Below are 69,957 nucleotides of genomic sequence, written 5' to 3' on the forward strand. Positions count from 1 at the left end.
ATCCCCCGAGGAGTTTCAACCGAGTTTTTTTTGCGGGAATTCCCCGATAAGCAGAAATGCATTTTAGGTTGAATCGTGTTTCCCATCCCACTCAGGACTTGACCCGTCCGGTACGTGAACCAACTCACACGACAGGAAATGAAGCTCGCTCGTTGGTATGCCATCAGAGAATATATCCTCAAACCAATCATACCTGTTTGCCTATGAAACAGCCCACAGCAGAATGCAGCAGCTCGTTCCCAAATCAACCAAGGTACGTATTAAAAAATTAACCCAAATATAACAACCGTATCGCTTCCAGGGATGCTACTTCATCAAGAACATCCGTGGCCACCGTCTGACCGTCTGCTTTCTCCAACCCGGCGTGTCCCCGTTGTGGGAAGTGCACCACATTCTACTATCTCGTTAATAAACAGCCACTCAATCGGTGGTCATCTCCAAACGTCGTCACGTGCAACGGCGAGGATTCGGGTGAGGATTTTCTCAAATTACCCATAAATTACTGGTAATCATTTCTGCACATAGCTTCCAGCAAATGGTCCAGTTTTCGGGGGGGGGGGCTTTGGTTTCGCTCATTATTATCTGTCGTATTATAGGACGACCGTTTTGCTGTTTTGCGCACATGCAACGGTGCTGCTAGAAGAGGTCCACAAAACAGCAGCCGAAAGTCATGGCATAAAATTGGGGTTTCATGAGCAAATTGATTCACTCGCCGTGTGTATGTGGACGTAACTTGTGAGATAGGGTTCTGATGGAATTTTGATGCACCACCCTGATACACTCGGTTGTGTCGGGTATGAAAACAAATGTAACATTACTCATACTCATTGCACGGTCCATTACCTCGCACGTCAGTCTTCATTTGCCAATTTATCACTTGTCGCTGGGTCCTTAACTGTGTCTTTTACTTTACCATACAGAAACACACAAACAGCTGGGAACGGCTTACCACATCGACGACTTCCCACTGCCAGCGCTTTTCGCTACCGCACACAAAAAGTAACGAGCAAAAATGCAATTACTTTGCTCTCAGTTATGCTGAAATGTATGAAATCGTCACACAAACACAACCATCAACATCAACATACCGCCGTTCGTTTTGATCGTGCCTTTAAAAACAAAACGTTGTCGACAACCGGTTTCCAAATCCAGCCGCAAATCGTTCCCTTCCAGGAGGAGAATGCAATTTAAACATCGGAAGTTTTCAACACATTCTCCGTGCTTGTGCATTGGTAAGCCGAAATGCCTAGCGTACGTATGCCGGGAAACAATTCCAGAAACGGAAGTCCAATACCGAAGCCATCATCATTTCAAGAAATTGGGAAAAGCTAAACCAACGACACGATGCACGCTAAATTTGCTCCTTCACTCACTGAGAGCTGTAGCGCAAATTGACAGCATCATTGAACGTCACGTAGCGAAACACCCCGCCAAGGGGGTTAACATTTGATTGCATACAACTGTTCTGCATATTGCAAGCGATGGCAAATTCATTTAAAAACTTCATAATTTAAATCCACTCGCAATGAGATTTCTATCGATTTTTTGCAATAATTTTTTTTTTTTACACGCAGAGTACGTGATATTTACTATGAAAGTGTCCTCTAAGGCAAAGTTGAACTATTTCACATGCTGGGCAACGTTAATGTCGTGTACATCATTTCATCCGTATACATAAAATGAAAATTTCAACAAGGCTGTCCAATAGCATGTTTTAATAAAGGAACGTGTCCAAATTAATGACACTACTCATGTTTCGTTTTATAGAGGCTTTATGTCTATTGGCTCACATTCTCCTCTTTACATCTTATTGTTACGTACCTTTAATTTACTATTTTCTGAGTATTTCAAACTTCATTCTAGTGGTTTATATGTACAAGAAAATTCAAAAGATTTTGTTGTTTTTTTAATGGTTTTTTGCTAACATTCCGTCAAAACTATTCTCTTTTTGTTCTTTAACATATTCTATGCAATCGACTTGAATATGCCTGACTGTGATGAGGTCCCCACAGTAGGAACATTCTTCAGGATCCCATTTCAATAACCGGTGGCTGTGTGTGAATCGTTCGTGACCAATTCTAAGTCTAGTGAGGATAGTTTGTACTGCATAATTGTAGCTGTTGTTTTCGTCCGGAACTACTGATGACTGACACGAAGCTGGTTGTCTTTCAAATTCCAACATTCGTTTGAACAATGTCCGGACAATGATGTCGTTTGACCATTTGGTAAAACCCTTGTCTGGAAAGAGTTCCAGTATGTCCTGATACTTGTTCTCGACCTCCATTGGCTTCAAACTTTGTTTCTATATTGCCTCAATGGCCGGAAACCCAGCAAAAGAAGATTTGAGTTGATTTCCAGGGTTTTGACTGTAGGGGTTCTTTGTTCTAACTCCTTCTAGGGCGAAAAAAAACAATCGGTAAAAAGTGACACTAATGATAACAATACTGGAGAATATGAAAAATATATCATTTTTCTACAATGCATACGCAGTTTGAAGGAGTTTGAACCAATAAATCGCTGTTTAAAGTAACCTTTAACATTGCATTTGGAAGGAAGCAGTATACCATATTTGATTGCGGCACACAAAATACTAGCATACAGTACATCAAATAAAAGATTATTTCACTCTATCAAGTAAACCTTTCCCAACACTTGATGATAACACTTGATGTGATCGAGCAGAGTGAATTACATCGTCTAAACATAGTCAGAACTCCTGAATTGACTCTATAATTACATCCAATAGATCAGTAAATTGGAATGGTATGAGGTAATAGAAAAATGGAAGGAGCGTAAGGACTAACTGAAGTCAAAACCATGTGGTTAGGTAAAGTACCGAAGAACTCTTTATAGGCATAGTTAAGAGAAATGGCGAAGCGAATTAAAAAGTTTGTAAAGAAAGATCGAACTTACGTGCGTGGGAGCTTCTAACCGAACAAGAACCAGCTCTCACAGAGAGACACTAACACGATTTTTAGTAAATAAAGTTACTGATAATCAAATAAGAGATCAAATATACATGTTTTATTGCATTTGTTTACGCTCTTGGTGAGATCTGCTGTTGTTTTCACATTCTGGTTTTGTGTTCGTTCATATATCGTTCTTACTGCATCACTTTCAAATCACTTTTACAATCGAAGCAACTCACTCTCGCAACCATCCATACTGTTTCAAAATCTAACCGTTCCAAAATGTTGCAAACGCCTGTTAGCCCCACACCGGATGAACAACAACCGCTCGAATCAAAGTCGGCCATTTCACTCGAAAACGAAGCCTTGGTGTGGTCGCTAGCATCCGTCGAAGCGTACCAGCCCGCACCCATCGACATAAACGTGGGACGGGCGGAACATATAGAACTTCCTGCTCTTCGTTGGAACCACTACGAAACTCTTCCGGCCAGTGTAAAGCTGACCAACACGGGCGAGACAGTTATTTTAAGCGCGCGTTGGAATGGTGAAAGTCCATCGCTGGAGGGTGGTGCTCTAGATGGGCGATATCTCTTCTCGCAGTTACACTTCCACTGGGGCCAAACGGCACTGGACGGAAGTGAGCATACTATCGACGGCTACCGATTACCACTCGAGATGCATGTCATTCATTTTGCTGAACGATTTGGCGACCAAGATGAAGCACTGTCCGTGCCTGGGGGTATTTTATGTTTGGTGTACTTCTTCAATTTGAAATCGAATCCGAACCGCTTCATTGATCCGGTCGTAAAAGGACTCAGTAGTACAGTGTTGCCAGAATCGTATACCAAGCTCGAACCATTCCCGCTGGTTGATCTCTTCCACGCCTTCGTAGACGAGTATTTCCTGTACTGGGGATGTACCAGAAATGGACCAAAGGTAGCTCCAATGCTGTGGATGTTATCACGTACCCAGGAACCACTCGATTTTCATCAACTGAAGCAGTTCAATCGCTTACTGGACCGTCGAATGCGCCCTCACCACAACCCGCAGCCATCAAATATAGGTCCGTCAAAGGGCAGACACCTGTTCCACGTCAATCCGCGCACACCGATGGCGGTCAGCACGCTTATGGTTGAACCGCCACAAAAGTTTGCGCACACACGGTGGATCGTTGACCGGCAGCCGGTTGATTGGAGCTCACCGGATGCATGCCGTCAGTACATTGCGGAGGTGCGTGAACACCTGGCCAAGAAAAAGTCCTATGACGAGGCTAAGACCCGTTGTCCAGCGGAAGACTCCATCACAAGTTCTGAGAGTTAAAGTTGAACCATTCTGAAGTTTATGTTTATAAATTCTACAGTTTTTATTGTTTCTAATAAATCTTAGCCTTTAAGATCCCTCTCTGTCTCTCTTATATTGTACCAATTCCGAAACAGAACAGGGTGATCTTTATATGCATAACATTATGAGATAAGATAAGAACCTCTCAAGTAGTTATATCTAAAAAGAGAATTGCAGAACAGCAGCACTGTTAATGATAATTAATTCTCTACGATAAGTACATACCGAACCAAAGGTCTGAAAGCTAAATGCGATGTCTAAAAGGACATCATTAAATCAACGATCTATATAAAGAAGCCCTTTGCCCTTTGCCCGTTATCGTTAAACTTAATTTTGTAATAAACATTGATATTTAGTATAGCAGCAATTAAAACGAACGTGCAAGATTAAAAGTGTTGGTGAACTTTCCTTAGGTTGAACATGTTTTCAATTAATGATAAAAAAAGTGATTATTACTGGAACTTAATGCCTGTTAGAACCTCATATAAAGCGGCTCGAGAGGAAAAGTAAATGAGGTAAAATTTTTAATTCACTGAATTGCACAAATATCTTAAAGAAGTGGCCAATTATATAATTATTAAAAAAAAGGGATTATACTCTTACGTACACCGTAACTCAACTAGCCTTGCCCTTTTTTAACACTGTCGAAACATGCATGCCTTGCCGTTCATACCAAACTCACGAATCCGGCCAAGGTTCGCGGTTTTTTTTTCGCTGGATAACTTCTCCAGAATTTTCTCCAATCATCTCACACATGTCGCTTTCAATCACCGCATTGCTTATCCACCTAATCCTGATAAGGACCCGACGCCCTTGAACAGGGTGTTTCGTGAAACGCTCACCATCGATTGCCGTTCGAACTGACTGACAAGAAGAGCCCTTTTGCGTATCAAATGGAATTGCTAAAAGGTGAAATAAATTCCAAATCTGACATTTCAGCTTCATTTGGTGGAGCAATTTGAGTTAACAACAACAACAAAAAAACGAGCGCTCCCTACTACTCTGCTTATGCTTATTTTCCTTTTCATCACCGTCCAATCCGGAGTCGGAAAAAAAGGATTCCATTCAGCAAATAGCGATGCGAAAGCCACAACGGAACGAGTTGGTAACGCTGCAAGAGCGGCTCACCGCCTCGAATGCCCATCCAGAAGGGACCGAACGGTTGGAACGCTGAAGTTCAAGGTAATGGATTAAGATATCGTTACCACCGGTTACACACGGTGCTACAGATTTTCGCTTTCTGGAGCGCTGTCGGTTCGAATGAATGGCAGATGTTTGGACTGCGGATGAATGCACTACCAAGGGCCGGCGATCGCCGGTAGAATGACGAGCTGCAAAGTGCACCCAACGATGCATCAATCTTCTGCCGGATGAGAAACAAGCAAACAAATCCGCCTCCAATGGCAACCACACTACTTTTCGGTCCGGATTGCACTTAATCGAGCATAAAAACAACGACTAAAACCCACCAAAATAAAAAGCCCCTCAGTGCTGCAGTGGTGCACCAGAACGGGCTGCACTTTCAATTTAACGCTCTTAAAAGATGAAGGAACAAAACATTAAATGGGCTGATGGGATAATCGATGTCTCACACACAAGGAAGGAATAATTTATTCCACGGATTGGGTTTTAATAAAACCGATCGAAATTATAAGCACCGCAAAACATGCATTGACCGAAATATCTAATCGTATGAAGGGCTTAATGCAGAGCGTAACTTCAAGCGGTTCTCCGCGTTGCTTGGCAAGTTAGTTTGCGAACGAAGTTTTGAAGGCACTTCCACTTCATTAGCGAACCAAATTGCAATTAGCATAAGTATGATTAATCTGTACCATTTGTCACTTCCTATATTTCATCATAATCAGCAACAATGTTGCAGTACAAATTAATTAATTTGTTTTACTTTTATATGGTTAACAAGCATCTTCTGTTATTTCTTCCTCTTTGCCGACGATACTACCGCAAGTGGTCTCTAGGACCTACTATTTTTTACTTTACTTTACTGTTATGTTTAGTTTTTTCCTATTTCAAAATGTTTGCCTCAAAGTATGCAATGCGCGATACAAAATCAATCAGATTAAACAATGTTCACTATTATGGTCACATTACAGGTAGTCCTTAGGCTATTATAGCGAACCGCTATAAGCCGGGAAAAATCCGACTATCTCTAATTTACGCGTAAGTCGAATCCAGGAATAAAATCGTATATGCTTCAAAATTACATAGTTGACTTTCTTCTCTGCACTTAATGTATTTAGGAAATCAGGCGATTTTTTGAAAGAATACATTAACACAAATTAAAAACAAACGTCTTTGACGACAAAGGAAGTTAAATTCAGCTAATATTTCACCTTTCTGCTTAGATTTTGTGGTATAAACTAACCCAGCTGACAAATTTCTAAAAACTGCGTATCTCCGAGTCCGCGTAGAAGAGGAATCGTGTCTCTCGGGGGCTGCGTGTACATTCTATCAAACGCCCTAGATACCTAAACATGCCAATTCTTGGCAATTTTCCATCGTTAAGTTTTACACATTTAGGCGAAGTATTTCCACATCCGGTTCCCATGGCACCAAACGATAATTACAAGTCATATCCCTTTGTGCTATCAAAAAGTAATAAAGCTTTCTGGTTATTACACGCTGCTCGTCAACTTTGCATCGGCAGACCAAAGCCTTTACACAACTGCCACGCAGCAAAGCAAAGCAAAGGCACAAAGAAAGACTTATCTACCGATAAGGAATGTACACCGAAAGCATTCTTTCATCATTGCTCACAAACTTATGAATGCGGTTTTGTGCACCAAATTTCGTGCAAGAAACAACCAACAGCAGCAGACACGACCATATACACCGCACAAGTTGTGCATAGTTTCACGCTCGCTTGGCTTGGGATTCGCATGCAGACGATGCGGGCATAACTTTCCCTTATATTACAGAGATGATTGACTGCCGTTAAGGATATACAGACCACCACAATGTGGGGTTTACAAGATTGGAGCTTGAATATTCTTCAAATATCTTGTATATAACGGTGCTGTGTGTTGTTCAATGGTTTAAGTTACATAAAAGTACCATCAAATGGATTAAAGAGCTCTTTTGTAAATGTTGCTGGTGGACTTATAAAGAAAATATTGCGGCATCGACCGTGCTGCCTGCAGGACAATCATTTCTTTCCCAAGCAGTAAACTTACAATCTGCTCAATGCCGGAGGTGGATTTTCTTCTCGTCCTTTTTCGTGTCCATCCATCTGCTAGTGTCTTTCAGACCTAGCAATCGATTAAAACTATCAGTGGTGCAGAGAGTTTAAAACGACTTTGAAGTAAACCCTTGTTTGAATAAACGAGATATAAATTCTTGAAGCTCTCAGCGAAATCCCGTCCCTTTCGCTCATCCTGCCAACCAGCGATTTCTAGCGAGATAAGCATCTCGTTTGAATGATGGGGCCCGATCTATCGGTCATTATTTACACAGTGTCCACAGTTGTCTTATCAGATCGCACCACAACCTCGGACACGATTACCGAAGTACAGTTGAGCCTAACGGATTGATCTAAACTGCCCACGGATCGTCCGCACGCTTATCGACACACCGGAAAGATGCACCGCCAGTGTGCCAGTAGTTTTTCGCCCAAGCGTGCTCCTAATTATTGATATTAAATTTCCCTGAAACTAGTAATACAATAGTTAAATACTGCTTTGAAGCTAACAGTCTTTCCGCTTATCCACTACACCTTACCCCAGTTTGCAACCGAGAATGAAAGCTGACATCAAAGCCGATCCGGTGCAAAAGCTCAGTTTACCCGCGGACAGATTTCCTGCACCATACGTGCAAGAAGGAACACGGCATTAAGAACAAACAAGCCAATTAGTAGCTCGATAATGGTGCCACCATAAGGGAATCGTTAAGCCGCCAGGAATCTCGGCGTGGTACGTTCTGCTACCCGTTGATTAATAAATTGAACCAATGTTATCAATTCAATCATGCCAATAGCGATTATCAGCAGCGTGGCGTCGATTGGGCCATTAAAAATTAAACGCACGTACACAAATAATTTACCCACCGGTTTGCCGAGCATTGGCAGAATGGCGTTGCCTATGTGGTAACAGGTTTTCTCCACCTGGCCGGAGGTGTTGCCTACATTGCCTGCGGTGAATCTAGTCTATTGTAACCTTTTGCTGTAGCCAACGGCAAAGATAAGCGCCCTACGGGAAGGTAAGTTCGAAGAAAACGCAAAAAGGATATACTTTACAATCGATGTTAACGATCGTTCGATTGGATGATGATTTAATTTGTGTGCAAGCTGACCGGTGGAAGCATGATTACACATTAAAAGGATGTGTATTCCGGTTGCGGGAAGAAAGTGGACCGATCCACTGGTACGCTCGGTGCAGTGAATTGTTCTGGCGATGGCTATGAAGATCATGCGATACGATCGATTGAGTCATTGAGATGTAATTATGATAGCTCCACAGATCAAAACTCTCACCATTCGTCTTCATCCGACTGGAAGTCCACTCACACAAATCGGCCATTAATCAATCGTTTGATCCTCGTGCGATTGTAGTTCGTTTGTGCGATTGAACGGAGCTCAACTGTTATCTTGTTGGTATGCAAGGACAATTCCTCAGAAAACAAAAGGGGCAAAGGCTTTGAAAGCAAACCACCGGGTAGCACATGCTTATGGAGTAATAACCATATAACGAGCCGATTGTTAGGCTGTCGATGAATATGTTATTGCTTTTTAATGATATATCCGCTCCCAATGGAATGGATCATCCGCTTGCTGTTGCTGCTACACACATTGCATTACCTCAACTGAATGTGGAAGCTTCGCAGAAGATCAGCATGCACTGTACGAGAGAAGTAAAAAAGATAATAATATCACCGCATAAACATCAACCCCGCACCAAAGCAGAACACAGCGCGTTTGGATTGATTCAGAATCCGTATCGACACTTTCAGCACCCTTTGGAGCTTGCAACATAATGTCAAGGCTCATTGCAAGTGTGCGAACCTACCGGGTCGGGTGGGACGGTGTACAGAGGGCGGGCAGCAAAATATATCGTCCGCAGCGAAAGGTGAAGCTCTCAGACCGGCCACCTTCAATTCGCCTGTTAGCATCGCATCAATCATAACGATATTGTTATTTGTTACTGTACACACTTTTGCGCGGCGTTTAGAAAAACTGGCCATTGATCGTTACATTTTGACCTAACCTTCATACCACGCTGTGCACACGTTCTTCAGGAGGGACATTTTTCATCGCATCACTGATTAGTGGATGTTTACCAGCCGCAGGCATTTCACAGGCCTCAACAATGCCGCGCAGAATGATTCTGATGATAACATATAGTCCAGTTAATTTGTTGTAGGATGCTAGCTTGTTCCACATTGTGATTCTTTTGTATAGTAAGGCAGAGAGAATTCTAATGGAGGACAGTTCAATTGAGTATGGATGGTTTCATACAATCACATTATAATTTACAGAAGAGTTAATCGAACATTAAATCGTTGGTTTTAATTACATCTTACTTCAATTTGAAATTAGAACTGATATTAAACAGTACAACTGTAAAATTACTTACATGGCTCCTTGTCGGTACAATACAAACGATTTGGCTGTGATCTACTGTCTGGAAAATAAATAGAAGATAAATGTTCGAGTTAACCATGCATATAAAATTAAATGTTAACAACTGTCTCAAAGTTGATGTGTTCCTACCCAAAATGCTACAGAAAACTACGCAATCATCGATCAGCCAGCTTATGTTCAAACACATGAAACGATGCAAAGCTAAACGGAATTAACGCGTTATAAACTAGAAGAGGGAATGTTGACTGCTTCCTTTTGTACATCTTGCATTTCAGAAATTAGGATCTATTTGTGTAGCACATTTCTTGCATTTCCGTATTTACTTTTGCTAAACTTTCGGTAGAAAAAGCAAATTCATTTTTACCGGACGCATTGTTTAGATTTGCCAATTTTGGCATCGCTCGAAAGCTCCCGCACAATGCCATTGCACAGTCTTTTATGATGACATTGGGGAAAAGAGTTATTTCATCAAAAATTATGTACAATCAATAAAATATATTTCAAGGCCCGAAAACACGTTTTTTGTACAATGAAATCTCCAAAAACAGATTAAAATGAATCGATTCTTATTCTCCATGAGAGCTTTCGAGTAACGATAGAACTGCCCGAATGTCGCTCCATCTGTCACCCTGCTGTCAAACGCTGGTTTGTTTTGGTCCAGTCTTCTGCCAGTGCGATCAGCTTTTGTCAAGGTGCCATACGCATACGAAGTTCTTCTGCCGAGACCTTGGAGGTTTTTCAACAAACACCTAATCTAATCAACATACTGCTCACGTTGCGTTGAAACATTAAGTGCTGCAATCTGTATCGTACGTTCGACCGAACCAGTGCTATTATGCTCGTTCACCGTGCGCGGAAAAAACACTTCATGAAAGGAACTTAACGTACCGCTTCTTCCCTCCTCTTCGCTCTTTCGCCCGCGGCGGCAGTGTCTCTGTGTGACGGTGGTTGTTGCGCGAAAATAATCCGTGTTTTTGCGAGTATTTTCCCGTGTGCATTTACGTATGGTGGCGAATCATTTCGTGCTGCTGTGTGAATAAAGTCCATTCCCGTTCCTCCACGTCACGTTACGGTGAAACAGAAGGAGAGAGAGAAAAAGGAAAAGTGGCCATTTTCCCTTTCCATTCTTCACATCGGTCAAAGCGGTTCTTCACGCACCAGGTCGTCAGTTCTTATTCAATCGAAACTACACGCAAGAACCCCGCACTTGCGTTACAGAGCTACACATCGGGTGGCAAGCAGCTAGAGCGAGAAGTAACGTGAAAACCACTAAAGCAAGAAAGAGAAGGAGAGTGTAAAGGTAGTAAAGCAGGCGAGCCTACTGTAGCGGTTTCGAAGAAGAAAAAAAGGGTTCTGCCATTTTTTTTAAAATCACACCGAAGAAAAAGGCTCCCATCTGCGGTGTACTGGAAAAATTGCGACTTGTGAACATATCCAAACGCACATCAAGCAGTGGTGGACAAAAGGTTGCACCAGTAACGAAAGGAAAGGAAAAGAAAAGCAAAAACGCACACAACGCCACCCCGCATCAAAATGATTCCCAATAAAACGAACTGATATACGGCTGCTTGCAGCTCGTGTTTTGGGTGTTTGGAAGGGTGAAGGCAGCAGGAGTGCGTATCCGCGAAAGCGGGTGTGTGTGTGAGTGTTTTGTTTTGATCGTTCGCGGTCTGTTTTTTCGGTTTCCTTCGGTTTGGTTGTTCGTCGCTGGTGCTCAAAAATACCGGTGTGCCGCGTGTTCCAGTTTGCTTCGATCATCCCTGCTCTCCCTTCGTCTGAGAAACCTGTATTGACAGGTTGCTGTTGCTGTTTTGCGTGTACGCGAGTGTGTTGTTTTGCCGAAACCGTGGTGACCGTGAATAAGGGCTCTCCTTCCCCGAAAAAAGAAGCTGCACTGAGGGCAGTGTACGATTTTTTTTTCGTAACTTTTTGGTGAAGCAACCAAGGCAACAACAACAAAAAAACAAAGACCGCCCCGGCATCCGATACATGGCTAGTTCTATGAACAGCAGGAACCGCATTCGTCGTCGACTGGCTGCGATATCCTTTCTGTCCAACATCTCGCTGGACGGTACCCATCGGGACACGAAGCTCGGTCCGCTGCACGGAGGCGGAGGAGGCGTTGCGTCACTTGCCGGTAGAGCGGGTGGTACGGTTAGCCACACCAGTGCGGCACTAGCGCTGAACAACAATGATCTGGACGGTGTCGGCACGTGTAATGACGAGTCGGGAGAGGATGGGCCCGATGCGCCTGGGGGGACAGTTGCTGCCGGCAGGGAACGAGGAGGTGGATGGCAACCGGGCGGAGTTGCACCGTGCGAGGGTGTTGCGGCCGGCTTGAGCGGGTCGGCCCACCCGCTGGCCGCTGCCGATGGGCAGCAGAGGGCACGGGCCAGAACTGGAACGTTTAGCAAAAGTCCCGAACGCTACGCCGGAAAGCGGATCGACAGCGAGGGCAACATGGTGGTCAGCAATGGCTCGTCGGCCAAGGGCACACCGGCCAAGGATCGGTATGTGTTAGTAGTTTTCCTAAGGACTTATATTTATTTTAATACGCAATGACCTTGTCTTTTTCCCTTGTTTTATCTTTATCGTAACACATGGTCGGATAGTGGATCGTTATCTTTATTCTACAATAGGATATTCATACCTTTTAATGTGAACAGCTACAGTTACAGATAAAATTTCCAAGTACTTCAATCCCTTAAAGAGACGAATGCAGCCGAGAGGCCAAAGTCTCTATAATTCAAGTATACATACTCTCGCGTAAATTAACAGAATACGGTTTGTCTCGTAGAACAATAGAGGTACAAGAGTATCTTACTACTGGATGATCGATCCTCGACACCGTTATCGAAAAGGTGACATCATTAGCAGTGGTTGGGGTTGAGTTGATACGTTTGCTAGGAAAAAGGCCTAGAAGCCATCCCCTATTGACATTGTCCATAACTATTGATAACACAGCAACTATCCAAGGTACGAGAATTGTATTATTTGGATTGTAATTGTAATTTTACTCCACAGTGAGTTGATTGTACAAACTACAAGCCAATATTGAAAAGAATCACAAGAACGGGAATTGGTCGAAAAAGCATTCTAAATAGCTCCAAGAAAATTTGTATTATTTTATGTTAGATTTTATTAAAATACTGCCCTGAATGTCACGCAGATTTGGCGTATGCGGAAACTGAAGACACGGAGCCATGCTCTGGCATTATTAATATACCTCTGGAACTTTCTATCATTGTTCCGGGATTAATTACAATTGATGTGTGAAAACCCTGTCCACACGAGATCATGCGATCGTCAGTTTTCTTCAACTTTCTCCGTATCTTGGCCTACTAGTCTTCGCATGACACATAGATACGAGACACACGATGCAAACGAGAATTGAACCATCATAGGAAGTAAGAACATATGACCTTAGTAGTTGGTCTGTAGTGCAATTCATCCAAAATCATGTAGCAACGCGGAGGAAGGCTCACGTTCCGTTTCCTGTGTTATATCAAAGTTAGAGAAGAGAATTAACACTAGAACTACCGGACCAGTCATTTTGACTGGAACGCTTCATTTTTATTACATTAATTTTTGCGGTAAAACAATTCTACGATAGCTGATGCATGACTTATACGTATCTTTGCTGTAGTATGAACTCAAAAACGTATTAAAACATAATCCAGCACAGCGAAATTGTTTACAAAATGACCATCAATGAAAAATCAATGACATCAATGACAGGACGTTGGGACATTTCTCCCGCTGTAGTAGTGTTCCCAACAGAGTGATTGTTAAGAATTGACGATTCGCTTCAATATTCGATACAATTCAGGTTGATAACGATGACTCACTTAGCCACAAATAGCCTGATCTGTCTATCTATTTATGCCTATCATTTTCTCTACTGTGTACACAAGTCACGTGAAAATCACATTCGTGTATAGATATTCTAATTATTTTTCCTCTTTTTTTTAACTTTTACCATATACCCTGCAAACATAAACACCCCAAAGTCATTTGCCCTCAGATCAATAAAGCTGAGCAACTTCTTAAGTTTCTAATATTAGCCAATCGCGATCGCTCGTGCCCTAACCTTGGGGACTATTTATAGTATGATGGAAGCAGAGTAACGAAACACTGCCGTTGTGGTCAATCTCCCTTCGCGGTTCGTGTTCTTGTAGTGATGCTGTACATAATTACTTCATAGTATAATACCACGCACCATCCAGAATCGATATGGTCAGTCAGCCGTTTGTGCTACAAAAAATGTCTCCTTCTTTATTAGATTAACGCAGGGAAGCATTCTCCGCCTTTCAAAGTTTGTGTGTGGGTTGCATTTTTCCAGGCAGGTTCTTTTTTTTTGCTAATCTTGACCCTAATGCAAAATAGACAATCACACACACACACACACGCACACATGTGATCGCATCGCTGCCACACAACAAAGCGGCACATTGCGAAACAGCAAAACAACAACCTCACATCTGCCGTAGGGTTTTACTTCCCTGCTTTGTGTTGTTCGTTGCCGGGTTTTAATCCCCGAACGATGCATCCGGCGAACTGCTAAAAGAGGAATGCGCTGTCGTTTCTTTCGTGGTAAAATAATGCTGCCTCTTGGTTCACGTATCCGTTTTTTATGTTTTGATTCTACCAGTGTGGATTGTTTTACATGATGTTGGAATATCCGGTTCCCTATAATATAATATGCTGAATAATGTTAATTTTTTCATCCCAACACTATTGGGTCTACACGTAAGTTTTCAACATTTTACTATTATTGTGCTTAATGAATCTTTTGCGAAGAGTCGTTCATATGAATCTTTAGCGAGGAGTCATTAAAATCAACAATCGAATCTCAAAAGATTTAAGAATCCCTAGAGCCGTGGTGGATCATGCCCTTTTTTCATCAGGATCAGGTCCTTTTTTATTGGGCTCCTTAGCGAAGAAGCTCCTTAGAGCGAGTGTAATTAATTTTGAATGGTTAATAAATCTTTGTAATAGAGATTCAAATACTACAAAGATTCATTCAGATTCATAAATATGAATCAAATTTACCAAACACTACATCTAACGATAATTGACGCCGCTGGGATATTACGGTCAGGAATGTGAATTCTCAAGATCTCACTATATTTCAATATTAACATCTGTCCCTTACTCGAGGAATGTTTTCGGTCAGAACGCATGTAAAATATATATTCGCAAGTAATTCATGTTCTGCATTATGATGGGATCAGATAGAAGTCATATATTGCGAGTTACTTCACAGTGGTCAAACCTAATTCGTTTGAAGCGAATATTGAAGGAAAAAAGGTCTAAATGTACTGAACTCACCAATATACAGCGACTACAGTTTTCAGACATTTGGACATGAAACTAAATGAGAATTTGAACCTCGCCTAGTATTCCACGAAATTGATTAAAGCTCTGTAAATGCGTGAATGCATAACTCATTTACGCCTAATACAGCTACAATCGAAAACCCTATATATACTTACTTACTTATCCGGCGCTACAACTACTTGGCGGTCTTAGGCTACAGCAGGAGTTCACTAAACGGCTCACGGTCGAGCACCGTCATCTGCCAATCCATCATCTCGGCCTTTCTGGGGGACGCATCAACGCTATCACATCATCTCAATTTGGGCCTACCGTGCCTCCTCAGTCCATGCAGACTACCTAAAAGGGCTTAACGGGCTGGGTCGTCCGGTGTCATTATCATGACATAGCCAGCGCCTTGGTGAGTCTAATCCGATGTACGACAGTCAGGGACTACCTCTGTCCATGTGGACGATCTAAAAGGACTTTACGGGCTGGGTCGTTCGGTGTCATTCTCATGACGTGATCAGCCCGCCGGAGCCTGGTGAGTCTAATCCGCTGTGCGACTGTGAGTCCGTCCTACAGTTCGTCATTGTAATGGCTCCTCCATGGTCCTTCCACGCATACGGGGCCAAAAATCCTTTTGAGCATCTTCCCCACGAACGCGGCTAAGAGGATTTCGTCAGTTTTGGACTAAGTCCAAGTCGCAGAGGCGTATGTGAGTACTGAAACTATATTGCTTCTATATAGTCCCAGGTTAGTTCAACGCGACAGGTGCTTTGAGTGGATATATTTCCTCAGATTGTAGTATGACCAGTTGGCAGCGCGTATCTGAACATCAATGTTATTGTCGGTGCTGTCTTTTGATCCAATATAAGTGAACTTTTGGACGACTTCGAAAAAGCGTTCACCTAGAATGTGTTAGCAGGGTCACTGGTGGTGCCACCCTGAACTTGGTTTTTGCCTCGTTATTCTCAATCCCGAGGTTTTCCGCCGCCTGCGCAATCCCTTTGTTAAGCTTCCGCTACGCATGTGTCTATGTCATCAGCGAGTGCCAGGATCTGGATTGACTTATAGAAGATGGTCCCCGAAGTTTCCACCTCCGAATCGCGGAGGTCCCTATCTAGCGCTACGCAAAACCTTTGTACAGTTGCGAATTTAAACCCTCTAATTATCTTTTGTTTCGATCGAGGCAAAACACTAACGGCAATACTTTTGGTTTTTTTCGAAAAAAGTACTGTTTGGTTCGTTTCGTTCTAGAGTTCAATAGCAAGAGGTTTGCTTTTGGTCAGGAATTCATTAATTTATTCTGAAAGTTAGGAAAAAAATGGTGTCTGATAGACAATACTTTGAATTAGAATTGTGAATGAATTTGCTCACAATAAATCGTCAAATCGCTGGAAACTCTTTCGGGGAAGTGACACTTGGAACTTACTTGTACACCCAATACAAGTAATTGTGTAATATGTATCGTTATATAATTAAAAAAATATAATAAAAAAAAAATAAAAAAAAACAGGATCATTTTTATTAGATAACTATTTTGCCAAAATCATAATTTAATGCTAAAATGCTCAACTTTAAAATTATTTCAATATTACATTTTATGTTTAGGTATAATTTTAAATATGTTTAAGCTCTCCTATCTTTATTTAATTTCTTACTATATTAATTTAAATGTAATTGATGTATCATGATCCCAAATCATAAATGATTTTCCTTGTACATACATTAAAAAAACTGTTTCAACGGCACAAGTTTTACACGCGATGAACATCCAAACCCAATTAGCTTGTTACGCATCATTGGCAACTGTTTGTTTCACGTTTAACCCAACACAACAGAACAACCTATCGTCAGATTACGTGACCTACAGCACGCGTGTGGTGCACAACCGAACCTCTAACTCTTATTTCGTTTCCGTTTCTTTCTGCTCTTCCCCGTTTTCGAATCCAGTGAAAATTGGAATCCCAACGATGGACGGCTGAACCATACGGCGGACAAGCGCTCGCGAGCGAACTCCGCCACGCAGCGTCCAACCGGTGCGAAACGGTCACTGCTGATGAACACTAGCGCGGGTGCAATCGTAACCGGTGGTGCGTCCGGCGGCAGTGGTGGCAATGGGTCAGATGATCCACCCCGCCCCGGCGGTGCTGCGATGGGCTGGCATACGAACAGCAGCACGGAAAGCCTCATCCAGGGTCGGCCGAACCGGAGCGTCGTCATCAACGAGCAGGGTGGTGGCGGTGGTGCGTATCCGCGCGAGGTACGCTACTACAACCAGATGGACGTACGGCGCCACCCGACCGGCTTCCAGGAGGACCGCATTGTGCTGCTGGCGAAGAAGGCACCGTGTCACATATTCTCGGTGTTGCCGTACTGCAAGGGGAAGGCATCGCGGGCCGAAATGCGCCGCGAGCGCCGCCGTCATCCGTCCGGTGCGCGTCCACTGTCGTCGATTAATGACGCACCGTTCGATGCGTTCCGTTTGCTCGGCATCGAACGGGGTGGTGAGGTGGGCCAGGAAGTTTCGTACGGATACTTGCTGATTCCGTCGCGGGCCTATCACCGCGAGAAGAAGCACACAGAGAAGGCTATAAAGAGTGGGTTCGAAATCACGAACTTCGCGTCGCTGGAGAATCATGCCGCGGCACGGTACTATGATACGTTGAATCGTAACAGTGCGGCAAGTCCGTCGCAGACGGTGGCCACATCGGGAGGGACCGGTGGGGCTGGTGCTGGTAGTGGACCATCGTCAGGATTGCTGGACATCTCGAAAGAGTACGAAGACGGGTACACTTCCATTTCCGGGGTAAGTACGCGCGGATGGATGATGGAAAAACACCGTATAGTGAATGTGTTGCATAGGCATTAATCAGAAATAGTCTTCATAAAAGATTATTGGCTCTGAATCTATAAATAAAAAAGAAATTCTGAGGATTCATAAAACCGCTCAACCGAGCACATTAAGCACTACACTACTGTACCTGCTCTTTTTTTAAATGACTTCTTCAATTTACTTTCGTTCATAGATACAATACTCGGCCAACATTCTGGACGATCCGGAGCTGATCGCCGGCAAGCATCGTACGCTGCTAACATTCACGTCGTACGTGACATCCGTCATTGACTATGTGCGGCCATCCGAGCTGAAGAAGGAGCTGAACGATCAGTTCCGCGAAAAGTTCCCACAAATCCAGCTCACGCTCAGCAAACTTCGCAGGTAGGTGGAAAAGTAATACAAAGGTCCCCCTCTTCCTTGCAGGGGTTTCAAGTTCTAGTGGTAATGTTTTGAAATCTTATCTGTTCGTTTCCGTTTGTTTTTCAATACGAAACAGAATGTATTTTTGAAAGTTTTTGTTTTTAAGTTCATTATTCAGGTGGAAGCTAATCCTGAATTGTTTTTGTGTTGAAATGGAAAGAATAAAATGAAGATATGTATCTAACTTAACAAAGTTATTATTAAAAATTGAGCTTTCTTACTGAAGTAGAATATCAAGAGCCGTGATCATCTACCTCCAACACATTCCAGTTCTACTTGGAAACAATCCAGTAATGGTTCCAACTTTACCACTTGAACTCGTAAACCCCTGTTAAAATCCATCCTCTCTAATCAATCGTCTCAAACATCCTCCCCACTGGAGGAGGGTAAATAAAAACAAAGGTCCGGGTTGGTGTAACTGTGCCTCTCTACAGCCAGTCGCGCGATAAGACTTTCGTATTTCCTTACGGAAGCGATTACAAGGGGTTCCACTTACAGCTGCTTCAGGACAGATTAACGAGTGCATGCATACATGATTTGTTTTGTTTGGCTTTCGCGCAAACTAAACCGGGAACAACACTCTTGTTGACGCCCTCGTCTTTCGCTGGAGGTGACATTTTCACTGTGTCCGGTTACTAACTCTCCTGAAGGTAGCTTGTGCCAGTACTGGAAAAAACATAGCTGCGCAATTAATGCTTTGTTTATGTTTTGAAAGCCCCCATCAACCACATCAGCACATTCTTTGTTGTTCCCATTTTTTTGGTTTTAGACGGTTTAAAAGGCAACAAACACCACCACATGTGAACAACGTTTCGTCGTGCGATATGAATTTTAAACCATCGATATCTTATCAAAATTGTGCTGAGTGGACAAACCAACTGGGCACAGTTTTTCGTTCGCCCACCTTTACGTCACGTGTTTGGGTATGCTGACGCTGATGAGACGTGATAGAAATACATTAAAAACCACACAATTAACAGCATTTAAATTGGTACCAGTGCTAATCGCTTTTTCTACCTTATCAACCTGTGTGGCAGGATGCCGCATCCGCCGTACCGTTTCGGGTAAGGCGTGATGATATGTGATGATTTAATTGTTGACTAGTGATAATGATGTACGGTTCGTCTTGTTTGTAGTGCTGTTACACCTACGATGTGTAATCTCCTTTATCAGCCACACGGGTCAAGCGTCAGCAGTGGCCGATTGTCTTCTGTGTCTGCTGGTGAACAAGGCCATCGTAACCATTTGCTTGGGTTCTTGTTGTTTTATGACAATCCGGTTGAAAAAGATGACAAGGGTGTAAATCACTTGCTAATCCGACTTTCCTTTTTGTGTCCCCGCTCGTCATGGTTGCATTAAACCTGTTAATCGTTTCCAACACTGTAAGTCGTACTGGACCTGGGCTGGTCGAAAAAAGAAGGTTAATATTTCAAGGGTAATAAGGAAGTTTTCATAAAAATAAACATCGTCTCCTCCGTTCAACGAACCAGCTGCGAAAGGCGATAAGGCGCAAAAAAGCTTAATTCCGCGATAGACCGCAGATCGGTGACCGTCCTTGATATAGTAACCAAATTATGCTTATTCCGTTCTCTCGATGCTTACGTTTTGCGTGGTTCGAACTTCCTGGCAGAGAAGATTGATTTCGATGCAAATGACAACGACCAGGGGACTTTTCAAATTTGACTGCCTACATCACAATGCAATTTCTTTCAAACATGGTTCAACCACACGCTAATGGCTAACACGGTCACTACTCTTTTAGCATTAAACGGGAGATGAAGCGCATCAACAAGCTGGACAATCGAATCGACTTTCTGACCATCTCGCAAGCGTACGTCTACTTCGAGAAGCTTATCTTGTCCAAGCTGGTCAACAAGGAGAACCGGAAGTTGTGTGCCGGCGCTTGCCTGCTGCTGAGTGCCAAGCTGAACGACATCAAGGGTGAGGCACTCAAGAGCTTAATTGAGGTGCGTACGCGCGTGTGTGTGTGTTTGTAGTGTGTTATTCCCCTCATTGCATTAATTTAATTTTTCATTTCAGAAAACGGAAAGCGTCTTTCGCCTGAACCGTAAGGAACTGATAGCTTCCGAGTTTGCCGTGCTGGTGGCGCTGGAGTTTAGCCTGCACGTACCGACACAGGAAATTCATCCGCACTATCAACGTTTGATGTACGAATCCTAGGAAACGGGGACTGCTAGGAGCGCAAAGAAGGGAAACAAAGAGATTAACCAGTTACTGATGTGTCATATGCTGCAGGAGGCATTTATTGGGTGATTTGTTTTAATTTTTTCGTTTTTCCTAGGCTAGATTTTGCATGCTATTTCGTTGCACACGGCTTGTGTACCGGTGATCGTGTTACAGGGAGGCAAAAGAGGATCTTTCCCACTTGATTGTTGTTCTTGGGAAACGTTGAGTTTGAGTGGAGGAACAGTATGGAGCAGTTAAAAAGATTTAAACGCTAACTATAACTTTCAGCAACACTTTTACACTAATGCCAACGCAGTTTAACGTACATTAATGACCGTTAAGCCGGATAACATTTAAGATTTTTAACTCCTTTTCAACGCAGCAAAGCAAAATCTAGTGCTAGTAATTACATCATAGTCTATATGCGATGATATAAGCATTAGTTCGCCATATAGTGAAGAACGCAGTGTTTACAGTTTAATCTCCTTAGGCAGCGCAAGTCCTGTCCTGCTCAACATCTCTCTTTGTCCTAGCGTTACCTAAACCAGAGAATGATGTACTTACCGGAAGTGGTTATACCCCTTGTACGCTACCTTGATTCATTGCGATAGATTTTCTTGTCTTATATTTTATCCACGCGTACAAGCGGATGCGTTTACCCGAAGTACTTTAGTAGTTTGGTTCGTTTTCTGTTTTACCTTTCAGCTACGCGTTGAAAGGTACAGTTATGAGTATCGATAAGAATGTATTCATTTTTGTACTTTGTTATTTCCTATACATCTATACCTTAAGAAGGGCCCCTTTATTAAACTTAAGCACATAACGTGTGTAAATGCCAGAGAAACAAAACATAATAATAATGGTGATGGAAATCGGTTTATAAAACTGCTCTTACACATAGACATATATTCGCTCAAGTACTTCAAGGAGTTGTTATAATTCGCGTTTATTTTATTCATTTTTTATCGTTTCGTTACACGTTTAGTTTGTCGTTTTGTTTAGTGTTTACGAAGTGCTTGTAGCAAGAGCTGGTTTTTTTTTTGTTTCGTCGTAATAATTCAACCAAAATCTTCTCAAGATATAACTTTAATAAACGTGGTCGTACTAAAAGACCGTCTAGGTGCAGTATTGGACTTTATTTTACTCTCAACTCTTACACCCCGAACCGCCCTTTGGCGTCATAACTTGCCCGAGATCCTTCAGCGATACCGTGGCGGAACCTCGTTCGGCTGGCTGCGGTTGACTGGCGCAAGGTTTCCAGCCGACGAAGAATATGATCTGAAACGTTGCCGAAACGCCTTCGTCCTTTCGGGCGTACATGTCCTTATAAATTGCGGCAGCCGCCATCAGTGTATCACGCCCGACGTGCAGTGGTCGATTAAAGGCCGCATTATTCTCGGCCATACCCTGCAGATCGAACATAAGCTCAAACATGGACGGATAACCGATTACCAGCTCATCCGTGTCGATTGTCAGCATCGTGAAGCCACCGCGGTTCAGCAACATCCCCACATCGCGGATTTGCGTGAAAGGAGAAATGTGTGGGGCCAATCCACCTTTTCGTTCCTGTTCGGCCAACTGTAGTGCCGAGCGCAGTTCATACAGTGTCTCCCCACCGAACATCGCACCGATAAACACACCGTCCGGTTTGAGGGCCCGATTTACCGCCCGAAAGCACGCCGGAAGATCATTGATCCAGTGCATGCTCATGCTGGACACAACTAAATCTAACGAATCGGTCTCGAACTGGAACCGTTCCTCGTCCATCTCACGGACGCTGAAATCTAAGCCAGGTGTACCTTTGATCTGTGACAGCATGGCAGCGCTGAGATCGATAGCGGTAAGTTTTTGTACCGTTTCACCCAGTACGTGGTTCGTGACGTATCCTCTACCGGCTCCGAGATCGACAGCATTCGTAAACTGGCGTTTGATGTCGAAAATACGATCCGCTAACCGGTAACCAACTTCTTCCTTAATGTAATCGTACAACTCCACGTCTTCCCTGAAATTGGGTGAGTAGATTATTAAATATATGTTTTGGTTTTTGGAAATATACATTACCTTTTGGCTGCACGTTCGCGCTGCAATCGTTTCACATTACGGTCGAATATATTTACAACCGGCGTACAATATTGCCGGTGCAACACAACCGACCCAACAGTCCGCATCGATTTCCCTAGCAGTGGGAACATTTTACATAAAGCCGTGGCCATTTGGGTGATGATATTTACTAGTAGATCGTCTATTTACACTCGATATTATATTAATAAAACATCGTGAACACTTTTATATATCAATTTACACCAACAATAGACTTAGTTGATAAACTCAGTGAAAAATCCTTCTTTTCGGCACCATTGTTTGTATTGCACAATTGACAACATTCGAAGCTCTTGCACTGCTGTTACTCACTAGTCTGTCTATGATGACATTTTGTAAAGTTTATTTGCTTTAGTATTATTCATATAGATGGATTAAAAATTGAAAAGAAATGCTGCAAAATAGAGTGCCGGTATTTTTATCAAATAACGAGAAAATTCATTTTCAATTTGCTTTTTCGAGCTTTCGAGTAGTGGCGTGATTGCGTATTTTTCCCGCTGTCATTTGCTGTCAAGCGCGCGTGTGGTTTGTTTTGGTCCTGCACGGCGAACGCACAGCTTTTTACATAATATTTACTGCAAAACGTTCGCAATTTCGCAATGTTTCGTATTCCGACTTTGGTAATTATTTTTGTTCTGTAGAGATTTTTAATTTTATTCTAACCAAAATGCATTTCATTTTAGCGCTTCATCAACTACACGGTGTTGGGAAATGGACGGGCTAGTTCGCGGTTGATTTCCACCGGGGCTCCAGTTTGCAGTGATGGATACCGTCCACCGACACCGATGATTGACCTGGAAGACAAATCGCTCCCCATTCCGGAATACAAAGAGAAGAAAAATGAACCACTTCAGTTGCAAAAGTCTCGGTAAGATTGGTTTAAAGCACGCGATTAACGACCGCAATAATAATTGCATATTTTGCAGCCTGCTGTATCAATCGCGCAAACGTGGAATGCTGGAGAACGGTCTGCTGCTGAGCACGTTTGCGGCAAAATACCTTGCCGAAATGAATCCTACACAGACGAAGCTATACGATCGGCTCATTAACCTACCGTCGAACGATTGGGACATTTTCTACTGGGCTACGGGCGTAAAACCGACACCGAAAGAGTACGACAACGAGGTAATGAACATGCTGAAAGATCACGTCAAGAACAACAATCGTGAGCAGCGGTTTATGCAACCGGATCTCTACGCCAAAGCTAACTAATTGTTCGTTAACAATAAGAGTATTTATTTGGAGCATAAAACACAAAGCCCCGTGTACTTAGCAACGTTCAAACACGCGATATAACTCGGGAAGACTGGCGAGCTGTAGAAGGCATCCGTTCTTGGAGAATTCTTTCGGTGGAATCAGCTGATTCCGTACGGCCGGATATATCACGTGCTCCAGCTCCCATCGGTACTCTTTGGTGGGTTTCGTAAGTGCAATGCGCGAGAAAAAGTGTGCCGTTTCGCGGCTAAAAGTCCGGAAGCATTCCATCTCCTCTTCCCACTCCACCTCCGTGGCTAATCGTATGATGTACATGGGCAGAAACACCACTGAGGGTATGTAGTTGTCGAGCAGTTTCGGTAACGATTCGAGGTAACCATCCTCCCGGATGGAAAGATTGTAATATTCGCGCAAAAGTGGTGCTTTCATGACGAGTTTCTCTACGATAATGTCGGCCAGTTCATCGGCCGGTCCATCCTCCTCCGTGTAGCCACTGTTTGAATCGGCCAGTGCAAGATGAACCAGTCGTTTCAATTCGAGCGGTTCGGAAAGCGTTAGACGGTCAAAATTACCGAAATTAAACAGCAACAGCTGATAGAACAGTTCTGCCGCAAGTGGTTGCGTCTTGGCAAGGTACATCTTCGTGTCGTACTGTATCAGCACCTGTTCCCGATCGATCGTACCGACGTAGGTAAGCTCGCGGAATATTTTGCGCAGATTATCGTCACCATCCGATTCAACCTGTTGCCGAAGCGTGTGGATGCTGGATAGTCTCGTTTCCCTATCAGTGAATAACATTAAAAAAGCTGGTAAACAACAACATCTTGACGCAACTTTGCAATACTCACTTCCGGACAGTTTTTCTCTTCCTCGACGGTGAAGGTTGCGTGAGTTTAGGCTCCAACGCTTTCTCATCCTGCGGTTCATCGTCCCTCGACTGAACTCCGCTACCACTTCCGCTGATGTTGAAGAATTTCTCCAGCTTCTGCTCGCTATGGCTGGTGCGCACCAGCTTATAATCTAACCGAGGCTTATCGTCTCCTACCAGCATTGATTCGTTCGCTTTCGTAGTGTCCAACGGTTGGTTTGCACCGGGCAACAACGCCTGCGTGTAGGAACGTGCCGCATTTCCTCCGAGTAAAGCTTTCTCTACGAGCAACTTTACTTTCTCGATGATTTCCTCCTCGTGCAGGAAGTGTACCTCGTGCTTGGTTGGATGCACATTAACGTCCACATTCTGTGGGTTCAATTCCAGCGATAGGTACACGAACGGGGCACTCCCTTTGGGCAGGTACAGTGAGTAGATTGCATCGATCGCTTTCTTCAGCGCGCTGCATTCCACCGCCCGGTGATTAATGAAAAAAAGCGAGATGCCTTTTTTAAGCGAAAAATTCACATTCGTTACGTACCCATCCACCGAAAGTTGCAAAATGTCATCCTTGGTTGCGACCGGTACCAAAGCCTTCCCGATAGCACCCCCATAGATCGTACCGATATTTTGTACGATCGTTGATTTTGGTAGCGTTCGAATGGATGCCGGTTCGCCGAACTTTTTCAAAATGAAGCACGCCTGCGGATTGTGTACCGCGTACTTGCCGACCACGTCCGATATGCGCTGGAACTCCTCGTTCGGTGTTTTGAGTGCCTGCTTTCGCATCGGCACATTGTAGAACAGATCGTCCACCGTAATTTGGGTGCCTTGATTACCAGCGATCGGTTTGATGTCACCCTTAAGTTTACCATCCTCGTAGCACGCCTTAAAGCCACACTTTTCGCTCCTCGTCTTCGTTATGATAGTTAGGTGCGCCACATGGCTGATGCTGGCCAGCGCTTCACCGCGAAAACCGTACGTACTGATCGATGACAGGTCGTCGAAAGATTGCAACTTGGAAGTGGTGAACCGTTCACACACAATCGCTAAATCTTCCCGCCGAATTCCGGTTCCGTTATCCTGAATCTGGAGCGAACGTAAGCCACCGGCTTTAACCGTAATTTGGATGCTCGTTGCCTTTGCGTCCAGACTATTTTCCATCATTTCTTTCAATGCGTTTGCTGGTCGCTGTATAATCTCACCCGCAGCGATGCGATTTACGACCACTTCGTCTAGTTTGCGAATTACTCCCGGTTCCATTTCCAACGCTGCTGAATGCACGTTCCGCTTGCCGTATTTATTTACAAACGAAAACACAATTTGCGCGCCTGAAGAAAAAAAAAACACAATAATGTGCTCGACATTTTCTAAGCATTTTTGTCGCGCAGTTTATTTAACCTTTTTGTAGCCAACCAAATCACGTTGATCCACAGAGAAAAAGTAGATCGATTACTTTCAGGACGAAAATTTTTAGAATATTGTGCCTACTATTTATTTCTGTTAAAAATTTGTACATTTGTACTCTATTTAACAGCTGAGTTAGTTTATAGCACAAAATCTAAGCAAAAATGACTAAAATTGGTCTAAAATAGCTTCGTTTGTCATATAAAACATTTGTTTATAGTTTACTTTAATGTATCCTATTAACAAATAGCCTGATTTGCTGAATAATTTGAATGCAGAGAAGGAAGTCAACTATCTAACTTTGAAGTATAAACGGTTTTACTCTCGGATTCTACTTACGCGTAAATCAGAGATAGTCGGATTTTTCCCGGGTGATAGCGGTCCGCTATAATAGCGTATCTCGGGGACTGCCTGTACATTGTACCCGTTGCAATTAATAAATTAACCAAAAATTTACATTCGAAAACATTTGCTAGAAACGTTTGACACGCCTGTCACGCTTGACGTTTATGGTACCTCGCTGTAGTAGTATTTGTTTCCCATAAAAAAACAGCTCCCCTCGTTTGGCTGGCTGGATGCGAGCGAATAACCGTCAAAACTCATCGCGACGTTGAACTGGCCGGTTGCGCGGCTACTCGCGGCCGTAGTGTACCGCTCTGTTTTTATTTTTTCGTTTTAGTACCATTATCCGAGGTAATTAATTAACCAAACCACTAGCAAAGTGTACCAAATCGTGATACGCGTGTTGGATGCTATTGGGCGAGAAGGAAAGCGAAGCGATAGAACTAAAACGTATTTGCTTGAACCGCTCGGTAAGAAAGGTGTTAAAAAAGGGAAACCGGAGCACGAGCAAAATAGAACGTGGTGCAAAGTGTGGTGTGTGCGTGTCTGTACGTGCTGTTGGAAAAAGTGCTTTACGCGAATGGAAGCATAAAAATGTATGTTGTTGTTGCGGTATCATTTGCCGTTGGTGTTTAGAGTTTGCCTGGAAGCAAACGAAACAAAAGTGTCGATTAGTTTGTGCGCGCGCGTTAGCAGAGCAGCAACGGGGCTGCGAACGGGGTGAAAAATGCATAATTTTCTCACCCATGGCTTGGGTCACTTTCGGTATTCGGTGATGTGGATGGGACGGATACCTGGGAGAGGTTAGAGCTGTGTGGCCTAGCCCAGTAGCTAGCACACACCAGCAAAAAATCGGCACACAAGCCACAAGAATCATTGCGGCAGAGAGACAACCGACCGTTGCGATGCGCGCGATTCCGCGAGTGTTGCCGCCGTTTCTTCGTTTCGTTGCTTTCTTTGCATCCGCGTGTCGGAGAGTCACTATCGTGTGCGGTGGGCAGCGTGTGTAAAAATAAAAACGTGTCAAAGCGCAGCTCAAAACCGCTGTCCCCGGTTGGCGGTATATTTTCGTGTACCTGGTGCTTCGACCCGGTGGGTGGGGGTTGGTTTGAGGTTGAGCGACGTGCGAATAGGAATGGTGGGTAGGGCAAAGAAGGGGTAAAAATCGAAAGAATCCGAGCGAAAGAATCGTGCATAAAAGTGCGTTAAGCTGATGGGGTTTGTTGGAATACGGTCGAACTTGTTGCGGTACGCGTGTGCGTCCAATGCCCATCCATCGCAATGTCACTGTACGGAGTGTTGCCGATGGTCACTACCGGTTTTCTCACGCGTTCTTTACGGAAGGTCCTCTGTATACGGCGGCAATGGATCAGCTGATTGTTTTTGTCCCAAATAGGTATGCTGGTTGAGACGAGCAAAAGGCGCGATCTCAATGAGCATTTGCTTCCGGTAGCAACCAACATGGTAGTAGTGATGTGAATGTGGCAGGGTTCACGTTGGGAATTCCATAGCTACTATGCCTTAGTTTATTATGAAAGCACGCTACAACTTGACAGCTGTCACGGATGATCAAACAACTAATGTTCATGTTGATTACTATTAAACAATTTATTTAACAAAACGTTATTGTTGCAGATTGGCTGTTCCTTTCTCTACCATTCAACTTATTTAACTTTACTATTCAACTTACCTTGAATAAGATTTATTTACGTTGGACGAATATGATTCAGATTTGTGAAGTTAACCAATATTTATGACCTCCACCTATGAAGTTGTCCATCCGTACGTACTATGAACTTGTCTGAAGATTCTATCCTCCTCGAAGATTCAGGAATCATCATAGATTCATTCATCCTCAAGGAGTTAGGATTCCTGAAAGATTGATTAAACTCCAAAAATACATGATTATCAAAGAAATCATGATTTGCATAAGAAATCATCAATTCGTAGGAGCTGTGGTGTGGGTGATAGTAACAATGGAATTTCACATGGGAGGAACGTTACCCGTTTCAATGCTTTTCAACCCTTCATTTGCAAGGTAGCGTTAGAACCTGGTAGAGTTAGAAATTAGAGAACGTTGTGCAGATTTCAACGATACTGTGCGGTGTACGTAAAAAATCGTATGTATAAACTAGACCTCCCACATGTACTTCTTCCATAGTTTAAAACTAGTGTGCATGCTACTTAGATGGCAGCTTTTGCCAGCTTTGGTGATGATGTTGAAAGAAACTACATGAAAGTGAAGTACACTCATGTAAAGTTGAAGTTTACCTGAGGGTTTTATATGGAATTCGGCTACGTCGGGAACTGTGTGTGACCTGACGGACCGAATCCTCTAAAGGCTGAAGCAACCGTCAGGGTTCTGGTTAGACTCGTTAAATGTTTCTTTCTTTAATATTTAAGAATGTATAAATCTTTAAAGGATTCATAAATATTGGAGGATTGAAGAAGCACTTGAGAGTCCATTTAATTGAATGACCGAAAAAACATTCGGATGCATCTTCTCGAAAGATTCATAGATAACACTGATATACAGGCAGTTCCCGAGATACACTAATTCCATTATATGTGCATTAGGAGATACACGGTTTGCTGAACAAATAAAAAGCAGACAACGAACTCGACTCTATAACTTTAACATATAAACGATATTACAGGAAGCGACATACGCGGAAATTCGATTTCTCGAGGATTATAGTGGTCCGCTATAATAATGTATCTAGAGGACTAGCTGTGCACCATCTAAAGCTCTTCAGAGATTTGAAAAGGCGATATACGTAGATAAGAAAGGATAAAACAAAACTTAAATCACATGCCAATGATTAGCAATAATCGATCGTAGCAGAGACAAAACGGCTATGAATGAATGTGAAGCATTTTCTTGGGCAGCCGTTTTTTCACTTCATTTTCGCCACTGTATAACATCCACATGCTTGTTTCCATTTTGCCCAACACTACCACACGCGTATCAGCGTCACCTTCGACCAGCCCAACAGCTGTGTGAGAGTTTTAAAAATATTTCAGATCCGATCACAGCACTTCCGAGCACACAGGTTCACAGCAGTTCTGTGCAGGTTCTGCCTTTAAATAGGCGAGAAATACTAATTGCATACACTTCTTTGCGTGTGACACATTCTTTAAGTCCCATCCCGCTTCACGTACTATTTGTTTGAATTTGCGAAATTTGACCCGATGGTAGAATTAACTGCAAAACGACGAACGAAACAAAACTGCAAACGGTGGGATTGGGGGTATGAGGAAAAATTTGATTATTAAAACATTATTTCCTCCATAAAACATGACCCACAGCAGCAAAGTTTTTACATTTTTGATTTAATTTGTTTCTGCTTTTATGTTTGCTGTTGTTTCTTTGACAAGAAACACACGAATACGTTCTCAAAATTAACAAATTCGTGTAAAGTATTTTTTGCAAACAAAATGCGGATGAAACGTTGGAAACGTAGCACGATGTGTGTCTGTGCTTGGGATAAAGCAGTAAACGAATGCGCATCACCGAAACCATGCACGAACTGTCCGTAAACAAGAATTAGGGCATGGTTAGTGTACGGGGGTCAGAACACCGGAGCCGAAGGCGGGCATGGCCCACAACCGTGGCACACACCGGGTGTGAGATGGTAGCGTGCAACGATGCGAGGAGACACCTTTTGCCGTGTTATGTGTCGGTCATACGCTAGCCGTGTGTGCAAAACTTGTGCCCGCCTCTCTCGGTCGTGTGAAGTTCAAGCTGCGTGAAGGGGAGATTTGAAGCTCAAAACCCACCATCTCGGTAGCGTTACTTCCTATTTCTTTTTATTTCCAACTTGCCTAGGTTGGATGTACAACCGTAGGGCGCAGTACCGTGCTTTACGGAGCTCGCTAAACGTAATTGGGTTTGGCACAATTGCACATCATATAAACGCTTTTCTCGTAGGTCGGAAGCAACGAGAAAGACTTGAAAAATCATGCCTGTTTGTGTACGTTTTTATTATTCCTTGTTATAAGAGAAGTTTTTTTTTTTCTCTTTTCTTGGAGTCGAGTACATATTGATTACAATGGACACAAAAAATAATGTTTAACCTTAATTAATGTTAACTATTTTACTTCAAGTTTATGTAACTACTCAAGCATTTAATTCAGAATTAAGATATTTAACGCAAAACTAAAGATTAAAGAGAGATTTTCCCTCAGTTTATCACTTACTGAACAGTAAGTACTAGTGTTGGGTGAATCTGATTCAGATTCATGAGTCGGAATGAATGTTTCAGCTGAATATCTGTTACAAAGAATTATGAATTTTATGTTTATTTGAAGATTTATGATCTCCACCTATGAACTTGACCGTCACTAAAGATTAAGGAGAATAATTCCCTCAGTTTATCACTTACTGAGCAGTAAGTAAGGGTGAATCTGATTTAGGTTCATGAGTCGAAATGAAGCTTTCAACATAATCTCTCTTACAAAGAGTCAAGAATCATATAAGATTTATGATCTAACTAAGCAATTAAGCAAGTGCAGAAATGATCAAAATTATTGAAATGATAGGAAGTGATCTAAAATATTACCCTCTTGTCATTGAGGTAGAACTGCCCAGGTCTTAGTGACAAGGAACGGGCTAAAACACGCAGATGCAACAATTGAAAAATAGGGTGGAATGTTGCTAGAAATTGAGAGTATTTTCCACCAATCGTTTGATAATGGTTGTATAAGATTTTCATGGACTATGAGCAGCTCAAAGTATACAACCTGCAATATGTCCCACCATATTATAACTTCAGCTTTGTATACTTTTACACAAAAATAGCAATAAAAAATATTAAAAAAATCTACAAAAAGGTTCGTTTACTAATAGTTTAAATGCGCTTAAATTATGAAACATTTTTTCACAACAAATAATTAAAGTAGATAAAATAATAAAGTGTATAAGTGTAAAGTTTGCGTCTGCTGTAACATAGACCACGTCATCAAGCAGCATAATCTATGGTGGAAAATTGCATCGATTTTTTTTAAATATTGCATCTAATAAATATGAAACAGACTTCCCTTGCGTTATGATGATACATTCGCCAAACAAAGCAGAATGATGTAAGACACAAAACAAAAAAAACATCCACTCACATCAAACTAAAGCGAATTCCGATCCGCACACACAATGCGCGGTACGTGTGTAGACAAAAAATAAAATGTATGCCAAGAAAATACATCCCTGCCTTGCGGCTGATGAGAATTGCCGCTGTAATGCAAAAGCATCAGCTAAATCCGCGCACGGTAAGCAATTTTGCGCCGGTAGCTTTGGTTGGGGCTGAATGATTAGCAAACAGATGAAATCAGCGATGAGATAATAGTGCAGTTATAACCGACCGTTAGTGAGACCGTAATGCGAAAGAAGCGATGTGGAGTTTATTTTGAATGCAAGTTTACTTCAGTGTTAAGGCTCTTAATAAATTTACCTAACTATTTGCTAAAAAAATCGGCAGAAAAAATGTCCACTTACGGTTGGATATTGTCCCACTTGGATTCCGTTCCAACCAAAAGGATTGCAGTGGGAAGTGGCGAGAAGTCTTCTTGATACTGAGGAACGGAGTGGAGTATCATAAAATATGCTCACCAAACATACAGGCACGCTCAAACGCGGCCAGACAATGCGGCGGAACTGGGTCACAGGAAATAGCCCTCTTATCCGCACCTTAGTGTCATGGGTACGGGCAGGAAATGGGATCACGTGTCACACACAAGGGTTGACACCTTTCTCTGGAACGAATTCCCAGCGCACCCAGATATTCTTTTCCTGCTGCATTTCCTATCTATTCTGTGGAGATTTATTGTGGTCGTGTGCTGGGCAAATAAAAGCTTGCCACGCCAACATTTCCGCCTGGTGGTGTGATCGAACGAACTATTCAAGTAAAAGTAATGAACTCAATTTCGCCAGAGTTGATTTCGGCCGCGTCTTAATACGCTGATATTCAATCGTATTAAAATATAGCATCCTCGGTGAGAATCCTCATCGAAGAAGTGTTTCAATATTTCAAAACGCGAAACAAAAAACCGGACTCGAAGGCCAACCGACGACGGTGTACGGTCGGTTACTAGCTAAAAATAGCACCCTGCCAGTTACGAATTTTTCCACCGACCACCGGCCGCGGAGACTAGAAGATGAAAAGCGGGTATGTCTCTGGCGAAAAATAGCAAACGCATCAAACGGAAAGATTGGGAGATAATTTTTCAATGCCTTTTCCCTGTTTTCAACCGGCATATGAGGTGTTCTGGGGTTGTTCTAAGCTAGTGCGCCTTCTACACATGCCGTCGATATCTTGGGGGCCTGAGAACGAGCCAATGCGATGCACTTCATTGGTTGTCTTTGAGCGGGGCAAAGTTACAGAGGCTCCACACTGCTGAATGTTTGTTTGGGTTGAGAACAGCATCTGGTACGGTATGGAAGTTATCGGCGAGGGCCAGTGCAACGGAGGAAAACGCAATAGAAAATGGAGCAAAGCTGGAATTGCCTGAGGAATTAGGCCACCGTGCATCGTTGTTTGTTTACGTTTACTCCATTATTGGCCTCCGTTGCTTCCGCTCTGCTGGCTGAGGAGAGTTTGGCGATTCATTCTGTTTTTTTTTTCGATGCGAATAACATTTTGCCTATTCCACAGTCTCTAGTAAAACCTCCACCGGAACGAACGATGCTAAAAAGTCTTACGGCAACGATGAAAAAACGAGGTGAATTAAGTTTTTCATTACACTTGCGCTAACAGTTTTGTGTTGTTGTTCAAGTCTTGTGTGTGGGTTTTTTGTGGCTACTACAAGGAGTTGTTTTTTTTTCGTTGTTTCATGTGGTTTAAACGACATAATGTAACCTTTACACTCGAATGTGTTACGTCTTACACAACCGGCTGCATGGGACACATATGGTTGGTTTCAACGTGCGACTACGTAAACAGCTAACGTCACCATGTAACGTCTGTAATTTTGTTTATTGTTGATTCATGTTTACAAACGAACCCTTTGTGCGATGTGTATGCCAGAACGGAACAACTCTCCAGCCCTTTGTTTGGTGCGGAAGAAATATTTTAAAATGATGATGTAAACGCAGGTTCTAATAGTTTCTTATGACAATAAAACTTGATAATAAGTTAGTAAACATACAGATAAATGTTTTGGTAAATGAAGTTAAGTAGAATAGAAGAAGAGGCGGGAGAGGAAGAGGTGGTATATAGGAAGTGTCACCGGTCTTCACAGGACAGCACCGCTAGAAAATCCCATCCGGACCGGATTCTCTGTACGTAGGACTGACTATCCGACTACGGGTAAATAATATCAAACAAAGCCAAAAATGGCAGGCCTAGACCTCTTGAGGTTGTTGTGCCGATAAAAAAGAAGTATAGAGGAAACTTCAATTTAATTCGGTAGGTTGTGTAGAACTGATCTTTCGTTCCTTTATGTCTCTCATCATTTCTCTACCATTGCATATCGTTCACTAAATGGTAGTACATACGGGGGCAGTTCGCTCAACCTGTCGTTCCAGCTCACTCACGAACTGTTCCTACGTTCGGCGGACAGTTCGCTCAATCTGTCGCCCAAGTTCGCTCGTCATATTATTTCTATACTGGATGGACTGTCCGCTCAACCGTGCCTTCCAATCTAGATCGTTCCATCTACGTTACGTTCCGTTCAAACTGCGTTATATGTCGTTCTTACCTGTGTTACAGGCAGTTCATCGTGCGTTATAAGCCATTCAACTTTGCTTCATTGAACCTGTGCAGTTCGCTTAATTACGTTTACCTTTGAGAGCATAATTCAACCGTCCTTTCTGTGTAGAAGGTTCTTCCTGGCTACATTTTGCGAACTGCATACATTTTTTTATTGTTTTATTAATTTTGTAGAGGCTTTGTGCCAATCGGCTGACATTCGCCTATTTAACTGCATAAACATGATTTGACGATCGAAGTTCGTTCGATCACTCAAAAGCATGTAAATCGAACTGTATAGGTTTAATTCATGCGATCTAACTTTAGCCATCAAACAAATCAATCAAGTAAATTAGCTCTGCTCTGTCAACTCTGCTTAGTAACGTTTTTACTTAAAACTGGAGAAAGAATATCAACAAAAAAACAACACATATAACTTTATATCTGTAGTAATTATTTATAGTTATTAATATTGACTACTATTGACCGAGTTTGACATAATGACATTCTTTTAGTAGAAAAAAACCGGATTAAAAACATTCAACTGACAGTTTATCAGGCCTTGGAAAATAAATTCTACTGTAAATGAAAATCAATTTCAAACCCAAGAAACAAACCTATAAGAATATATAGGTTTTACGTTTTACAGGGTTGAAAATATCGCCTAAACAATACAAGCTGCACTCGAGATTTTGTCGACGAACGTGCGTACGGAAGACTTGTGCGCTACCGCCCTTGCTAAATGTCAATTTCGAAGGTGCCACTGTTAAAAATCTATTTTAATGACATGGTTCTTTATTTTCGTACAGATTGCATACCAAAAAGCAATAAACCAGTAGTTTCACTAATGGAATTATATTTATTAGGGGTCAATTCTGTTTCTCAAATTTTCTCACGGAATATTTAGGCTATATTTGATACATCTACTTTCGTTTGTTTCCCTTTAGTGGTATTAACGTACTCTCTTCGATATTTCATAATTTTTGGTGTAAATTTATTGAATTCAAGATATTAGAGAGGATGATTTAAGTCCATTTTTGCTACCCTTCCCAGGGAAACTGTGACAAGGGGTTGTTCCAGATTCCGAGACTGGGGTTGAAAATGTTATCGAAGTTAGTGGTGTAGCAATTATAAAGTCACTTTAGATTTCAAATAGTTCAAAATGACTTCTACACAAGCAACAGACCGATAATCCCTTCACTTGCAGAAGAGAGCCGGGATTAGTTCACAGCTTGTAATGCAGAAATGATTTTTTTTTCTCTCTCCCTGAATCACGCACACAAACCGGTCCGGTTCGCTTCGTAGCATCACGCACGATGCACTCGTCTACGGATCGCTTTAGGGCGGTGTGCCAGCACTTATCGATTGCCCCACACTTCAAAACAAACGAATGCCATTGACTGCGGCCTTTAAAAATTAATCATCACCAATCCAACCGGAATGCTATTACCTGGTTCGTTATTATCCGCTCCATCGGTGGGATCGGAAGCGACCGGAATCGAATCGATCACAAACATGCTCTTCCCCATGCGCTTCCATCGCCCACAGTTCCACCTGAATGCGATGTGCCGCTCATGGTGGCGGGAGCATAGTCTAGGAGCATACATGCGTGCGTGCTTCAATCGAGGGAAGCAAATAATAGCCTCCGACAAAAAAGCGTTTCGCATCGCTTGATGGGATGGTGCGCAAAATAATAATAAATATATACAGATTTTGACGACGAACGTGATAGCCGAGGCACTCGAGTGCGCTGTGTGCCGTTTCCAGTCGCCTGTTTGTAGCGTTCAGATGCAAGATTAACTCATCTTCCGCGCATGCTCAATTGCATGGATCATTGGTTTAGTAATTGCAATCGACGTACTTGTCTTGTTACCCGTCACCGGTTAAGTATCAAATTTACTGAGCAATTACAATGGGTACACTCGCATGCACAGTCCTTGAACTGTTTGATGTGAAGTCATCAGCGATGAACAACAGCAGGGGATGTGCATCATAGTTTTGTTTGTGCATAATTTTTATTTTTTTTTTTTCATTAAGGCATTCCAAGTAGAACAATACGCTTCGACAATACCACAATAAAGATAAACAATATTATGAGCTATGAAGAGTGACTTAATTTAGTGAATAGTTTTGCAAATCTTTTATTCATACGTACCAAGCGCTGAATCATTTGCATCTAGACCTGCACTGAATCTTGGAGGAAGCGTTTGCTATAAGTGCCGTAACTAAGTTTTAAGTGTTTGCCATAAACTGTGTCTCAGATGTGAGATAATCTGTTGACGTTATTATCCAAAGCCATTTTGTTTATATTTTTACGGAAGTTATATCGTTTTTTCCGTAAGAAAGGTGTTTCATAATACAGTGCACGCTTCATAATAGCCTAGTATTTTTCGATGGACCTTAGTTCCAGTGTGTTTGGAGGATGCATGTCCATGAGTAAAAAAGTGATCAACTTGGCTTCGTATCACTCCAGGAAAAAAATGAAAAGTAACACAAAACTACATCAGGCAAAAGGATCGTAGAGCCCTCGTATTATTTCTATACAGAAAACAGGTGGATCTATAGAAATCTTCCCGTTTACAGTTTCGATAGTAAGGAACTAACGATCGCGCACTCCTTTTTTTGAACATATGAGAAGATCGCTTGCCTAATCATCTATTTCTTGGCAAACTTTATAAGATTTTGTTACTTTAATTCCTTCAGGCAACAAATTTGTCCTTGGCGGTTAAGAACAGTAACTCCGGATTATGGAAATAAGACAATGTGACTTCCTGATACTGAAGTGATTTTCCATGTGTTTCCACATATTCTTTTCTCGACGTTGGTTTAAGGTCTCGGTTAAAATTGGCTTCGGTCAAAAAGCATTGTAATCAAGCAGTACGGCCTCGCCGTGCATATTGAATAAAAAAAAACATTGTAAACATTACACTTTGAACAACATGCATTACGTCAAGAATACTCAAAATTTCAAAAGAAATATCCAATTTATAATATTCTAGAATTCAAAATTTCAAATGTCAAAAGAAAATATCCAAAGTCTGTATATGTTTATGCGCAGTAATGTAAGTGAAGTTGCTAAGTTTTATCTCCAACTAGGATTATTGTTAAATCGTGCAGTACCGTATCTGATTTTTGAGCGATCTGCCTTATCATTAGCCTGGAACATATAGCTATCCAGCGGCGGTAGTGAGCAGCTCCAGTCTGATATTTACTTGAAAAGTGTATCATAATGCTTTGGACTAGGATTTTCATTTTCCTACACTTTAGTTCCAATTTCTTTGGTTATTCCAATTCTTCCAAGCTAACGTGTAAGTCATGTAATTTTCTTAAATAGAATATTATCCTCACTATTTCAATAAATAACCCATTAAACTTCAGCAGTACGAATTCTTAATTCGAATTGCATGAAGACAACACGTCATTACAACACGAATGAATACTTCATTCATTCATTCATCTTCAGGAGTTTAACAATTCAACGAATTAATTTTAGTTTTTCCAACAAACAAAATTGTTTGCTTTTTCCCTAATTTATTTAAGGTTTTTTTAATTGATTCACAAATTTAGCAGATATTGGAAAAATACAGAACTTCTTACAATGTTTTTATGTTGCATGGGGCACGTCTCGATGTTAACCGAACAGTGTGTACAGCAAAAACCCAAAAATTACCCAAAAAGATTGGCTGGAACTGGGATTTAATAAGGAAAGAAATTCATACATTAAACTTCAGCAGTACGAATTCTTAATTCGAATTGCATGAAGACAACACGTCATTACAACACGAATGAATACTTCATTCATTCATTCATCTTCAGGAGTTTAACAATTCAACGAATTAATTTTAGTTTTTCCAACAAACAAAATTGTTTGCTTTTTCCCTAATTTATTTAAGGTTTTTTTAATTGATTCACAAATTTAGCAGATATTGGAAAAATACAGAACTTTTTACAATGTTTTTTATGTTGCATGGGGCACGTCTCGATGTTAACCGAACAGTGTGTACAGCAAAAACCCAAAAATTACCCAAAAAGATTGGCTGGAACTGGGATTTAATAAGGAAAGAAATTCATACACAGGGATGTAATGGGTAAAAGTAGTTTAAGAATAGGATAAATTTGTTAAAACATACTCCTTTTTTTTATTCACCTTCCCCTACGTTAATTATGCATCGTTAAAATGTTTGCGATTTTACACACTGTTTTTTTGCGATGAAAAGCTAGATAAAGCGTCCGGGTCAAGTTAAGCGACACATAACATAGTAAATGTCATCACATACCAGCTACGGATCATTAGTTTTATTTCTTCCGTTTATGACCTTCGGCAATAACTTCATCGTCGCAGTTTACAAACGCGTGAAAGACCGGCAGTACCGGTGCGTTTTGTATTGATTTGTTTGTACATTATTCGGAAGTTGTATTGGATAAAGTTTTCACAATCAATAATCGCTTTGTAAAAAATCAAAGATATGTATCTTTACCGATAGTGGACCACCGTTACAAGTGTTACAGAGGGAACCAGATACCACCGAGCCCTCGTCAAAGTTTTTTTTTCTGCGTGCCATACTCTACCCTTCCAATGTCAATGTCGCCACGGTCGGTTAAATTTTCCACCATTAGTAAATTACGTGATGGGTTGTTTTTTGCTTTTCGTGTTCCTTCCTACATTAGGGTTGTTCTGCTTCAGTTCAATTGTTTAATTGATAGCTGCCACGTCTCATTTATGCCAACCAAGGGTTGATGGATCGGTGATTGACCAGCAGCTAGCCTAGGGACTAATCGCTGTAATTAATTATCAATCTGTAATCCGCTAACACACATTATGACCATCAGTGCGGAAAACGACAAAAAAATCCCATCAAGCAGGGTGTTTATTTTAATAGTACACAGCTTCTTCAAGCGTGCGTTTCCCTTTTTGTTGTTCGATTCGATTTTTAATTAACATCCGCATGGCGCGTTGATAATGGCAACGGTGTGGCGTTCCGCTTATCAGTGGCTAGTGAGAGTATGCCTTAACAACAACACACAAAACATCACGCCAAAATTCATACACCGACACGTACTGGAACACACGTCGACCTTCAGTGCCAGTCGAAACCAACACGTATCGAAATGCCAATCGAATGGGAACATGAACAGGAATTTTGCATCGAACGCGAGTTGATGGCGCTCGCAGATGCTGATATTGCAGAGTTAAACATGCGAATGGTGGTAAGATTCGTGGTCTGATGTCATCATTTGCGACACCACACACCGCCGGTGAGGTTCACTGTGCTAGATCCATTCGCATGAGAGTCCAACCTTTACCCGTGCCTCTCCCAATCCCTCTCAGCTTCCCGTGCTCTCAATACCGCAAACGCACAACGAGAGAAGGAATCGCGCGTTATTAATAGCCAATCTGGCCGAAGGTCCCCACGGTTTTCGTCCGGTGTGTGTCGGCATCATCACGGCTTCTTGGGTGTGAAGCAGAATCGGGACCATGTTTACATTCCGCCCCTCAACCGCGCTCCATACTCAACCGAGAATACCCCACACACATATACTGGTTGGAAGTTTATTTCTACCGGGTCCCCGACTGTCCGTCGATCGATTAGCCACATCTCTTGGCAGCGGTTCCCACTGCATCGTTCTACCCGCGGTCTGACGGTTCTATGACGGTGTGATACTATCCCTGGTTTTTAGGGATACCGCGGAAGCTGGAAGGTGTGGTACCGGCGATGGTGTAAACACAGTGCCACTAATTGACGTTTGAATTCCGTCTTGAGAAGAAAAAAGCTAAAAGCAAACGGAGGTTGGCGTTCCCCGGTGGGACGGTGACGCAAGCCCGGTGAGCAATTTTTGTGTCGATTTATGCAAACAATTACGCGATCGGGTAAAGTGATTTCGAGAGAAAAAGTTAACGATGATGGCCCTGAAAACCTCGCTCTGCAGTGGTTGTTTGAAGTTTTAAAGTTCAACATTTGCTTCCAGCTGTACTACAACATTTGCATGAAGTTGTTGGAAACGCACAACATACTGCAACATATGTACGATATCATGGATGATGCGCGCAGTACAAGCTTTTCGAGTGTATCGCCTAATTGAACTGATAAACACTTCTGCACCCTGCCGAAAACGAAAAGAAAGTAAAAACACCCCATTGGCACATACCAACTGTTGACAGGGCCGTTTAGCTAGTAGTGAGTACCTTTATAGCTAAATAGCAAACAGTTGGCAGATAAAGTGCTCTTCAAGGTGGTGCATGTCGAGTGCAATGCTTTTTAATATCTAGTTCGCTTTCGATTTTGTTGGAGAATGTCGCCATGCGGTAGATAACGTCAACGACATAAATATTATTTAAACATGTTTGCAATGGTTTATCACCTATAACGTTACTGTTGTTTGTTTTGATCCGTCTTGCCTATAGAAGTTTGGCCTGTAGAAGGTTAATTATAAGTCCTGCGTGTACGCCCATTCACTGACGAGTTGCTTATAAAGGCAAACAATTATGGTTTTGGGCTATTAATTTTAATCTTATATACAATAATTTGTGTGTGTTTTTTTTTTAAGTAAATTACTAAACCATCTAGGGGTTTTAGGAAGAGTCGTAAAAAGAAATCGCCCTGACATAGAGAATTATGTTATTAATTAATACAACACATCCTAGTTTTAAAAAATTCAGATTAAAAAAACTGGTTTTCAGCTAGTTGTATTTGATGAAATAGCTCCGAATTGGTTTTAATGTTAACAGAGGATAATTTAAGATACCTTTTAGTGTAACGAAGGAACGCCTCGTGGGTTAATTTTGGTTCATTATATTGCTTTTTGTAGGGCTTAATGTTACAAAACGAGCCTAAAAAACAGGCATCAAAAATGTTAAAAAATTAGCATCATAATAGATTAGATTGATTGATTTATTAATATCGTTCAAATTAATGCGTTAAAATAAATTAAAATTATTACTTCGATATTGACAAAATTTGAAGAAAATAAAGGAAAAAATATAAATAAATGAATAAGCGAATAAACGAATTGCTAGCAGGACTAAAAAGTTACGTGCTTTTTGGATTAAGATTGAGTACCCCTGGGATGTTTTGGGCCAATAATAAATGTAAGTGATTGTTATAAGCAACTGGACAACTATTTACGTTTAAAACATCAAACACTTATATTATAAAGACACATGGCCTTAGAAGCCGGTCCATAAATCACTAGGGGTAGTGATAACAATCCATAATCATGGAGTAGCGTGGAAAGTAATATTAAAAACATATGAATGCCTGTCAATTTTCATTATTGCACGTACAAAACTGAAGGACCTTTTAACCCCTGGAAATCGATTAATTGGGATGCGGCCTGTCCGCAGCCTCCCAGCTAATCGTCGTTCTACTTTGAAATGGGTTAAATTCTACATTAATTTGCATGTATATTCTTTCCGCCTTGATTAGCTACTGTTTAGAAGAATTTTGGCGACATTTTCTATTCTTATTTACTCCCAACATGCAATGTAATCCAGCGCGTGCAATCGGAATGCATCCCACTTTCTAAACCGGACTCACACCTAGGTCAGTGACGTTTTGGCCTGAAAGTTCCAAAAGAAAAATGATCATTTGCAACGACCGCTATATCACCCTTTCAAATCTACAAAATGCCGCAAAATTTGTGCCCGTTTCGGTGGGGACACCCTGCATTACATCACCTGCCACCCGGCAAAGGCTTAAGCGCAAGAAAAATGGCCCTTCAAGGTTGGATTTAGTTTGGCATGTTGCCACTAACCGTTTAAAGGCTTCAAATCCGACCATCTCTCTATGACCATTTACAGCGAAAGTAGTTCGTGTCGGTTCGGTTCGGTACGACGATACTGTCCGCTGACGATACTGACCGGTTTTCAACCGGTCGCCGCGTGCCGTCATTATTTCTGGCAGTTTTATTTGTGTTGTGTGTTGCTTTGGTTTGGTACCAGCAAACTCTAACTTCATCGATAAAACCGAATGCTATCGTCTCGCCACCGTGCCGTGTCACGTCATCTCAGACTCGACGTTCTCCAAACTGTTCGCAAATCGATGCGACAAAGAAGGACGGGCTGGGTTCGTACAAAAATGCTTCCCCTTCGGTTTTACTTCACCACACGAATGTCGCATTCCCCGGTCACCGGTTTACAGGCACTTACACTGGGCTCTGCACCGCAACATGCCAGGGTTCCTTTCTTTCCGCAAAGCCAACGACCATTGACAAAACGGCCACCAGAGTGATGGGGCAGGCTGATGTCATACTGCTGCAGCACGGATTTCGCACGGCGAAGGCATGCGTAATGTTCTATTCTTCAATCGGATTTTGTATTGTGATAAATGGAAACTCGCAGGTTGACTTGCTGCTATCATGGTTCTCCGTGCGTTGACTCATTGTCGTAAAAGTGAAGGGGTCGAGTGGAATCGTGAGGGCGAGGGTGTTAGGCCAAAAGGTTAGCCACGGTGGTGATTTATTTAATTGGCCAGTGTGAGCGGCTTCATTTGTTCGGACAGACGTTAACGTGTGATGTTTTTCGCTCTGTTTGCTTGCCACGTGATTTTATCACCTGTGGAACTAAAGAGTTTAATGCTTATGGGTACAATAATGATGGTGCCCAAATATATAAACTACATTAGTTTAATTAGTTTTGGCACGCAGAATTTAGTTCTTAAAAAAAATTGTAATTTGTTTTAAAATTGTTTTTGAGTAACAATCAGGGCTCCAATGGTAACATCGAACGCCATTCAATTGTCAATGATGTTAGTGAATTTCCAACAGATGTCGCTAGTAGTGACTATTACAAGCAAACATCTTATCCAACCTACAATAGTATGTCCAAATGTTAGCATGGTATTTTTGAACTGAAACAAGGTGATATTGAATAGTATAAAAGTTTAATTTTTGATTTGAATTAATGTTCAAATAAATCATAATTGATAATCGAGCCTTGCCTTGAATTGGTTTGGCTACGGTCGTTAAATTCCACAAGAGTTGCTTCATTCATTCCAACTTGTTGTCCGATACTAGCCGCAGGAAATTTTAGTCCACGCCAGTCGATGCGTTTTAGATATAACACTTCAAGGCAATGGGTGTTATCTATAAATCCTTCGTAGGCATAACCATGTCAGCATTTTCGTTGCACGTTTGCTAGCAATCATCGTGCCATTTGTCATGCGTTAATCCCAAACCTCGATACCAGCCGCAGCGATAAACGTCATCGTAAATGTCTACCGACGTTTTCCACCAACAGCCGCGTTACCCCGAACCATGTGAGTCAGCAATGGGTAATGCAATAAAGCGGCATGTCTCGCCCGTTGTTATCGGGCCATTTGCTAAGCCGGTGGTCTCAACTCGAGATGCGTTGCATAGGAGTACCCTTTGCAAAAAGGACCCCTGATTGCACCTTCTGTTTCGGGTGTGAAGATTTACAATAAGTCTGACGACCCGGAAAGCCCTGTGGTCGATCGAATATATGCGATGCGATTGCGGTAATCGGAGTCGATAAATTCGCAAATAAAACCACCTCCCATCTGGGGAGTTGGGGCGGTAACTCCCAACCGTCCGGGACAGATTGAATTATGTAAACGACCCCCTACACGCGTCACTCAACATTTGGGAGAATGGCGTGATGAGGTTTGGGGTGGCAGTGTGCTGCCAGAATTGCAACCCAACCACTTGAACTATTGACAAATGTGTTCACTGATTCGGGGAGCCAATTTTTGCTCTGCCTTTGGGCTGGCGATGATGATGAAAAATTTGTCGAAACCGATTCGATCATCGTTGAGAATAGAATCGATCGATGTATCGGATTTTGAGCTGCCTGCCCATTCGCAAACACTTCATGAGGGCATCGCAATTAGCTGGCAGAAGTGGAAAGTATAATTTAAAATATTCGAGCCAGAACAGCGTAGCGATGAGATCACGATATCACTTGACCAAAAATTGGAGAAAATTGCCTTTAACAAAGTAGATATAGTTGTTATTGTAATGTAATAGTCATAATTTATTTGGTTACTTAATTTTTTTTTGCAACTTTCACTCAATTATTTCAATGATATTTTTTGTTTGACCAGGCCGCCTAAGGCCTCGCCGTGTGGGGAGCCCCGAAAAAAGCTGTTTAGTAGCAAAAACTGAATGAATTAACCTAGAAATGGGCCAGAAAAGCGTAGCTTTAACCCTCCCCGTATGCTAGAGGGGCCCCGAAGTGTATCACCCCCCGTTCAACAGTTATGAAATATGTTCAGGGCAGCCCGTTAAGGATGTTATCGGGCAGCCCGTTAAGGATGTTATCGGGCAGCCCGTTAAGGATGTTATCGGGCAGCCCGTTAAGGATGTTATCGGGCAGCCCGTTAAGGATGTTATCGGGCAGCCCGTTAAGGATGTTATCGGGCAGCCCGTTAAGGATGTTATCGGGCAGCCCGTTAAGGATGTTATCGGGCAGCCCGTTAAGGATGTTATCGGGCAGCCCGTTAAGGATGTTATCGGGCAGCCCGTTAAGGATGTTATCGGGCAGCCCGTTAAGGATGTTATCGGGCAGCCCGTTAAGGATGTTTCCGGGCAGCCCGTTAAGGATGTTTCCGGGCAGCCCGTTAAGGATGTTTCCGGGCAGTCCGTTAAGGATGTTTCCGGGCAGTCCGTTAAGGATGTTTTCGGGCAGCCCGTTAAGGATGTTATCGGGCAGCCCGTTAAGGATGCTGTCGGGCAGCCCGTTAAGGATGCTGTCGGGCAGCCCGTTAAGGATGCTGTCGGGCAGCCCGTTAAGGATGCTGTCGGGCAGCCCGTTAAGGATGCTGTCGGGCAGCCCGTTAAGGATGCTGTCGGGCAGCCCGTTAAGGATGCTGTCGGGCAGCCCGTTAAGGATGCTGTCGGGCAGCCCGTTAAGGATGCTGTCGGGCAGCCCGTTAAGGATGCTGTCGGGCAGCCCGTTAAGGATGCTGTCGGGCAGCCCGTTAAGGATGCTGTCGGGCAGCCCGTTAAGGATGCTGTCGGGCAGCCCGTTAAGGATGCTGTCGGGCAGCCCGTTAAGGATGCTGTCGGGCAGCCCGTTAAGGATGCTGTCGGGCAGCCCGTTAAGGATGCTGTCGGGCAGCCCGTTAAGGATGCTGTCGGGCAGCCCGTTAAGGATGCTGTCGGGCAGCCCGTTAAGGATGCTGTCGGGCAGCCCGTTAAGGATGCTGTCGGGCAGCCCGTTAAGGATGCTGTCGGGCAGCCCGTTAAGGATGCTGTCGGGCAGCCCGTTAAGGATGCTGTCGGGCAGCCCGTTAAGGATGCTGTCGGGCAGCCCGTTAAGGATGCTGTCGGGCAGCCCGTTAAGGATGCTGTCGGGCAGCCCGTTAAGGATGCTGTCGGGCAGCCCGTTAAGGATGCTGTCGGGCAGCCCGTTAAGGATGCTGTCGGGCAGCCCGTTAAGGATGCTGTCGGGCAGCCCGTTAAGGATGCTGTCGGGCAGCCCGTTAAGGATGCTGTCGGGCAGCCCGTTAAGGATGCTGTCGGGCAGCCCGTTAAGGATGCTGTCGGGCAGCCCGTTAAGGATGCTGTCGGGCAGCCCGTTAAGGATGTTATCGGGCAGCCCGTTAAGGATGTTATCGGGCAGCCCGTTAAGGATGTTATCGGGCAGCCCGTTAAGGATGTTATCGGGCAGCCCGTTAAGGATGTTATCGGGCAGCCCGTTAAGGATGTTATCGGGCAGCCCGTTAAGGATGTTATCGGGCAGCCCGTTAAGGATGTTATCGGGCAGCCCGTTAAGGATGTTATCGGGCAGCCCGTTAAGGATGTTATCGGGCAGCCCGTTAAGGATGTTATCGGGCAGCCCGTTAAGGATGTTATCGGGCAGCCCGTTAAGGATGTTATCGGGCAGCCCGTTAAGGATGTTATCGGGCAGCCCGTTAAGGATGTTATCGGGCAGCCCGTTAAGGATGTTATCGGGCAGCCCGTTAAGGATGTTATCGGGCAGCCCGTTAAGGATGTTATCGGGCAGCCCGTTAAGGATGTTTCCGGGCAGCCCGTTAAGGATGTTTCCGGGCAGCCCGTTAAGGATGTTTCCGGGCAGTCCGTTAAGGATGTTTCCGGGCAGTCCGTTAAGGATGCTGTCGGGCAGCCCGTTAAGGATGCTGTCGGGCAGCCCGTTAAGGATGCTGTCGGGCAGCCCGTTAAGGATGCTGTCGGGCAGCCCGTTAAGGATGCTGTCGGGCAGCCCGTTAAGGATGCTGTCGGGCAGCCCGTTAAGGATGCTGTCGGGCAGCCCGTTAAGGATGCTGTCGGGCAGCCCGTTAAGGATGCTGTCGGGCAGCCCGTTAAGGATGCTGTCGGGCAGCCCGTTAAGGATGCTGTCGGGCAGCCCGTTAAGGATGCTGTCGGGCAGCCCGTTAAGGATGCTGTCGGGCAGCCCGTTAAGGATGCTGTCGGGCAGCCCGTTAAGGATGCTGTCGGGCAGCCCGTTAAGGATGCTGTCGGGCAGCCCGTTAAGGATGCTGTCGGGCAGCCCGTTAAGGATGCTGTCGGGCAGCCCGTTAAGGATGCTGTCGGGCAGCCCGTTAAGGATGCTGTCGGGCAGCCCGTTAAGGATGCTGTCGGGCAGCCCGTTAAGGATGCTGTCGGGCAGCCCGTTAAGGATGCTGTCGGGCAGCCCGTTAAGGATGCTGTCGGGCAGCCCGTTAAGGATGTTTCCGGGCAGCCCGTTAAGGATGTTATCGGGCAGCCCGTTAAGGATGTTATCGGGCAGCCCGTTAAGGATTGTTTACATCGCTTTTTTATACTAGCATGATTATAAACTTCAGGAGCGAACAGTCCAAACTCCATTTTAGTTATCTTTAATGCCTTGATTGACTTTAATACGAAATTTAGTCTTAGAACTTAATAACCGTACAAAGTTCCATCTCCATTGTGTATTCTATTGAACTTTGATGAAATTTACTTTCTTATAAGTCTTTGATGAATACTTATTCCAGAAGTCAGCTAATAATTCTGTATTAGAACAACTACTGTTGTAATAAAAGTATCTACTAGAAAAGTACTTGTATCACGTCATGTTTCGCGTATGTAATGTGTAGTGAGGTTTTCTTGCTTGAATTCATTCTTTACTGTTTTGCTTCGTCTTAATGTGTTGTCTTACTTACTCTTTTCTCAGATGATGCAAAACAATCTTATACAGTGTTTAACGACAACCCAGACCCTGTGTATTTAACAAGTTTGCATTGTTCCACGTGCCCTTTTTGTTTGTTCGTTGTATCCACCCGAATACCGAATCTCAAGCCATTCCGAAGTGAAGTTGTGCGAACGTTGTGTGGTGTGAATAATTGCGGAACAGTAAAAAATCGAAATATATGTCCAACTACTTGTAATCAACAGTCCTAAAAAACATACATTACCACCAGCTCTCGTCACCCGCTTCATCTTCCAAACCACTACCAAACACCAACATCACCTTCACCTACCCGACCCGACCCGACCCACACCAAGTGCGCCCGTCCGGTTATGTCGTGTGGCCGCGTAGGAACGAACTGCTATGGCCGAAGATTTGGCTGATCAAATTGACGACTATATCTGTGTATTTGAAGGAGCCGGTGATCTAACGATGGATACGTTCGTAATGTTACTGTTCGCGCTGATCGTGGTAGTGATATCGCTCGTGTTTGCGACCAAACTGATCTACGACAAGTACGTGCTGCGCAAGGGCGCTACGACCAGCGGGACCGCCGATGGTGGCACCGTCCCCATCCCGGCCGGTACTGCGACCGGTGGTGTGTCGCCGGTAGCGGCAACGGGTGTGACCGCGGCAACGCGAGCCTCCGAACCGAAGGAGGTGCTCACCAAAAAGGTAAGTCAAAACATTAGGACAGCTCTTCTGCGTTCTTATTTATTGTTCAATTCCGCAATCCACCTACTTACTCAGTTCAATTACACTCCAATTACATTTACATTATCCAATCCTATCAAAGATGTAACACATTTCTCAAAATAGTATGTGCTTTAGGTTGTCTGGTGTCAGTAACATGACATGACAGCTGAAACTCAACAGTCAATAAAGTGCAATATTGAGATTTTTTAGATTGTCCATCTCAATTTCTTATTTATTCACTCATAGTTATCACGAATATTCTGGGTTCGCTATGAGTGCCAACAAAACAGACAAAGAGGCTCAACATTACGACGTAAACAAAGTCTTACCAATGTCCTCTTCTCTTATTACAGGATGCCATTCTGTCCCAAGTTCGCAATGGCGGCAGTGGTGGTATGGGCGGTGGAGCAAGAACTGGTGGTGGGTTCGGTGGCGGAAGTATCGGTGCCGCTAGCGGTCCCACGATCGCCCGCAAACGCATTTCCCGCATGAGCCCTGGTCCCGAACTGACGCAGAAAAAGCGTCCGTTGATACCGCCATCAAACATTAATGGCACTGATCCGGTAAGTGTACTGCGTTAGATATTCACTTAATATTCACAAACTAATGACAATCTTTTTCACTCCCGCAGCAAATCACCCAGTGGGCTATCCATCTGTTCCGCTGGTTGTACTCGGACCTGGTGGTGGTGAACAAGCTGCTACAGGACTGGGTGTCCACCGTCAACACGGCACTACTGACGCACGTAGAGCAGCACGAAATGATTGTCGAAATTGTGCGCGTACTGCCGGAAAGTTTGCCGCCGAACCTGTCGAGCATCTTGTGCGAACCGACCGATCAATCGAACGAAGTCGAACTGCTGTTCGATGTCGATACTACCCCTGTTCTGCAGATCAAAGCGTTCAAGTCGAGTAACCAGAAAACCGAAGTGTCCCACTACAAGGCAACCGTCGCGCGATTGAAGTCCCGTGTTAGCGTCATCGTCAACTATTTCGCACTCAAGGGAGAAATGAAACTCGAAGGATATCCTGATGTAAGATTCCGATTGCTGGGAGGTTTCTTTATCTGTGTATATGTGTAAGCACTCTGGGCTTTTGTAGATAAAAATTCATCTAAACAGCATTGGACCACTGAAAACAGCAAACGCACAGGACGAAAAGAAACAGATCGATGTCATTACGGAGCTGCTGATCGGTTCGATCCGCGATGTAGTGTACCCGGTTGACTTCTCCATCTACTCCACCTGTCCGAGAATAATGGGCGAAGAGTCCGAAGAAGTCACTTCTGATTATGGCTACGGTGTAAGAATGTTAGCGTGGTATGCTGCCACAAAAAATATTCCTGAGAATTTTGTTCGCTATTGCAGGGCTACAGTGATGGATATCGCGCTTATCAAGATGATGCTTACGGTACCGGATTATCAGCATCCCCAAGGAAATTACTAGTCAAAGTGTTGAAAGCAGAGGGACTGTTGAAGGTGCGTCGTAAACACGTCCCTAATTGAGAAAAAAAAACATAGTCAACGTTAATTTCTCCCTTTGGTTTGTAGTGCACTCAACCTTACTGTGTGATCGAAATGGACGAACCTGCCCAGAAGCACCAATCTGCGTCCAAGCAAGGCCAAAATCCGTTCTTTGATGAAACCTTCCTGTTGTAAGTAGATTCTGTCGCGCTTAAATAAACCAGCCCGATGTCAATGTTAGGCTTAGAAATCGTTACTTAGTGCAAGCAAGTGCGGAGTAGTAATGTGGTGGTATCGATTTATTTTTCTTCTTTCCTCGGTTTTTTTTTTATGTACGAAACGATCGATGTTCCTTCCACTCTCCACCTTCCCGTAGTGATCTGTCGAACCATTCGACCGAACTTCTGTTCGAGGTGTACGATACTGTAGCCGTAGGTAATGATAATTCGACATCCACAAACAAACAGGAAAGAACCGCTGGGGATGAGAGTAGCAGCGATCCTCAAGCGGTTCCTTCTCCGACGGTTAACACGGCCACATCGAGCATGCCTTCGACGCCGGTCGTCGATAGTACTAACAACACGTGTGTTCCAAACGAACTGTACAATGGCAGCGATGGTATGCTAGCCACCGTTGCCGAATGTCCAGAAACGGGTGCCGTATCGGAGGACGATACCGTCAATCCGCTAACCGCCAAAGCTACCGTTACTGACTCCTGTGGCGAATCTGCATGTTCTGATACTAACCTATCTAAATCCCGTAATGCATGTGAGTGTAACACGCTGAGTATAACATAAAAACATACAGTAGCACATTTCTTTTACGACTAATGTGTAGTAAGTAAAGTAGTACGGCTTTGTTTTAATTATTGGTGAATTAATATTGATTGAAGCATATCACGCCTGAATGTATGCAATGTTTGTATAAATTAGTCGATTCTGACTGTTTCCATTGCATTTTTAACCATTTGAATAGTATTTTTATCTAACAACACTTTATGTTTCGTTCGAGTATTTACTGCAATCCCGGAAATATTTTACCACTTTGTATTAAACACCTAGAACAATGCAAGATATTTTTGCATGCCATGATAATAGATTTTAACACCATTAAAAAAACAGAATGTTACCTTACGATACACTATTTAAAAGAAAGGGATCTACATTGTTGCTCATGTTCTTCTTTTTCTATACTCCTGCAAATACACAGCTGGTGGCCAAAAGTTCCTCGGATTGGGTTTGGTAGGGATCGACGAATTGGCCAACGGTCCAGCCACCACACAGATACTCGAGCTGCAGCCCCGTCCATACGAAACGGAAACCATTACCGGTTCCTTAACGGTTGAGGTATGTGTTTGATTAAGGAACCGTTTTTGACCTTACCCAAGAAACCCGTGAACCTTAGCTTTGTTTTTATTTATTTTAGTTTGTGTTCATCGATTCACCACCGGTTCCTGCAGCACGGCGACAGTACACTCAGCAATCCTTCCACACGAATGGAATGTCCAACTTTGCACGAGGTAAGATATACAATGAAAAATTTTTATTTGTTTTTTTTTTTTGTTTTCTTCGGACCAACACTCTCGTCATAAATCCCAAGCATCAGTATATTTGAAGTTTTCTTATTTCTTACCCAAAGCACACTGATCATGTCTCATTCTCTCTTCCGTGACTGTTCATTACGACCCATTTGAAACCTTTTTGTTTAGTTTTATATACATTGTTCTTGCACCTTGTGTGTCTTATTTGGTTGAGTTGATTAGTTAGCTACTTTTGTTACGTTGAGTTTAGTTTTGCAATTTAGTTTGTTGATGAATTCGGTTTTGTTTATTTACCGTTGCGCCATGTTATGACGTTTGCTATTTTTTTTTCTTCTTACATTATTTTATTTTTTGGATATATTTTTATACATTAGGTTTTTCTGTTTCTTTTTTTTTTGTTACAAACTAAATTCACTGTTGGTGCACATGTTTGTAATTTTGGGTTTGTTTTTTCACTTAGTACAGGATAAATGTAGGCTTAATGTCAAAAAGCAGAGGGGCAAGAACACATTGCGGCATATGCACGACTCATTTCATTAAACTCCTGCCACATTTCCTGTAATATTGACTATTGGAATTCTTCCTTAGTATCTTCCTTCCCGACGCATATCGCATTTTCACAGATGTAACTCTATTGTAACATTTAAAAAATTCAAAACAATCGTAGAGCTACTAACCTTTTCTTCCGGGCAGAACTATGTCTAACCTAATCGACAAAACAAATGAAGTAAACAAAGTATATTTTCTCACATAATCCCTGATCCGTCTGTTATCTATTTTTCTTTTTTCTGTCTATTTGTTTCAGAATACTAAATCAAACACAATGCCAAACACAAGACTAAAACTTACAAAATTTTATTCAAACACGACACACACACGCACACACTTTATATATGCGCTTCCGTCTTATTCGTGTAGCAATCTTCGAAGTCGCTGCTCAACCAATAACTAATGCTGCTCTCTTCTGTTTATGTCTCAAAGGTGTAATTTCGTTGATAGCAAACATGTTCGCTTTGTTGTTTATTATTTGAAATACCACCCTTCAGTTGAACTATTTATGTTAGGGTTTGTATGGACGATAAGCTTCTCTGTGTGTTTTTTTTTTTGTTTTAAGTTTTGTTAAATGCCATCGAGAGCTTATATCGAACCGTGTACAATCCTGAACAGAATTTTCGCTGATAAATTTTGTTGGGTGACCAGTTGCTATGTGTTATGCGATACTGATAACAACATATTCAATTTTCTACGGGGACGATGTTTAATAATCGACAAGCTTTGAGTTCTCGCATTTCTAATTGAAAAACACAATAAGCTCCGAGCAGCCTATCGTCTGTGCAAAGTTTTACCTGCTGTATTTTGATTCGTGGCATTGTTATGTATGAAAAAATAAACTTCTATCGTTATTGGTGTAATCAGAAAACCTCTGAGTGTAGAAATTTATTTATCTGAAAAAAAGGGATGTACGTGAGTTTTCAGAATGTACAGTACCTACTGTGAGGCTTAACGTGCATGGCACAGTCGATAGTACTGAATGTCACTGCTGCTACTAAGTGTCAGTTGCAACGGGCAGATCATAGCTCACAGCACAGCCGTACCTTTCTACACACTTCCGCTTTGCGCTTTGCGGCCAACCGGTGACAGACAGTTATAGTAACCATACGAGAACCGATCGATGTGTACACTTACGCAAGCTCGCAACGCTTACACGGATCACTCAAAGACCACTTCAAAGCTGCAGTTAATTTTGTATGACATATTCTAAAATATAGGCTTGTTTAAAAACACTTATTTGAGCGGAAAAATTTAATCATTCATTTATTAGCACTGTGAGAGAAAGAGAGAGAAAGAGAGATCTATGTGAGTAAAGATATTTTTGCCTGCTGCGCTCCGACAAGCATTAATCCACAACTAATCGGTATATGGTTTGCGATATTAATGAACGTTTTAAGACTAATGATGTCATCATGTTTGGAACTCATTAGAGTAGTTTTGAAAACGAAAGAAAACACCAGCACCAGTTTACTAGTATGGATAACTTGTGATGTAGCGATTATTTTCCATCCATCTTGCATGTGCTTCTCCATAAAAGCTTCATAAACTCTGCAAAACGGGTTGATACAGTAGTAGAAAATGAGGGTCCGATATTGTTTTTCCCCCCCTCACAAGTCCCCTGAGTGTAGTGGAAATTCTCTCCTACAAGAGTGTTATCGTACTGCGTAGTAATCCTTGGAACTGGACGTTTCCAATTTGCTTGAAAAACTTACCTACATTAATTGTTACAGTGTGTCGTTAAGATTGTTTTATTTTATTTTTTAATTCGCGTTTGGTTCGTCTGCATAACTGGATTTATTGCATTGATTTCTCATTATTGTTCTTTTTTCCCAGATGCCATCACGAGCACGCCCGGTCCGGGAAGCCCGAATGCGGTAAATGGTGGTACGGGTACTACCGGGTCACCGCTGTCTCCGTCTTCACCGTCCAAGCTACTGTCAAACAAAGCACAGACGATGGCAGAACGTAACCAAAGGTTCCAAGCGGCAGAAGCTAATCGAATGGTAAAGATTTTTTGCGTTTGAACGATCAATTTGGAATCGCTTCGAGTTTTTTATTAAATTTTAGTTGAACTTGTAGAGGTTGATTCGGTATCTTTTCCGCTTGCTCAAGATTCGGCAAGGTGAAATTGATTGCTGTACAAAACATGCATAGCTCGCACACTTATGGAGCTTCTAAATTACATGTCAGAAAATTGAAAATATTAGCGATTTATCTCAACATAGTTGAGATCAACTTGAAAAGAATCCAGAAATGAACAGATGATATACTCGGTGTACTCGGCGATAAACCACGAACATAAGAAAATGTGATGTGCCAACTAGAGGCACAACTAGTTATTTTCTTTGCTTTATATGCTGTTTGTTAAACAAATAGAATGTGCAATTACAATGCTCATAGCATTCGAATGCTTAAAGTTCTCATAGCTCTCAATTCTCAATTCAATTCTCTCAATACTCGTGTACACACAGCCTAAACCTTTTTCTAGTACTCTCACCCGCCGTTAGATGGCGCTACATATTTTAACACAAAGGTTATTTCTTCATTTTAGAACAACTCGTTCCTAAAACCGTCCGCTGCTGGACATATGAACTCCTTCAACGGTGGTAAATCGGAATCGACACCCGCCTCGCCGGCTCTCTCCTCGGCTTCAGCTACCTCCCAGTCCATGGCCGCCAGCCTAAGCAACAGTGCGCCGGTGAGCGTCAACTCGGTGCCGCCGGTTAAAAAACCGCGCAACATCTTCGGCACGTTGCGCAGCAAGCTGACACCGTCCAAGAAGTCCAAATCGTTGGATGTACCCCAGTACAGTCCAACCGCAACCGGAGGTAACGTGCGCAGCGCATCGTCAACGCTCAGTCGAGGATCGTCGCTCGATCAAAGTTGGTTGCGACATGCTTTGGTGCGATGGCTTCTGAACTAATGATGTTGTTTCTGTTTCCCCGTTCCACCCCACTCCCATCCCAGGATCGAACATTTTCCGCAATCTATCGCGCAAATCATCCATCTCGGAATCATCCGCCATATCGGGATTGTCTACCGGCAGTGGGCGAACGTACGTGCACGAAGAGTCAACGCTACTGCTCGAAACGACGGAAAACAATGTGGTTCGCCATTATCTGGTACCGCTCGAGGTGGCCACCAAGCAGAAGAATTGGAAGCGCAAAGGGACCAAGCTACACATCTACAACGATCACACGTTCGTTGCAAAACACATCCCTGGGTTAGTTTGTGCAATCTAACCGGCAAATGTGGGAACGATTTAATTTTAACGTATACTCCCGCCCAATTGGTTTGTTTTAGTGGACTCCTGTGCTTTGTTTGCAATCGCAGCATACCGAGGCGCCCGGGAAAGCAGGGCTACGAATGCCGGGACTGTGCGATCCAGTGCCACAAGCCGTGCCACGTACGGGCTCCCCAAGCCTGTCCGAATCCGAAAATACTGTCCATGCAGCTGTAAGTACCACCGGGTGTACCGACCGAGCGAGCACATCTCCGCTTTCGGTGACGGGAGCTTCCCTCTAATGTGTCCACAAAACCATTGCAACGCGCGTAAAGCTGAGCTCCTTCCGTTGAAACATATATTATCGTTTGTTTCCTTACCCCACTTTATTCCGAAGGTCTTCACTACCCGTACTTAGAGATTAGAGCGGTACCAACACCGATGCCAACTCCCGTGCTTGCCTGTACCATCTGTTTTTCTTTGGTCTGCATCATTTTCCCACATGTCCATAGTGCAGTAGTTTGGCTTTTCTTTTGGACACCTCGTGCAGGATGGGTTTTTGGAAGTAAAAGAAACATTTTGAACTTTGCTTCACTTTGGATAATGTTTAAACGCCAAATTTTCTGCTTGCCCAAAACAAACATTTTTCTTTCCCATCCGTATCGCAACTCCAACATATCTGCGAACCGTTTCGTAAGTGTCCTCGAATGAAGCATTCACTTAAGCTTTCCGTTCCATGTTTTCAACGCTTACGGTGTGAATGTACATGTTGCAGGCTTTAGCTCGTTTTTTATTAAATGTGTTAACCAATTGGCCGGCGATTTCAATATGGCTAATCAAATAATATTCCGTAGCTAATCGAAGTGCTAACAAATTTACAACTTGTGAAACTACAAATATATTTATGTATCATTTTGATTTTTGTTTGATAATACTTTTATGTATTCGTTGTTCTAAACTCAGTTTTATATTTTGTTTTTGTTCGATTAAAAATTATTGTTTTTTAAATAATTCTTTTACTTACCTATTCCATTCTTTTTGTCTTGCTTTTTTAATTAATTTTAATAAAATTAACAAATAATCTTTTTCTTTTTGTTGTTAAAATCTCTTTCCCTGCGAGTGTAGTACTAAACAAAGATACAATCAAATCAGGCGCTTTCCACTGTTTACTAATGCACGCTCTTCTCCTTTCCAGTTTAAGGTGGCCCTGGACGCAGTAAGGACACTTCCCAAAACCCACAAGGTGAACAGATACCACTCTGCCAAAGGAGCATTTACACACCGAGAAACTCGTACACTATCATCGATACAGGCGACTGAGACAGAACGAAACCAGATGCAGAAGAAGAAAACATGAGCAGAAAGCACACAAACATTGGATGAAAACGAAAAATTGGGACAAAAATTAGAAAATTGCATCAACGCATGGGAAAACAAATAGCCATACGAAATGTGCTTCGCATCCTCGATTTCAGCTTCCGCTTATTTTGCTAAACTGTTTAAGAAGTGGATAACAAAAATAGTGTAAAAAAATGAAAAATTTGTAACTTTAAAATTTAACAAAAAAAAACACGCAATGCACACACATTTCTCGAACGCTATAGTGCTTCACTATACGTAAAACAATATGATAACGATCTTTCGAAGAATCAAACAAGCAAACGATATGTAGTGTTTAGTTTGTTTAATTATGTTTCTGTTTGCATTCTATTTGCGCGGATAGCTCACTTAATTAAAACTCTTTCAGCTCTCTCTATTTCTCCTTCACAAAAACACTATCTATACTTGCGTATTCCTCGCGGATGTTTTTTCTCAAATTAACAAGTAAAGAATTTCATCACACTAAACAAAAAATCGTTTAAATTGTACAATAATGGAGACGAATAGTGAGGGTATCTCGTGTTAGCAGTAGCTTGGGGAAGGATAACGAATCAGTGCCTATAGCGGGTTATGAATCTGAGCGTAATTAGTCATTACTACATAAGAACAAAACAAAACAAAATCAGGAGAAACAATTGATTCACTGGCGTCAAAATATGTATGATTTCCTTCCGACGACACATTGATTGTAGGATTTTGCGAAAAACAAATGCGTCCCCGAAACCCGTTCGATACAAAACGTGATTGCCAGCAATCGTTAATACCTCTCTCGAATTCGTAAAATGGTGACCAAAACGTGACAACAATCAATTAAACCAACACACACACACTCCCACTCTTACGAACGTCCAACACCTTCTCCACTAGGAAGCGACAGTTTTTAGCCGAAACGATAGAACAGTCAAGTCAGTCAGTCTGGATTAAACATAACGAATGGACACCGTAGAAAGGGAAGAGTTTAGCTTGCACCACTATTGTTGATTCTGTTAATGTGGCGTTTTATGTAACTGTATCATGAATTTTGCTTTTAATATTATTGTTCAGTACCCTTACTGTTATAGTACGAGTCTATTATTTTTTGTTGACACACAACGGTTAAATTAAAACACTGTTCAGTTAAGGGTGAAAGTGAATGAATAAACGTTAATATATTGTTACAAACGTGTACGATGTGTTTTAAGGACCTTTTTTAATCAATATTCACTTATAGTGTAGAGTGTTAATTCATTCTCTTTCTCTTTAGGTTATATCGTAACGTGAATCTTCATAGACACTTATAGCCTGTCAAGGATATCCGACGATGGGGAAGGCACGGGGCACATTGAGCCTCGTTATCATTTTCCGGATAACAAGCTACGATATAGATGTCAGGTATAGGCTTATTGCATACTGAGTCATTTTACTCGGATACTCATCAATACTCTCAGGGAACATGGCTTACAGCGCTTGATTACGAATAGCCGACGAACTATTCCCTTTCTATTAACATTAGAACTTGTAAGCTTTTAGTTATTGATGGTCACTTTATAAACAATGTTGAAGTCCTCCAGTACGATTTATTATTTTCAGGACTTCAGACCACCAATATGCGGCCTATACCGAGGGATTGTAAAATAAACGAAGTCAATCAGTTGCACTCTTTCTTTGGTTGGACACTATTGAGATAATATAGCAGCTTCGTGAGCAATCAGGAATAGGTTTTGTCAGTGTTCAGAAGAATCTCAACCGATTAGGATCCATAAAGGAAACAAAGAACTAAAACGATCACTGGAGTTTGAGGACGTTATGCACAATAAGGAGATAAATGAACGGCGGATTGAGCACTCGACCGCAGATACCGGTAAAGCCAATGGAGTTTCCCTCTCGGTTCTCTGTAAGTTTCGAAGATGACTTAGCCCAAACCCGCTAAAAAAGTAAACACTCGTACTCAAATAATACCATTTCTCTACAACAATAGAGTAGCGACAGCTTTGACTGTAACTTCCTCGGTTATTCATTTATTGATAGGTATTAATCCTCGAAATAGTGCATCTAAAAAGGTACACATCATTACGATGGAAAGGGTGTAAACAACGCGCTCGTATCGTCTAGTTGCTTTCCCCGTGGAAAACGAAACATTCCCACACCTCTCGGCAACTAAACCCCACCGCTAAATTCGAAGGTTTGTGTTTAACATTTGGTCAACTGTATACTACAGCAGGTGGAACGGAAACCGGATGCAAAATGGATCGCCGTTCCGAAAGCACTTTCTTACTGCATGTAACACACGCACACAAATACATACCCTGTTCTATGCATGCAAATACTTTCGCACCTATTCTTTATCTTCTACATGGTAAAAGGCTTCTTTCGTATGCTTTATATGGCCCATTGTCTTAAGCGAGAGTCTCACGTAATGTCCAGACGCGTCCAAACAACACATTCTTGTTTCTTCCCCTTTTCGGTTAGTACTGCTCATTACGGTAGGCTTGGAAAAAGCGTACGACAATCTCTGGCAGGTTCGGTGCCCGGCAGATATATTTATGTCCGTAGTGACTGCTCTTCTCGAATCGATGGAACTCGATCGGTCCCCACGATTTGCCCCGCGTATCTAGCGCTCTGCGGTAAAGCTGTCGAAAAGGAAACATGGGAACAAAACCACCACCTTTAGCATGTTGTTTTGCCCATCGCGTTCACCGATACGTACCTTATATCCTAACTCGAATGGGACAACAAGATCATCTTCCGCGTGCAGTATCAGCACCGGCTGACGGAACTCGGCTATATGCTGATCGGACTCGAAGCGCAGCTTATTATTGTACATAGGTCTTGAGATCAAGAAGTCAAACCAAGGTAGATGGCGGTACAGCTAGAACACAAGCAACACAACGTTATCTCTGTAAACAACCCAACATCATGCCACGGTCATATACCTTCGAAAATGGATGGGCACATATCTCCTCCTTAATGTTATTGAAAGGACTTTCCAGTACAAGTGCTCGCGGGCCGGGAAGACTCATCTCGGTTAACAGCGACAGCAGATGGGTGGAAACGCCCGTACCAAGCGAATGGCCCCACAGATAGACCGGGTTCTTGGTAATGCTAGTAATGTATTGATAGACGGCGAGCGCATCGTACACGACGCCACGTTCCGTTGGTGACACATCGGCCGAATCACCGTACCCACGGTAATCCATCGCTATCACGTGATAGTTGAGGGCCCGCAGCGTCTGGTACAGCTCGACCCGATGCGGTGCACCGCGGGATGCCGTATTGCCGTGCAGGTACAGTACAACATCATTCGTCGTTGCCCGTAGAGCCTCTTCAAACAGTTCCCGTTGGTGTGCTTCATCCGTTAGCTTGAAATGATCTGTTCCGAGCACTTTTTCCAACCGGCTGTAGCGATCCGATCCATCGCCAACGGAGTCCGTCGAGTCGTGCGATATGCTTCCTCCATTGCTAGTGCTGCCATCTATCGTTGGGAGTGTTTTGTTCGATAACTTTCTCTGGAAAGAGTAGACAAAGGGAAGAGTTTTGGAATAATTTTGTTGTGTAAAATTAACTTAATTAACCTTAAAACCTAATGATTATTGCAAATATTCAAAAAAATCAACATCTATGAAAATTATGTATGTAGTGGAGTTTACATAATATATTATACAATTTATGTTAGTAGAACGATTCATAGCTTTGATCTCTCTTCAGATGTCAAAAAAGTACATTGATCGATCAAAAATTATCAGCATTTTCAATACTACAGGATCACCAATCATTGGAATTGAAACTTTTGAAGTGAATTAATTAATTTGTCTTTTAAGTACACATATTGTCCAAGTCTTCCGAAAAGTTTCTCAAACACATATATCAAAGACAAATTAGCCGGTTAGCCGTTGACCATTTTGTTCAACCAATTATCACAGAAAGCATTGTATTACTTGTTCGATCGCGTATATCTATCCATTTGCAGATCTGTATCCTATTTAAATTAGAACATTTTCAATGTTGCGATCAGATTAAAATGATCACTATTTCCTTGAATGGTCTAAGCATTTTAGCAAGATGTCAGAAATAAAGAAGTCTCTACAATGTGCAGAGTTGAAATTTCATCTTTTTGAAGCCTCCCACCATTGATGAAAATCGATATCTGGTAGATGCAGATAAAGTTGGTAAAAGAAAAACATTAATTCTTCTTTTTTTTTGCTATGACGGAAAACAGGTAGGCAAAAAAAAAATAAAACAAAAAGTTCCAAAATCAAATGGAAACTTTGTTCCTTGTTTTTCCATCAGTTTACTTCGTCTACATCAATCAGTGTCAGGTGTAAAACCGGACATGCGGTGAAATTGGGTTATACAATATTCATTCCCAACACCTGTAAGGCGAATCTCATCACACAAACAATCCTACAAAGTAAACCCGTAACCGGGTTATATTAATAATTTCTTTTCTCTTGTCGACTTTCCTTGCAGCTGTTCGAGGGTAGTATTGTTCCCTCGAGAAAGCAGCAGTGCGACGGTGCTCGAACATTTTTAAAAGAAAATAGAAAAAAAACACCCTTAACCTTGTTCGTTCGATAGTTTTCTTCCCTTTCCACTGCCTGTCTAATTGCATAATGGATCAAAATGATCATAACCGTACCCCTTGGTCCCCTGGTAAGGTCAGGCCTGATCCGGCGGCTTTTGGATTAAACATCAGTCGTGCCTCAACAATGGCGTCGTGTGACCATCCGCGAGCGTGCGCCTCGGTTTGCCGCTTTGTGACAAAAATTCGTAAAAATAGCACCACAACGACACACGATCATTTTCCCCACGAGGGCAGCATGCATGCACGAATTTGCACGAAATGGCAGCAAGTTCCGAGCGGTGCCACTGCAGCAGTGGAGGGCCCAACGTCGGCACCCGTCTTCCTCTGTCTTACCTCATCAACGTGCAGTTCCTTCGCGTAGCGGCGCACCAAATCGTTCGGCAGCACGTGCCAAACGGCAATGTTCACATCGATCTCCTCCTCCTGATCGCGGTAATTGATGTAGAAGTTTCTCGTCGCGTACAGGCCACTCTTTTCCGGCCGCTTTAGGTCCAGGTTCGGCGGATAGGTTACTGTGCGTAGCGAGAGTGTAATAAAATTTCATTAGAGTCAATTCAGGTTCGATACAACACACCCATGAGGGGAGGGGGAAGGGACAATTTACTTACTGAACGTGAGGAACAGGATGTGTTTTTGTACGGTGACCGAGAACTTAAAGATGATCGGTAGTATGACGAACACGATGGCAAACAGTATCAGCACTACCGTACACGTCAGCTTACCGATTCTGGAAGTAAGAGAACGGAACCCGATTAGATGCTTATGGTCGCTGCAGTTCGACATTTGCTCACGCATTTACGCGTGTCTTCACCGCCAAAGCAGAACGAATTTCTTAAAACATACGAAACACAAAAGTGCATTACTTGCAACACAGTGGCATCGTTTTGCGCTGCATTAGGATGGGCAATGCGTTAGCCTGTGCTTAGTGCAGTTAGTGTGCGCGAATGAAACTACTTCTTCGCGAGCCTGGGCACAACCGAACCGGGCTGGTTCGGTGGATCTGTTTGTGTGTGTGTGTGTGTGTCTGAGTGCGAATACATAGTGCATTCGTACGCGAAGTCGTGCCTGCCTGCACTTGACACTGAAACGTGAGGAAGCGGCAGAACACCTCGCACGTATCGCGTAATCTCTGACAAATCTGCGCATCTTGGCAATCTTGCACAAACACTGGAATACTACATTGCAAACTGGAGCTGATGTTGGTACAAGAATGTATTTGCCTTCTCACTTCGAGATATGCCGTAAGGGAAACTGGGGCTCGTTGGAAATAGCTAAACGATAGTGAATGAATCGAATGCAGTTACAAGTATCGGCTCGTGTACAAGTAACGATTAGCAAGAATTCCCTGGGCGAAAGAAACACCAAATGCAGGAACTAAGATAAGAACTTCGACAAGCGTAATCGAAACCGAGATAAGTGCGAATTATTGCTGTAGCCTTATCTGCTTTCATTACATGAAACGATCTTAAAACATACTATATGATTATTTCCGAGGGAAGTTGTTCTTGAGTACAGCAATGTGAATGGAAAAAAACTGTGAGTTGTTTAATTTAACGATAGAACTTAATTGTATGCATGCATTTGTCATCTGATTAGTAGCTTTTTGAGTACCACTAAAGAATATTTCAAAATCTCTGAGGCCTAACTGAGTTTGGAAGTTGTTGGGAGTCTTACAAAGAACATGATTTTAAGTATTTTGAACTCTAGAATAAAAAAGTGAATTACACACTCATGAACATGCGTGCGAACAAGTGCGAAAATGAAGCAAAACACAGTGTCAAAACTTTGTTTTGTTTTGCATTTTACAGGAAGAAATTACTTAAAAATACATAAAGCATCGATTAAAAGCTTGGACAAAAACAAACACTAACGAATGAATTATATCTTTCGAGTCTTCGAATGCGAATAATTAAAGTTTTAGTTGTTTAGGATTCATGATAGTCAATTATAATTAACAAGCACATTCATATCAGAAGACAAAAAACAGTGTTAAAATAATACAAATTAATCAACTAGCTAGAACGTCTCGGTAACAAAAGAAAAAAAAGATGTTTTATTAGATTTAAGTGAATCTGATTTAGATTCTTAAATCGTAATGTATATTTGTTCGAATTAAATGACTTATAATCTCAATTCAGTGAAGTTAACAAAGTATTAAGTCAAGTAAAGTAATAAAGTACTCCTCTTAGTTTCAAGCATCCAACATCTCAAAGAATTACAATTTATGCAATTTTTAAGTAGTTAGCATTTAAACAAAAATCTATTCAAATGGAATAATCATAATACAGCTTACCGAAGCTACAGAGAGTTTATGAATCTTAATTATTATCATTATGAAGTTAAAACATAAAGCTTCACAAACGAACAAAATTTAAATACAAATAAAATTAATGATTTAAAATTGGAGCAACCTTCAAAAAAAGTGCTCAAAAAGAGCGACAGAAAAAGATATCTGCAAATTATGTTCATGTGGAACATTGAAGTTCAAAAAGACTTTTACCAAAAATATGTGAAGGTACTCGGTACTTGTTGGGTTCTATAAAAAGTTAAGCCATTTGCACATGTTTACTGCAACCAGGAGTGTTTTGCATCATGAATCCCCCCATCTATTTCAATAGCAAGTGCGTCAAGAATGCTGCCAGAATGATAACCAGGAAATACAAAGTTCATCTATCGATTACGTAAAGGAAACAATTTGTTTATAAACGTTTCATGTGAAGCATTCGCGATACCGGTGAAGCAGAACCAAAAACAGCCAAACAAGATGCAGATAACAAGAGCAGTAGAATCGAAAACGGGCAGCATATGCTGAATGATCCCCAATTTAGCACGATGGCGCCATAAAAGCATGAGTTATTTTGTTATTTTCTTCATAAAGACACACGGCCAAATAGCAAGGGAAGCATAGCAATAGCTAAACGAAAGCGAACAATGGGCTCCCGTTGATCATTGGAACGGCAACTTCTAGAACGGCAGCTATGCATTTGCGAGCACTATTTGAATTTGTGTCCAGAACCATCTCTATCCAACCATTCTACGCCCTTGACCGTTTGCCAGTCGCTTTAATTCTATTAACATCCTTCCAGAACCGGCCACTGGGGTGAAGGTTGCAATGTGTATGCCCACCACAGGCAACGATCGCCAGACGATAGCTGTGTACCCGACTTACATAACATTGAAAGGCAAATCTGCAGTGCAAAGAAGAAAATAAATCACAACACGATCGACACAGAACACAAAGGAATTGGCGATCGCCAAAGGACGAGTACCACGAGTGTGCAGCATATCCGGAACGGATGATTTTACTTACAAATCGGTCAACCACAGCCCGATCGCTATCCCGGGCAGGACGGTCGTCTTGAAGAGGTCGGTAATGAGCCGATCGAGATCGAACATTGCCATGGTTTTGTTGCGTTTTGCTTTGGTGGTTGTTATTGCTGCCCTAACTTTCTGCAAGCCTGTCAAGGGATCACACACACACACGGTTCCTTTGTCTAGCCAAGGATTTGGTGGAAATTAATGGAGGTTAAAGGAAAGAAGCGCCAATCATCACACATTAAACACTGGCCGGGAGGATCACTGAAATCAAAACGAGCGAACTGGATGCGTATGATCTAGTAGCAGCTGATCATATGTACACGGCACAGTAGGCAGGAATATGAATCACGCACAACACTGACTGCGGTTCAAGGCAGGAAATGCTTCTTCCAATTCAGTGCCCCAAGCGAGCCGCCCTTTGTTTGAACAAAGGGACCAGCACAAAACGGCCGCCGCTCGAGGATTCACTTTCTTGTCGTCTGAACGATTAGATTGATTTGTTTATAGAATCGTGGTCGGATTTTATACACCGCCACGTCGGTGCTCGGATCGCGCCCGCGGTTCAATGCCGAAACTACCGAACTGTCAATCTGGTATCAACACACGGCTTTGTTATTGTGGTGTGTTAATTTGTCACCGCGAATTTTTCGCGTGTTGGATATTTCGCTGGTTTTCACCCCGGGAGTTTTTTTTATGCGGGGCAGTTCACACAAACTCTCTCACACACACACAAACAGCAGCACTTAACCAACACATCCCAGCACACCCGTTCGACGTCGTCATGGAGACGCCCTTTTTACTACCAGCGTTCCGTGTATACACAGCACGCAATAAGTTGTTTGTCCTGAGTTTTTGCCTCTTTTAGTTTCCTTTCACACAATACCTACTATGGACGCTTAGATTGGATGGGAAAAAAGTAAACATCTGACACCGACACTGGAACCACGCACTGCTATTCGTAATCACCTTTTGAGAGCGCGCCGCTTGACGGACCAGTACATGCCTGCGTACAGTATGGCCGCTGAATACGCACAATTCCCGCGATGCTGACGATGAGCTCGGCCGGCCGGAGTCGCGATTAACAATCGCACTGTTGCTGTACACACTGCGCCCCACACACACTAGCACCGGACAGCACCCGCGGATGGTTGTGCAGATATGCGATACGGATCGTGCTACTGCGCTGCGAATGGCAATTTGCACCCACACTTACAGCACACCACACTATCGTGGCCAATCGGGCTCCAGCTGCATCAACATCCGGCGGCCCTGTGTATCAACAAAATTCACTGACACACTCGCTCACGGTGACGCACAAGTTGATCGCGTAATTAGGCAACTGCCAAACCGTACAAAATTACTATTATACGCCAGTGAACCATAAAACTGGTTACTTTTGCTTCTTCCAAATGGCTATAAGCTGTACACACGTAAAAAAAAACACTGCATACTAAAATTATGCGCAGCAAAGCGACGCGATTCACGCAGTATGAAATGTGTAGCAAAACTGACCGGTAACGAATTCCGTTCGCTAGATCGGTTTTTCCTTCCAATGAATGCTGGGCTTCGTGTGGTACATTAATAGTCGTAAAGGTCGCGGTAAAATATACACCGGCTCGCAAAATCTTTCCTGTGCGCGAACAAATTTGACAAGCAGTTAAGATGCGCGTGCGTTACGTACGACGATTTGCGTTGTCGATTTCTTTTTTTTTTCGGCGTTTTCCCTGAGCTCTGGCAAGGCAGAGAAAAAGTGCAGCACGTAGCTGAGTTATACGTTCAGGTTTGCTGGCGTATTAATTAAGACCCGGTACGAAGTGGAAAACGTATCAACAAATGGGTACCATTAGGAAGGGGGTTTAAACATTAAAGATCAACCTTCTTTTTGCACCTTGTCCTTCGGCGTACGATCCGACATGCGACGCCCAGACTTTCTTCATTTCGCTGTGGTAACTGTCGGAAAGCGACCAAAGTCTAAAATATTTGGGACAATTTTCAGGACGACCATTTTAGCTTGGCGTGTTGGATTGGCACATGTATATTACGACGTATGTTTAGCCGTGTTTGGCACACGGTTTTTTTTTTGCGGCGTGACGTTAGTTGGGTCGTCACAAAAACCCCGCAAACGTAAGCAAGCAAGAAACAGGAACAGTGTTTACGGTCCGGTGCTAGCGGTAGAAGCGGGCAGACGGTTGTCTGTGGACAGGCCAGCTGGTGATGTAATTGCACTTGTACGCTGCAATTAAAATAGGTTACGGAAACGATTAGAAGTACATTCACCGAAATGATACATTTTTAATGACGAACATAATTGCCCTTTAGTCGACCACGGGGCGGCGGGGTGATTTTTCTTTATGAACCAATGCCAAAAGCATACAGCACGAAAACAGATTAAAAAAACCTTATTCAAATAAACATAAGGTAAAGTATATGCACTTTAAGCAGCTTGTTACGATCTAATTTAGCATCCCTACCGCTCGGTTCATCGGTAGGTTCTGACCACTCAACGCGTAGTACCACAAGTTTCATAGCGAAGAAAAGTGAATATCGATTAATAAACTACTCTTATCAAATGGGCTAATATTCCCGACCAATCTATAATTACACGCTTGATACAGATAAAAACATGTGGGGGAGATTAATCCATTGCAAACACTGCTCTGCCTATTCCTGGAGCGCTCAATTACGACACCGCACTCACCATTATGCCAATCATCACTGACAATAATCCACATCAGATGTAGTTATTCAATAACTTTACTTACTTCTTATAATTATATCTCGGTTTTCAGTCATTCGTGGTCTTTTTGATTAAATTTCGACAACAAAAAAAACATCTTGCAAAAAGTGATCTTTTCAGCCATACTAACAAAGCTTCCACATGTAAACAAACACTGCCGTCAAAATCAGCTGACAGCAGATAAGCTTTTGGAATTGCTTCGAAAAAGCTTTCCCGCTGTCAGGAGCAGTTCTAAATGCGCTTTAGATCGGTTTGGGTTCATATGCGATTTATACATGATTTAATGTAAATTGTGAACACGCCTATCGATGTGTGTTTCAACGGTACATGATTTATTCCTAATTTGTTTTTTTTCACAATAATACACAAATGCCGTGAAGATGGCAAGGTTGGGTGCAATCTACACCACACCCAAAGCAAGATGTTTCCAGCCCATCACCAATGCACGGGTCAAACCCACGGCTATGCGTATTTTTCGAACCGCGTCGCAATTTACTTGTTCGATTCCCACTTAACCTTCTCCTCACGTTCGTGGACCACCTCCTGCAGGTAAGGTTCAAGGTATTTGGTATCTTCCTCGTACTTCGTCCACTGTTCCTTCGGTAGAATGGTTTTCGTCATCGAAAGGTGCAGAGCGCGTGTAATGCGGTAATTGCGTTCATCCTTCAGTTTCTCAGGCAGGCGACGGATCGCTTCCTTAACATCGTCGTTCTCGTACAGACAGTCATCACGGTGGAGGCCTACGACGTACAGTTAGGAAGAATGTAATAAACATTGGTATTTATGTTTCAGAATGGGCCCAGCACGAAGGGCTCCTATCCTTTCTCGCCATAACAACAAACCAACACTCACCGTACTGGTTGAAACCGGCCATGTTATAGGCCCATTTGCCGAGGGCAGCTGCAAAAGAACGATAAAACGCACAGCAATTAGTAAACAAACCATGCAACAGTTCTTTTCTCGCTTCAACACAAGGATTCAAATTTCTATAACATTATGTAATTTACAGAGCCGAATGCACCAGCCTGTCTCGCCAAAACAAAACGTTTGGGCAGTGAAAATCCATTACAGAATCAACATTGAACGTTTAAACCCCCTCCAGAACACTCACAATAGACGGCAGGTCCTTTGCGTGCAACGTACGACATTTTTATCGTCGAAAAAAGTTAGTAAAACCTTCTCCGAGGTGCTGAGAGCAAACTTGCGACTTTTTGCAAAATGAGAACGAAATCGTGCCTGACGTTTTCGGACAGATGTCTAGCTCAGTTGTCAGTTGTCCGGTGTCAAAATGACGCACTGTTTATACCGTATTCTTGTAAGGTTAATGCCACGAGATCTCATAACTGTTCGTGTTTGGAGGAATAGGTCAAATATATTTGAATTTTCAAGTTTCTACTTCGTTCTTGAAATCGATTCACTGTAAGATTTCGCTGTATAAAAGCACACTTTCGTATACAAGAATAATGTCGTGCTTACACGATCATAGTTTAAGAATTTTCAATCACACATTATTCACACAATTATTCACAATTATTCACAAAAATCAATCAAATACATTTGGAGCACATAAAGATTCGCAGGTTTTGAGTAGTTTCAATGCAAAATATACACTGCAAACTACATAAACCTTCTTTACGATAGCAATGACTTGATCTGACCAAAGATAGGGAAATTCAGTTCGCACTAAACGGCAATCGAGAAAGAAGTTAAACAATGCAACGGATCTGCAGAATTGTGATTAGTAGCAGATTATTTACTATTCAAATCTCTACATTCCATTACCCGCGAAACACAAACTCTTCCATAAAACTACACACAAACTTAAAGCAAGCTGCAGCGCCCACTCGCCGACTAATCATCTTTATGTTTGAGTTTGAGGGCTGGTCATTTCATTAGAATGGCATATGAGAACCTAGCAAAAGAAAAATCTATTTGAGCAGGCGCATTTAGGGAGGTGGATGATAACACTGTGATGGCGTTAATGATTCTGCCTGAAAGACTTCTACTTCTTCCAAACGCTTATCCTGCGTACCTTATATGAAGATCACCAGACAACTGATGGATAGCTATTTTAGGTATACACACGATGTTAGAAGAAGCACATTTTACAAGATCGTCATTGCTTCTTATACATTTTTTTATTTATTTGCACTCGTACTACAGTCTATCTTATTTGGTCTTTATGATCAACAATTATACGAACTGGTTTGATGGTTTTCGTTAAAGTCTGAATCTTACGCTACAAATCTCTACCTGAACACTACCAGTATATTATTAACCTCTGGTTGGAATAGAAGAAAGTGTATGAAAACTAAGCAAGGTCACGTAAAAAATACAGGAGCTCAGGAGCGAGGAAATAAACATGTGAAGGTTAACCTACCAAACAACAACCGGCCATTCAATTAAAACTTGTTAGCGGCGTGTCGAGACGAAATGATATGATCGTATTCTTGATGTATCCTCCTGCATTTGCAAGCCGAGGTGGTGGGCCTCACATTTCGAAGGTCCTACACACACTGAGACGAGCGCTAACATAAGTAACTAAAACCCTAACAAAAATGGGATAATTGATAGCCATCTGATTGAAGCTGTGTCCTTACTGTAACTGTAAGCTGTCCTTTACTTGCATTGTCATTGGGGCTAAAGTCCGGTCTGAATAGAATTCATAGCGTGTAAACGAATATTTCCTTTAATTAAATGGTATATACTAAACCAATGTTTGTGATACCAATTTCGCTACTGTCTGTATAGTTCAACTTTAGTCTAATCACAATTTATCGTCTATCTGCAACATCACATTTAAATTTACACACAAAACCTATACAAGCCTTATCTCGCGTAAGCATTCTCACGGCATTACAAAAAAGTAAACAGATAAGTTTGCTCGCACTGATTTGCAAATGTGGATTATTTCCAGATGGTTCCTACGGTTTCAGTCAATAGTGGGTTTAAAAGCACGATGAAATGCAAACTAGTGCAGCAAGGCAAAGAAAAAAGGCTCAACCCCCTGTACGTGCATAGCCGGGTCGTTCGGTGCTTTCGATTGCATTTTTCTTCGACAAACAACAGCTGATTAGCGGTGCTTAATGTTTCCCGTTGTGGTGGTCGGGTGTGTTATGCAAGGTCGATCGATTGACCAC

General features: G+C 42.5%; 8 protein-coding genes across 8 annotated transcripts; 4 read left to right on the plus strand and 4 right to left on the minus strand.

Moving 5' to 3' along the window:
* Window positions 1–3,127: 3,127 nt before the first annotated feature.
* LOC128718408 (carbonic anhydrase 2-like) lies at window positions 3,128–4,229 on the plus strand. Its single transcript, XM_053812035.1, has one exon. The coding sequence runs from the start codon at window positions 3,192–3,194 to the stop codon at window positions 4,227–4,229; it is 1,038 nt and encodes a 345-aa protein (XP_053668010.1). The 5' UTR covers window positions 3,128–3,191.
* A 7,603-nt stretch (window positions 4,230–11,832) lies between these two features.
* On the plus strand, window positions 11,833–20,602 carry LOC128719626 (CDK5 and ABL1 enzyme substrate 1). Its single transcript, XM_053813254.1, has 5 exons — window positions 11,833–12,353; window positions 17,116–17,971; window positions 18,192–18,382; window positions 20,184–20,388; window positions 20,462–20,602. The coding sequence occupies exons 1-5, from the start codon at window positions 11,833–11,835 to the stop codon at window positions 20,600–20,602; spliced, it is 1,914 nt and encodes a 637-aa protein (XP_053669229.1).
* A 1,152-nt stretch (window positions 20,603–21,754) lies between these two features.
* On the minus strand, window positions 21,755–22,821 carry LOC128707857 (arginine-hydroxylase NDUFAF5, mitochondrial). The gene is made up of 2 exons (XM_053802816.1): window positions 22,670–22,821; window positions 21,755–22,610 (listed from the first exon to the last, which is right to left on the minus strand). The coding sequence occupies exons 1-2, from the start codon at window positions 22,819–22,821 to the stop codon at window positions 21,755–21,757; spliced, it is 1,008 nt and encodes a 335-aa protein (XP_053658791.1).
* A 486-nt stretch (window positions 22,822–23,307) lies between these two features.
* LOC128719436 (succinate dehydrogenase assembly factor 2, mitochondrial-like) lies at window positions 23,308–23,920 on the plus strand. The gene is made up of 3 exons (XM_053813061.1): window positions 23,308–23,328; window positions 23,392–23,576; window positions 23,635–23,920. Exons 1-3 carry the CDS (start codon window positions 23,308–23,310, stop codon window positions 23,918–23,920), a joined length of 492 nt encoding a protein of 163 aa, XP_053669036.1.
* A 57-nt stretch (window positions 23,921–23,977) lies between these two features.
* Window positions 23,978–26,054, minus strand: LOC128719653 (DNA mismatch repair protein Mlh1). The gene is made up of 2 exons (XM_053813281.1): window positions 24,799–26,054; window positions 23,978–24,704 (listed from the first exon to the last, which is right to left on the minus strand). The coding sequence occupies exons 1-2, from the start codon at window positions 26,052–26,054 to the stop codon at window positions 23,978–23,980; spliced, it is 1,983 nt and encodes a 660-aa protein (XP_053669256.1).
* Window positions 26,055–47,711: 21,657 nt separating this feature from the next.
* Window positions 47,712–56,041, plus strand: LOC128709379 (uncharacterized). The gene is made up of 14 exons (XM_053804377.1): window positions 47,712–48,023; window positions 48,398–48,607; window positions 48,676–49,077; window positions 49,145–49,345; window positions 49,411–49,521; window positions 49,594–49,697; window positions 49,883–50,274; window positions 50,716–50,852; window positions 50,932–51,025; window positions 53,432–53,601; window positions 54,150–54,480; window positions 54,566–54,821; window positions 54,902–55,054; window positions 56,017–56,041. Exons 1-14 carry the CDS (start codon window positions 47,712–47,714, stop codon window positions 56,039–56,041), a joined length of 2,898 nt encoding a protein of 965 aa, XP_053660352.1.
* Window positions 56,042–58,645: 2,604 nt separating this feature from the next.
* LOC128719901 (lysophosphatidylserine lipase ABHD12) lies at window positions 58,646–64,164 on the minus strand. Its single transcript, XM_053813541.1, has 6 exons — window positions 64,073–64,164; window positions 61,371–61,489; window positions 61,096–61,274; window positions 59,114–59,686; window positions 58,888–59,049; window positions 58,646–58,810 (listed from the first exon to the last, which is right to left on the minus strand). The coding sequence occupies exons 1-6, from the start codon at window positions 64,162–64,164 to the stop codon at window positions 58,646–58,648; spliced, it is 1,290 nt and encodes a 429-aa protein (XP_053669516.1).
* A 3,145-nt stretch (window positions 64,165–67,309) lies between these two features.
* LOC128719455 (cytochrome b-c1 complex subunit 7-like) lies at window positions 67,310–67,965 on the minus strand. Its single transcript, XM_053813078.1, has 3 exons — window positions 67,929–67,965; window positions 67,670–67,717; window positions 67,310–67,557 (listed from the first exon to the last, which is right to left on the minus strand). Exons 1-3 carry the CDS (start codon window positions 67,963–67,965, stop codon window positions 67,310–67,312), a joined length of 333 nt encoding a protein of 110 aa, XP_053669053.1.
* Window positions 67,966–69,957: the final 1,992 nt, after the last annotated feature.

Source organism: Anopheles marshallii, chromosome 2, assembly GCF_943734725.1.
Source record: "Anopheles marshallii chromosome 2, idAnoMarsDA_429_01, whole genome shotgun sequence".
Taxonomy (NCBI): domain Eukaryota; kingdom Metazoa; phylum Arthropoda; class Insecta; order Diptera; family Culicidae; genus Anopheles; species Anopheles marshallii.

Excerpts from the sequence above, each read along its gene's own strand:
- LOC128718408 (XM_053812035.1), top strand. The coding sequence starts at position 3,192 with ATGTTGCAAACGCCTGTTAGCCCCACACCGGATGAACAACAACCGCTC.
- LOC128719626 (XM_053813254.1), top strand. The coding sequence starts at position 11,833 with ATGGCTAGTTCTATGAACAGCAGGAACCGCATTCGTCGTCGACTGGCT. Across the intron at positions 18,383-20,183 it reads ACGCTCAGCAAACTTCGCAG|CATTAAACGGGAGATGAAGC; the intron begins GTAGGTGGAAAA and ends CTACTCTTTTAG. Across the intron at positions 20,389-20,461 it reads CACTCAAGAGCTTAATTGAG|AAAACGGAAAGCGTCTTTCG; the intron begins GTGCGTACGCGC and ends TTTTCATTTCAG.
- LOC128709379 (XM_053804377.1), top strand. The coding sequence starts at position 47,712 with ATGGCCGAAGATTTGGCTGATCAAATTGACGACTATATCTGTGTATTT. Across the intron at positions 53,602-54,149 it reads CGGCAGAAGCTAATCGAATG|AACAACTCGTTCCTAAAACC; the intron begins GTAAAGATTTTT and ends TCTTCATTTTAG. Across the intron at positions 54,822-54,901 it reads GTTGCAAAACACATCCCTGG|TGGACTCCTGTGCTTTGTTT; the intron begins GTTAGTTTGTGC and ends GGTTTGTTTTAG.
- LOC128719455 (XM_053813078.1), bottom strand. The coding sequence starts at position 67,965 with ATGTCGTACGTTGCACGCAAAGGACCTGCCGTCTATT. Across the intron at positions 67,718-67,928 it reads CAAAGGACCTGCCGTCTATT|CTGCCCTCGGCAAATGGGCC; the intron begins GTGAGTGTTCTG and ends GTTCTTTTGCAG. Across the intron at positions 67,558-67,669 it reads GGCCGGTTTCAACCAGTACG|GCCTCCACCGTGATGACTGT; the intron begins GTGAGTGTTGGT and ends TGTACGTCGTAG.
- LOC128719436 (XM_053813061.1), top strand. The coding sequence starts at position 23,308 with ATGTTTCGTATTCCGACTTTG. Across the intron at positions 23,329-23,391 it reads TGTTTCGTATTCCGACTTTG|CGCTTCATCAACTACACGGT; the intron begins GTAATTATTTTT and ends ATTTCATTTTAG. Across the intron at positions 23,577-23,634 it reads CTTCAGTTGCAAAAGTCTCG|CCTGCTGTATCAATCGCGCA; the intron begins GTAAGATTGGTT and ends CATATTTTGCAG.
- LOC128719901 (XM_053813541.1), bottom strand. The coding sequence starts at position 64,164 with ATGGCAATGTTCGATCTCGATCGGCTCATTACCGACCTCTTCAAGACG. Across the intron at positions 61,275-61,370 it reads CATCCTGTTCCTCACGTTCA|TAACCTATCCGCCGAACCTG; the intron begins GTAAGTAAATTG and ends CGCTACGCACAG. Across the intron at positions 59,687-61,095 it reads AGGAACTGCACGTTGATGAG|AGAAAGTTATCGAACAAAAC; the intron begins GTAAGACAGAGG and ends TACTCTTTCCAG.
- LOC128719653 (XM_053813281.1), bottom strand. The coding sequence starts at position 26,054 with ATGGAACCGGGAGTAATTCGCAAACTAGACGAAGTGGTCGTAAATCGC. Across the intron at positions 24,705-24,798 it reads AAACTCACGCAACCTTCACC|GGAAACGAGACTATCCAGCA; the intron begins GTCGAGGAAGAG and ends ATTCACTGATAG.
- LOC128707857 (XM_053802816.1), bottom strand. The coding sequence starts at position 22,821 with ATGGCCACGGCTTTATGTAAAATGTTCCCACTGCTAGGGAAATCGATG. Across the intron at positions 22,611-22,669 it reads CGCGAACGTGCAGCCAAAAG|GGAAGACGTGGAGTTGTACG; the intron begins GTAATGTATATT and ends ACCCAATTTCAG.